Source organism: Mobula hypostoma, chromosome 10 (genome assembly GCF_963921235.1).
Source record: "Mobula hypostoma chromosome 10, sMobHyp1.1, whole genome shotgun sequence".
Classification (NCBI taxonomy): Eukaryota; Metazoa; Chordata; class Chondrichthyes; order Myliobatiformes; family Myliobatidae; genus Mobula; species Mobula hypostoma.
The window spans coordinates 20,548,799-20,620,887 of record NC_086106.1 but is presented as its reverse complement, the minus strand read 5'-3'; the positions used below and the strand labels follow the sequence as shown (position 1 = coordinate 20,620,887).

At 45.3% G+C, this 72,089-nt stretch overlaps 1 protein-coding gene and 1 gene segment (V, D, J or C); both read left to right on the top strand.

The window, feature by feature from the left end:
* Window positions 1-23,931: 23,931 nt before the first annotated feature.
* On the top strand, window positions 23,932-24,483 carry LOC134352430 (immunoglobulin heavy variable 3-33-like). The segment is given in 2 exon segments: window positions 23,932-24,013; window positions 24,125-24,483. Coding segments are annotated over 2 exon segments (435 nt in total).
* An 18,559-nt stretch (window positions 24,484-43,042) lies between these two features.
* LOC134352429 (immunoglobulin gamma-1 heavy chain-like) lies at window positions 43,043-50,978 on the top strand. The gene is made up of 3 exons (XM_063059733.1): window positions 43,043-43,124; window positions 43,236-43,590; window positions 50,645-50,978. Exons 1-3 carry the CDS (start codon window positions 43,049-43,051, stop codon window positions 50,976-50,978), a joined length of 765 nt encoding a protein of 254 aa, XP_062915803.1. The 5' UTR covers window positions 43,043-43,048.
* The last annotated feature ends 21,111 nt before the right edge of the window (window positions 50,979-72,089 follow it).

The window sequence follows — 72,089 nt, the reverse complement described above, 5'->3', positions numbered from 1 at the left end:
TTGAACATCTATGTTTTGAGAAACAGAGTTACTGTTTCACATCAATGACCTTTCACGAAATTCTGTCAGCCTGATTCTTGGCAACTACGCTGTTCCATTTTTTAAAATTATTTTAATGAATTTATTCCGCTCAAACCAATTCGTTTTTCATTGACTTCTGCAACTCCAAAAGATCCCTGCGCCTTCCCCAAATCAGCAATTGCTTCCGCAGTGTGTCATTTCATACGAGGGTCATTTTCGTCATTTTCCCCCCTCGTCAGGGCTGTTGGCCTTGAGCTAAACACCCGCCCCCGGATCTAGAGGACCGGTGTATCGCTCTTAGTGCAACCTCTACTCTTTGATCTTCATGGTATGAGGGAACCAAACACGCGCCAGAGCACAAGGCCCTCAGGGTCATTGGGGCACTCAAGCTTCCAAATCTCTAGGAGGTGTCTGTTAAATGAAGCCTGCAGCATATATCCCGTTTTTGCTCCTGTCATTGAGTATTTGCAAGGAATATTGCAGCTATGTAAAATTTTGGCTCGACCATATTTCGTGTATTGCGAACAGTTCTCGTCCTCACATTTCAGGAAGGATGCCAGGTTGTGGATATGGCACTGAAGTGGGTCAACTGTATGTTTTCTGGATTGGCTTCTCTGATATATGAGGGGAGTTTAGACAAACTAGAATTGTATTTTCTTGAGCAATAAAACCTGCCGGCCGAGCTGGTGATATATATAATATCGTCAATACAATGTTGGAGCCGTGAAATCTTCGGCAACATTGACTAAAGATGAAAGGGAGGATATTAAGAGGAAAAAATAGATTTTTTTTTAATGCGAAGACAGAAAACACCAAGAACTTCAGCAGACGTTTTGGAGGGGATTACATTGCTAAGTGCTTCTTCAGTGTGTCATTTCATATGAGGAACACTTCGTCCTTTTTTCACTTGTCATGTGGCTGTTGGCACTGAGCTGAAACCCAGCCCACGGACCTACAGGGTCGGTCTATCGCTCTTAGTGCAGCCTCTGCGGATTGATCTCTGAGGCATAAGAGATCCGACGAAGCGCCACAGCACAAGGCCGTCAGGGTCATTAAGGCACCCAAGCCTCCAAACCCTGCACGGCATTGCGCCTCTGGAAGGAGTGTGCTAAGTGAAGCTACAATATATATCCCGTACTCGTTCGTGTCAATGAGTATAAATGTTAGCAAATAAAATTGCCGCCATGTAAATATTTTGCTCGGCCGCATTTAAGTATTGCGAGCAGTTCTCGTCGTCACATTTTAGGAAGGATGTGCGGTTTTGGACCATGGTACAGAAGTGGGTAACTTGTATGTTATCTGGATTGGCTTGCATGGTATATAAGTGAGTTTAGACAAACTAGGATTGCATTATATTGAACACTAAAGCTCGTTGACCACCTGGTGAAATACATAATATCAGAGCATGACAGGGAAGATAATCAGTACATTTATGCCAGGGTGAAACCGTGAAATCCTCGGACACATTGATTTAAGATGAAAGAGAGGATTCCAAAGAGGATACACGAGCAGTTTTTTAAATATGCGAAGACTGAAAGTACCTGGAAATTCAGTAGAACTTACGGAAGCGTATATGAATGCAACATCTAAGAGACAATTTCACAGACAATACATCATGCAGGCTGTAGGCGGACATGCTGCTTAAAAAGAGCATCATGATTGCCACAGACAGGGGAGAGCTCAACGGGCATTGCCTATACAGTTCTATATTCTATATACTGAGTGTTACAGTCTTACATTATTAATCTCAAGCGGGGCTGTCTGTGGAATTTAATGCTTGAGTCATTACCCACCACCGGAAACACATTTTCGTCATAACAAATTTGAAAAAAAAAACAGACGTTGGGATTTCAAAAATAAATCTGGAAATGCTCACGAGGTCAGATCATATCCATCGCAAGAGAGAAACGTGAGTTAAAGTTTTACTTGAAAGACCCTCCGTCAGAAGTTGCAACGAGATAAAGGAAACATTGTGAAACAAATGGTTGGGCGGAGAAGGGATAAACACGGTCCACCGTAGAAGTAGACCATATAAAGTGATCGTAGAATAACAGATGGAGTGTAAATGCACGAACAAATTAACTTAATTAATATTATCTACCGAAGTGCAAATACAGAGAAGGAAGATATGCCTGGTAGGCCAGGATGTCCACCATTATCACCACTTTATAAGTACTGGCAGAGGGGCAAGTAACATAATACCTTAGGTTGCAATATTTCAGCGTGTACAGGATGCCGTGGAAGAGAATCAGAATGTCTTACAGCACAGGAAATGGATTTTGCGGCCTCCCGCGATGCCTATATACCATCATTTCATGTGCAGGTTTGTCACCCATCACTTTTCTGCCGTTCCTATTCATTCACTTTCATAGCTGTCTTTAAAACAACGGATGCAATCAGCTGCCCCACCTTACCTGGAAATTTTTTTTTGGAAATAACCATAGTCCCGTGTATGGGATTCTTTACTTTCTGACCCTCTCACCTGAAACTTACGCCGTCTGGTTGTAACCTTGTGTGCCCTGAAAACGGACTCTGGCTGCCTCTGTACTGCTCACAATTTTATAAACATAACAACGTTAGATTAACCTTCCAGCGAAAATACATCCAGCTTATTCAAACTCTCCATGAAATTAAAGACCTCCATCACAGGCAACAGGTGAAATCTATTCTCCACTCTTCGAAACTCCAGATCCAGTCAGCCATGCAGCTAATGTCTTGGCTTCACATAGGATATTACAGTCATGGTCGATGGCCCAAATTCTAACTTCTAAATGACCCTCTGTAAACATGAACATATTCAACTATCAGCTTCCAGTGTCATCCTTTCGTGATCCGACGCGTGCTTGCCGGCATTGATCCTAATATGCCGACAATTGAATAATCGCATATACACCGTGAGCTTTTTGTTTATTACATTTCCGTGCCCAGTCCAGTGTCCCTCGAACGGTGTCCCAAAGGAGGAAATCTGCCCATTGAATAGTGTGCTCAGACCCTGTCATTCAGAGCGATATCTGTCCACTAACTGGTTTCTCACAGTCTTTGTCTCTAATAATTTATCTGTCCACTGACTAATCAGTTAGTCGCTGTATCGGGGGTGGAGGGGGGGGGGGCGGCACCAGTCCATTGACTAGAATCTCTCAGTTCCTCTCTCTCAGAGGAATCTCTGTCCACTGACCGGTGTCTCAAACTTCCTGTCTCACAGGGTGACGTTTGTCCACTGGCTGGGGTATCTCAGCCCCGTCAAACCGGATCTGGTCACTGCCGCTGACCTGTCGCCTGTGCAGAGACGAATGTATTTTGGAAAATTCTAAGTTCAGCTGGGGGCGGGGACAGGAATTTGTGTCTCTGGTTTCATTGTGTGGGAGCCTTTACAAACCGCGGCTCCTCCTCTCACTGGCAGTCTACGTCTCTATTTGAACAGCGCTCTCGGCGGACGCGATAAATCCGGTCTCAACTAAAGCCGCTGATCTCAAAAATGTCGAAGTCGGATTCAGTGCTCAGCAAGATATGGGGCATTCCTTATTACTGTCTCCTCCTGCTTTGCCTTCCAGGTGACTGTCTCACAATTTATTATCTACCCGAGGCAGACTGTTTCTCGGAGGCTTTGTGAATCTATGCTCGTGGAACATTTCTATCAATTTCTGCTCTTCTTTTGTTGGCAGGCGCGCAGTCCGATATCAGGCTGGAACAGCCCGAGTCAGAGATGGTAAAAGCCGGACAGTCCCACAGATTGACCTGTGCAGTCAGTGGGTTCAGCCTCAACAGCTATGGCATGCACTGGGTGAGACAGGTTGTAGGAAAAGGGCCGGAATGGGTGGCCGCTGTCTGGGCTAACGGTAACAAAAACTACGCTCCTGGAGTCGAAGGCAGATTCGAGGTTTCCAAGGACAGCAGCACCGTTTATCTGCAAATAAACAACCTGATACTGGAGGACACGGCCACCTATTACTGTGCGAGAGACACAGTGAGAGAGATCGGGAGCAGACCGAGACAAAAACCCAGTGAAATCGCCGACCGGTAGGGCGCAGAGGGAAAGGCCAGTAGTGATCGCCACAGCTGTATCCCGGTTGTTAAAGGCCACACCGGCTCGTCCACGCATTGGAAAGCGGGTTCTCAGTGGTGATTCCAGAGAACAGTAGCTGGATGGATGGGCCGACTGTCTCAGCGGATCACTACAGACGGCAGCTCGGAGACAAGCGCCGTGAGGGGGAATAGGTTCAAAGAGCCAACTTGGCAGATCTCGGTCATTCGTCTACACGTTACAATAAATAGTCGGGGTATGCAGAACATTAGTGACAAGAGAACCATTGCTGTTCCGGCGCGATGTGACTGACGAATGAACTGCTGAGAGATAGTGATAGGGTCGCAGGTTACCGTACGTCGGTGTATCATATCGTCTATTTCATGGTGTGCCTCAGTGTGAGAGGTGGCAGCTCTCAATATCTACTGCGACAAAACACTTTTAACTCGGCTCTTCGTTCGATTCTGCCGGTCTTTACCCTGATTATAGATATATATATCGGAGACGGAGTGCATAATCAAGAAATAAGTACAAGTTCAACTAGAAATGAGACTCAATGTGAACGGAACTACAGAGGAGGAGCTGTCAGTTGAAGTCCAGAGAAAGATCCCGGTGGGTTATCTCATATCCACTCCAGGACCGGGATGGCCGAGATTGAGACCTGCTGTATGGGACGCCCGTATCCAGAGGAAGGGTTTAATAGATACGTTGGCTGGCTCTGCGATCCATTGGATTTGGGGTGCATATGACGAAGTCGCATTGTGACCTGCAATGAAGCACCGGGATAGCCTCCACGGTGATGGGAATCTAAACAGAAACTGATCTGGACAAGTGAGCGTCTGCATCGCAGCCTGTCTCCACGAATTTCGCATTGCAGCCTCCCAGAGTCAAATGCCTGAAGGCTGACTGAGACTGCAAAGGCAAAAGTTTAGTTCTGGACAAGGAAAAGCCCAACTGGCTTCAACTTTGATTCCCGTGTCTGCACACAGGAAATCTCTGAAAATGACTCTTTTAATCAGAGGCTGGGAGGACCCAAGCTCAAATTTCGGTTCGAAATCCAGGAAGTGGTTGCTGCCGGTCTGGGATCGTGTTGACACTTTTATATCAGTGGATGAGACGGGCAAGTGAAGTTACTGTACTGGGTGAATGGGGAGAAGGAGAAGTGTGAATATCTCGCCTATTAGGAAGGACCTCGCTGACAGTAACTTGAATTGAACTGGATTAAATTGAATTGAGCTTATTACTAACATCCTTCATATACATGATGAGTAAAGATATTTACGTTACGTCTCCGTTCAAAATTGCAATGTGCAATTATAGTCTTTATAATAAATGTTATGTACAACATGATAATCAATATAACATAGAAATACAGTTGCTTCAGCATGAATTAAGCTTGTTGGTCTTGGATTTATGCTCTTTCTGCTTTCGTCCCCGGTCAGTGGCTTGTCCTTCCATACGTTCATGTTACAGTAATCACCTTCCTGGTCATACTTATACATACTGGCCCATGCTCAGCTCTATTATACTGCTTCCAATATCACCAGGTAAGAGGTGGGTGTCAGATCAATCATGTAATGTTCAGCGTGAGGTTTGTCCCAGGATGCATCTATGGTATAAGGGACATCTCAGGATTAATTGATGGTTTTAATCGTTTAGAGTTATTCCCTGATGGGTGAGGAGATGGTTTACGGAGAGACAGAACTTTGGAGTTGGGAAGGCAGTGGATAAGTGATGTAGAAATACAATGGCAGGGAATTGAAGGCACAATGCCTTCATCAATTGCACACATCATTGCATTTACGTATCTGAATTTGGAGTAGTATAGATGCTGTGGGTGGGACCAATTAGGGGAACATTTTGATGAACGTTAGTGATCTGGAACACACTGCCTGAATCATCGTGAGCTCAATTGTGAGTGTAGAGGCGGCACAGGAGGGAATTTGCCATTCGTAGCGATACGGAGAAGAGCAGAGAGCCAATGGGTTTATTGGATTTGCACAGCCAATAAACCCGGACATTACGCCCAGACATTATCTGATCAATGACGTCACTCTCTGTTTTGTCCATCTATGGAATCAGTACTTAGCTTGTTATTCTGGGGAATTCTTCCTCAAAGAGATTCCATAGAGCATCCCAGAGTACACAGAACATGAGTTAAGTGCAGATTACAACGCCCATGTCCTGTCTTGGCAACTACGGATGCACAGAAAGATCCATCTGCACGCTCTAATCCCTCCCAGGCCAGGTGCATTAGAGTGTAAACTTTGGGATCCGGAATGCCGTCGCACACATATTTTGATTTTCTATTGTTATTTCCAGAGCAACTTTTTGAACAGTCAGGGTCGTCACCCTGTGCAGAGCACCAGATCATTGAGGATCAGAGGGCAAACTTCCCCTAACTTGTCCCATCACACACTCACGGGACATAATTTGAACTGTGCTGTTCAAAGAAACTGTTTATTCTCAGTTCACTGACGGAGCAACCGATCTAATTCTTTGCCGTCTTACATCGTGACTGGGTTTGTTTAACAAGTAATTTCCACATAAACCAGTTTTACTGGTGATTCGGTAAAAGTTGTTGTGAGATAACGTCCTGAAATTTACAGAGCACCTTGCATTGTGCCCCGAGCAGATCACGGGCAAAGACCTAGATGCAAAATACGGCCCTGTTACAGTGAAGGGAATATGGAGAAATTCTGCACACAGCAGATTCCATTAACGTTAAGGTCATAACGATCAGACAGCATATTCTTGTGATGTTATCAATGGGAAAACATTGCCCTGGACAGTATCTATAGATTGATCCTGCAGGCAGGCAGACAGTTAGATTCAAAGCGATGGAGAATAGGGTAGCACATGAAATCAGCTGAGTGGTGCAGGGGGATGGAAGAACAGTTCACGGATACAACCAGAACAAACCCGACAATTTTAAACTTAGGTCATAATAATCCGCAACAGATTTTGATCTGCAGTCAGATTTCCAATTTGTATTTATTTTCAAATCTCGCCATTAGTAATAATTTCATTTCAGAATTAGTGATATCCTTCAGGAAAGAGATCTCTCATCCTTAGCCTCCGAGACTCTCTATGACCCCTGACCCATCAACGTGATTGCGTCCAAACGCTCTCTGAATAGCGACCCAGATGTGTAATTCATTCTGACTTCCCCGGCACAGCCCACAGCTCAAAAAATGAGTAACTAAAATTGCCCACTGTTAAAGTCTATCAAATTAATACAATGCAGGCAAAAATCAGACAGAATCTCATCCGATCTGGTGATGCACCCTCCATTATTTTTTTTTAAATACCCGGATGTTATTTTGTTGCAAGTTTCTTCGAAGCTCACACACGCACCTCCAGCTCCTCATTCAGCCCAGCCCCTTGTTCTCAATTTGATCGGTATTTTTGGAAAGTGCACGAGGAACACTGATCCAGACAAAAGTGTAGATACAGCCTGTCGTTCCCGGGATGTATGATGTCTTCGGCTGCAATTTTGATCGACTGGCGTTATTCTGCCTCCTGCAGTGCCAACTCTGGGCAGCTCAGGGAACATATGTGGTTTGAGAAACAGAGGTACTGGCTCACATCAATGCACTTTCACCAAAATATGGCACAACATTGTGAGCCGAAGAGCCTGTATTGTGCTGTGGGTTTTCCATGTTTCTATGTTTATGTTTCAATGTTATCTGAATTGACATATATGATATACGGGGGGGGGGGCGGGGGAGGTAGTTTAGACAAACAAGGATTGCATGATCTTGAGCAGGAAAGCTGACCTGGTGAAATGCATAATATCAGAGAGAATGACAGGGACGATATTCAGTGTCCTAGATGAAAGAGAGAATACCAAAGTTAATACATGAGAAATTAAAAATGTGAAGACTGAAAGTACCTGGAACAACAGCAAACGTTGTGGAAGCGGATCCAATTGATATCTAGAGCCCTCCGCTTCAGGCAACAAGTGAAATCAATTGTCCACTTCTGGCAACTCTAGCATCACTCACCCATGCAGTTAATATCTCTAACTTCCCTTATGACTGCACCCTCATGGTCGATGGCCCAATTTCTAACTTCTAAATTACTCTCTGTAAACAGAAGCACGTTCAAATATCATCTCCCGTGTCATCATTTCGTGACCCTACGCATGCTTTCCAACATTAGTCCTAGCATGGCGACAACTGGATAACCGCAAAAAGAAAGAAAGATGGCGCCGGTAACTGGCGACTTTGCACGTGCTGTCCTGAGCAAACCGCCCTCTCCACTGTCCTGTAACCGAGAAACACTTCTAGGCCTTCAACCTGCTACATCTAGCAAGATCAACAGCACCCTGGCGAAGCTACTGACCCAGCTGGAGACCACGGCGCCAGAACTGTTCTTAAACTCCGGACCGCACCTGGACCCGACCAGCGAGGCCCACCACGTTCCCGGAGACCCGCGGTCTGCTACCGTGCCGGAGCGCTTGAAGACTCGGCCCATTCCGACCAGCACCTCTCCGGAGCAGACGACCACACAGAAGTGACGGCGGAGACCTCAAGGTGCCGCAGACGCTTCCCCGGAGCGAGCACCGTAAAGCCTCGTTGGTGGCCATACACAGCTGCCGGAAGTGAGGCCTCCTACGCCGACCTCGGAAATCGAGCCGGAGTCTTGGCTGGAGCGGAGGCCTCCACAACCGTGAAACGGCTTACGGACCTGTTTCAGCCAGGAGACGGCCTTCCGGGATTAAGTGCCGGCTTCGGGGCCCGACCCAATCGACAGCCCGGGCCCCCGGCAGCTGGAAGTGGCAGCGAACCCTCCTCCGTCACTCGGCCCGATCCGGAGCGCCCGACGAAGCGACCCACCGATCGATCCTCGCGGGATGCGTCCACCAACCTCAAAGAGCTGACAACAGCACATTGCATCAATGGAAACCGGGAAAGATGCATTATTTATCGAGGAAGCTTTGGAAAAGAGCTGGACTTTGGTCAGATTGAAGCTGAGGGGCTTCAGGGTCCCTACTAGCTAATGTGCACGCCACAGGGAACAAGGTGGATGATTTTGAAGGGAGACTGACCTCCTGTAGGGAGATGCAGAACTGTTGTGTATTCTGTTTCACCGAGACCTGGCTCTCCCCTGCCAACCCCGTCTGTGCCATCCGCCCGGAAGGATTTTCGATCCATCAGATGCACCTCGTGGCGTCTTCGGGCAAGACGAGCGGAGGTGGTGTCTGCCTACTGATCAACACTGCGTGGCGCTCGGACACAGTGGCACTGAAAAGCTCCTGCAGCCTGGACCTGAAATACCTGTCGGTGAAGTGTCGCCCCTACTATCTTGCACAGGAATCCACCTTGGTCATACTGACAGCGGTCCACATTCCACCCCGCCCCCAACCCCAGGCGGACGTGGAGTATGCTCTGAACATACTGTATACCCACAGGAGGCGTTGGTCATTGTAGCCGGGGACTTTAATCAAGCCAACCTCAGAAAGGTGCTGCCAAAGTGAAACCAACATGTCTCCTGCCCCACTAGAGGCCCGAATATACCTGACCACAGCTACACAGCAGTCAAGGATGCGTACCATTCCGTCCCACGACCTCACTTCGGAAAATCGAACCATCAGGCCGTACTCCTCCGCCCGGCTTACAAACAGAAACTGAAGCGGGAGATCACGGTGTCAAAATTAGTGTCGCGTTGGACGGAGGAAACGGATGAGGTCTTCCGTGACTGCTTTGAATCAGTGGACTGGTTAGTATTCAAGAACTCGGCAGCTAACCTCGATATGCCTCAGCTATCACGGACTTTATTTAGAAATGCACGGAGGAATGTTTTTTCTCGCAAGACGATCAGGGTATTCCCTAACCGGAAACCTTGGATGAATTATGAGGTCAAGTCCCTTTTAAAGGCTATAGCTGCGGATTTTAGGTCCGGGGATACCAGTTTCTACATGGAATCTAGGCATGAACTACCGAAAGTTATTAACGGCGACAAGTGGCAGTATCGAGTCAAGTTGGAAGCCCAGGCTAACCAGAGGGATTCCGGTAGACTATGGCAGCGTCTAAATGAGATCACCGGGCGCAAAAAAAAAAAAAAAAAAGGCTGGGAATATCAATAACTATGGCGCTTCTCTACCTGACGAACTTAACATATTCTACGCAAGATTCGAACAAAAGAGGAGCGTCCCGCTCCCTCCGGATGAACCGGACCTGGTGGCATCGAGATTCATTGTCACTGAGGAGGACGTTAGAAGGGTCTTCCTGAAGATATATCCAAGGAAGGCGACGTGTCCAGATGGCGTCACGGGACGGGTTTTCCGGGACTGTCCGAACGAGCAAGCTGGAGTGTTTGTTGACATCTTCGACTGCTTCTTGCTTCAGTCTAAGATCCTCTCGTGTTTTAAAAAGGCAACGATAATCCCAGTGCCGAAGATAAGCAAGGTGACATGCCTGAACGACTATCGACCTGTGACTCTGACATCAATTGCTATGAAGTGCTTCGAGAGATTGGTTATGGCACACATCAACCACAGCCTACCGGTCAACATCGACGCTTTGCAATTCGCCTACCGGAGCAAAAGGTCAACGGCAGATGCCAACTCTCTGGCCCTACATTCCTCCTTAGAAGGCCTGGAGAATAAAGACGCATACGTAAGGCTTCTTTTCATTGACTACAGTTCAGCCTTTAATACCATCATTCCAAATAAACTGATTCCTAAGCTCTGAAACCTGGGCCTTAGCACTCAGATCTGCAGCTGGATCTTCAACTTCCTCACAGCTAGGACCTAGACTGCAAAAAACAGGGGACAAGTTCTCCTCTACAATCACTCTCAGTACCGGTGCACCACAAGTCTGTGTACTCAGCCCCCTGCTGTACTCAGAGTACACCCGTGATTGTGTAGCCAAGTTTCCATCAAACTCAATATATAAGTTTGCTGATGACACAATTGTAGGCTGTATCTTGGGTAATGATCAGTTTGAGTACAGAGAGGAAATTAAAAACCTGGTGGCATGGTACAAAGACAATAACCTATCCCTCAACGTCAGCAAGACGAAGGAATTGGTTGTGGACTTCAGAAGGAGTAGCGGACCGCACGACCCAATCTGTATTGCACAAATGGAACAGGTCAAAAGCTTTAAGTTCCTGGGGCTCAATATCACAAATGACCTGAGTAGGTCCAACCAAGCAGAATTCACTGCCAAGAAGGCCCACCAGCTCCTTTGCTTCCCGAGAAAACTAAAAAAAAAAAAAAAAAAATGGCTTCTCCCCGGAAACCCTGGCTAATTTTTAAAGATGCACCGCAGAAAGCATTCTTCTAGGGTGCATCACAACCTGGTATGGAAGTTGTCCTGTCCAAGACCGAAAGCGGCTGCAGAAGATCATGAACACGGCGCAGCACATCACACAAACCAACCTTCCTCTATTGGAATCACTTTGCACCGCACGCTGTCGGAACAGTGCTGCCAGGATTATCAAGGACACGACCCACCTAGCCAACACATTTTTCGTCCCTCTTTCCTCCAGGAGAAGGCTCAGGAGCTTGAAGACTCTGACGGCCAGGTTTGGGAACAGCTTTTTTCAACTGTAATAAGACTGCTGAACGGATCCTTACCCGGATATCGGCCGTACCCTCCAAATATGCAGATCTGCCTCTCGGTTTTTTGCACTACCTTACTTTCGATTTTTCTATTTTCTATTTACGATTTATAATTTATTTTTTTAATATTTACTAATTTTTACCATTTTTAATATTTAACATTTGTAATCTAGGGAGCGGGTACCGCAGAATCAAATAGCGCTGTGATGATTGTAGGCTCTACTATCAATTGTTTGGCGACAATAAAGTATAAAGTATATAACCCATGCTATCCGCACCCCCACTAACTTTTACAACTTTACCCACTTTGATCACAAAACCATAACCGTTGTTTCCATTTGTTTTGACCCTGTTTGACTTTGCTGCGCTATTTAACATATTGATTCCGGTCAAATAAGAAACGAAAATAATCACCCTTGAACATGCACGCCTCTTTTATGGACACATAATTTTCACCAATTGGCTGATAATTGGTGGTATGCTATGAAAGACGCTAATTTCCGAAGTGCTGCATGAGAAGACCTTGCATCCCCAGGGAAACATAAGTCACCATGTTCTGCGATCTTCCTCCATTTTCCACACAATCCCCGCAAATTATCATAATTTCCAACACTCACATTGTTAATTTACAGCGATTAATTAAAACTCTACTTAAAACATATCTTTGGCATATTGGTGGAAATCGTATAACCCGGCGGGACCGCAGTAGCACACAAAGAGAGCTGCAAACTATATACATAGACTGTACCCAGGCAAAGCCGGTTTTTGGAACTCTAAGTTAATAATACTGCAAGCTACATGGCTCTTCCGCCCAAACAGTTTTATTCTCTGGAAAAGCAATCACAGGATCGGTGAATGTTCACTGCACTGATTGAAGCAAGTAGTCGCGGATAGTGTTTGCTGTTTTTATATAAAAATGATACATTTTATCCCACTATTGATGTGAGTCAGTAAAGCTGGAGCCCTATTGGTCAGAACTGTTTTATGCGGAGAAGACCAAGTCTTATAAAATAAAATACGTTTCTTAAGAGTGACAAATATGTGCGGTCCGGGCGGTGTGGTGGAACACCATCTACATATACAATAATAAAGCCGACAAAATCCCGGGTGGTAACCTGACCCAGAAGATTAAGGCACATGACCCATAGGGACTTGATCGATAAGATGTTAAATTACCTTGGCTCAGGAAGGCAGAGAGTAGAGATGTAGGAGAAATATGGCTATTGACAATCTGCAAAGGACGGCGTAAGGGTCTCAGCAGTTTTTGCTATATGTAAATCTTTGGAGAAAAATGTAAGGTGGCTGATTAGGTTTTCCGAGAACAGACGTACTGCCGACATGTGAACAGCGAAGACGTCTGTCAAATTGACAGAGCAGGACATCGACAGTTATTGGGCCGAGAAATTGGAGATTAAATTTTAATCCGTGCAAGTGTGAGATATTGCACTTCGGCCGAAAAATGCAAGTGGAAAGTCTACAATAAATGGCAGAAACGCTTTTACCGTTCAGGTGAAGAGTGTCAGTTTTTGGCCATCTTCTCTATTATGCCCCAGCTATCGTTCACACATTTCTGCTCCCACGGCAGCTCGTAAGTGGAATGATGACAGCTTAGGCAGGCAGCGTTCGTACATTTCGAAAAACAATTTTGGTCTTATGTTCAGGATTTCCTTCATCGTGACTGTAGCTTCCTGTCAGTGTTCATTCTTGTCAGTCATGTAAATCCTAGGTGGAGATTCAGGGATACGGTCGCATAGAGATATATATTTTTTTGCTATTTCCAGAACAATTGTTTGTGCAGTCAGGGATCGTAACCCGTTACAGAACACCGGATCCTGGAGGATCTAGGGACCACTCTTAATCTGGGCTCTAACCTCTGAGCTGCTTGTCATTGGTAAGCCTGCCAAGAACCAAAGCACAATGTTGCGGGGCCAGCCAACATAGTTCTCTGAGTCACTGAAACAGACAAACCTCCAAACCCTACGACAAGATTGTGGTCCTTTTGACGTTCACCATTGTAATTCCTGCCATGATGGGGCTGTTGTGTCGGGTGGACATAAATGGCTTTTAATGTCTGTCCCAACATTGATCCCTCAAAGAGGATCACCAGAATGCCGAATCTCTTTATAGGACATTAATATTTCAGAGAGGTTGTTATATGTAATTTGGAAGCTACCTTCCTTCAGTCACAACGCTAATCCACTTCAGAAAGTACTTCATTATCTGTGGATACAGAACTGATTTGTGCAGAATTGGAACCTGCTTAATGACTGAAAAATACCTGGGTAGGGGTAAGCTTTTGTTTGATTAGTAATTCTATCAGCGCGCGTTATATTTGAGTGAGGGTGTAAGGTTTCGGACACGCAATGCCGCCATCGCCAGAGTGGGCAGAGAAAACAACATAATGATCTGTACATTGGATCCCCTCCCCCGTGAGCTTCCATTCATAACGACAGATTCAGCAGTACTTGCCTGCTAACCTGCTGAGGAGTGTACTGTTACAAACCATAACTACTTCTCCGGCCAATGGTTTCTGCACCTGAGCTCATTTTAACGATAGTTCTGCTCCTCACACCGCCTGAAACAGGTCAAAGAGCTTTCTAATAATGGTGAGGGGAGATGTGCCCAGAAATTGGCGCTGAAATTCATGTTGTCAGGTTTCTGATAAAAATCATTTGCTATAAGAAAATATTACATCCTTTTTCCACGCAGGGATCTCTGCTTCATATTGATTTTCGTGCTGTGGGCACAGATAGAAAGCTGTGGAACAACTCTTTTCGTTGTTTGTTACATTCCGCTGCACTGTCCGGTGTCTCTCTGACCGTGTCCCTAATGAGAACTTCTGCCCAGTGAAAAGTGTGCTCAGTCCATGTCACTCAGGGAGATATCGGTCCACCAACTGATGTCTCTTAGTCTCTGACTCTCGGGGGATATTTGTCCACTGACTAGACTGTCAGTCGCCGTATCTAAGGGGAACCAGTCCGTTGACGAGTATCGCCGTTCCTGTCTCACAAGGGAATCGCTGTCCGCTAACTGGTGTCTCACACGTCCTGACACACAGCGTGATATTTGTCCAATGGCTGGTGTTTCTGAAACCCTGTATTTCAGGCCTAACCCTGTCCGCTGACTGTTGTCTCTCATTCTGTCTCGCCGGGGTTCTCTGCCTTTCATAGAAGCATAGCAACATTGAAAACCTACAGCATAATACAGGCCCCTCGACCCAGAAAGCTGTGTCGAACATGTCCTTACCCCAGAAATAACTAGGCTAACCCATAGCCCTCTCGTTTTCTAAGCTCGGTGTACCTATCCCTATTGTTCCCGCCACCACCGCGGCTGTCGGCAGCCCAATCCAGGCACTCAATACTCTGCGTAAATAACGTATCCCTGACATCTCCTCTATACTTACTTCCAAGTAACCTACTTTCAATTTAAGCAATGTAACAGATCTTCTATCCGGATGTGCTCACTTCCGCTGACCTGTTTGGAAAATTGAAATCTCTGCTGTGGGCGAGGACAGGAAACTCTGCCTCTGGTTTTCGCATTTGGGAGCCTTTCCAAGCAGCGGCTCCTTCTCTCACTCGCAGACCACGTCTCTATTTGAACAGCGCTCTCAGTGGCTCGCGATAAATCCGGACTCATCTGAACGCCGATCTGAAATATGTCCAAGTCGCATTCAGTGCCCAGCAGGACAGGAGCCATTCCTTATTTATGACCTCTCCTGCTTTGCCTAGCAGGTGTTTGTCCCGCAATTTATCACCTACCCTTGGACGGCTGGTCCTCCAAGTCATTGTGTGTCTATGCCCGGAGTTCGTTTCATCAATTTCTGCTTCTTTTTTTAGTGACAGGCGTCAGTCCGATATCCTGCTGACACAGCCCGTGTCAGCGGTGGCAAAGCCTGGACAGACCCACAGATTGGCCTGTGCAGTAAGTGGGTTCGCCTCAGCAGCTGTGACATGGTCGGTCATAGTGAAACTGGTCTCCGGGAAAGGGCTAGAATGTGTGGCCGTTGTGTGGGATAAAGGTAACAAGAAGTACGCGCCTGGAGTCGAAGATAGATTCCAGGTTTCCAAGGATAGCAGCACCGTTTATCTGCAAATGGACAACCTGAGACTGGAAGACACAGCCACCTATTACTGTGCGAGAAACACAGGCAGGAGACCGGCACTAGACCGGGAATAATACCGAGTGACAGCTCCTACCCTTTGAGCGCTGAAGGACATGGCAGCAGTGATCGCCACAGCCGTATCTCGGTCGTTCTGGGCTACATCCTCTCGTCCACGCAATCGAAGACGGGTTGTCTGAGTAGATTCCCCAGAAGAGGTGCTGCATGGAGGGGTGCAGAGGCTCAGCGGATCACTTTGGACGGCAGCTCGAGGCCAAGCGCGGTGAGTGGGAATGGGCTCACCGATCCACCTTGTCAGGTGTCGTGCTTCGTCTAGACGTGACAGTAAATGCTCTGGCTCGAAGGAACATTAATGATCAGAGACACTTTGGTGTTCTAGGGCGGTCTGACTGAGGAGTGACTGTGCTGAGAGGAAGTGAGAGGGGCGGGGGTTATGGTACTTCGGCTTATCATCTTCGGCTATATCCTGGCGTGCCTCAGTGTGAGAGGTGGCTGTCCTCCATATCTATTACAACAAACACTTCTTATCACGTTCTTCGTTCGCTTCTGCCGGCTTTACTCTGGCATACATGGACATAAGTCAGATCACGAGTGCATAATCTGGGAACTGGTAAATTTTCCACGAGAAATGAGTCTCAATGCGAACGGAACTGCAGAGTCAGTTGAAGCCCAGGAAAAGGTCCAGTTGGTTATATTATCTCCACTTCAGGACTGGGATGGCTGAGATTGAGACCCGCTGTGTGGGACGCCCAGACACTGAGTGTGGGTTTAATTAATCTGCTGGGGGGCTCGGCCATCCTCTATGACGAAGTCGTATTAAGACCTGTAGTGAAGCAGCGTCTTATGCACCAGGATGATAGGGAGCTGGAGAAAAACTGCTCCCGACAAGTGGGAGTCTGAACCGCAGTCTGTCTCCACGAATTCCGCAATGCTGCCTCCCAGAACAAATCCCTGAAGGCTAACTCAGACTGTTAAGGCAAATGTTCTAGGCAGGTATAAGCCCAAATATCTTCAACTCTAATTCTGCGGAATGGAGGGAAAGGGTGTCTGAAGAGAGGAATACTTGGAAAATGCCTCTTTTCTTCAAAAGCCAGGAAGAACCAGGCTCGAAATTCCAGATAGAATTCCAGGAAGTAGCTGCTTCCTGTCTGGGATCATGTTGAAACCTTTCTGAGATTAGAGGATGCGGCGGACAAGTGAAGTTACTGCATTCGGTGAATGGGGAGACGGAGCAGTGTGAATATCTTGCCTACTAGGAGGGACAATGCTGACGGTATCTTGAGTTGAACGGATATGAAATTAATTGATTTTACTGCTTACATCTTTCATATACATGAGGAGTAAATGTTTATGTTACGTCTCCTTTGAGATGTAAACACAAAATATACTGCAGATGCTGGGGACAAAGCAACACTCACAACACGCTGGAGGAGCTCAGCAGGTCGAGCAGCATCCGTGGAATTGATCAGTCAACGTTTCGGGCCGGAACCCTTCGTCAGGACTGAAGAGCGAAGGGGCAGAGGCCCTATAAAGAATGTGGGAGTAGGGTGGGAAGGAGAAGGCTGGCAGATTCCAGGTGGAAAAGCAGTAATGGGAAATATAAAGGGGTGGGGAGGGGAAGCAGGGAGGGGATAGGCAGGAAAGGTGAAGAAGGAATAGGGGAAAGCACAATGGGTAGTAGAAAGAGGCGGAACCACGAGGAGGTAGAAGGCAGTTGGGGGAGCGGGCAGAATGAAACTGAGATAGGGGAAGGGAGTGGGAGAGAATTACCGTAATTTGGAGAATTAAATGTTCATACCAATGGGCTGGAGCCTACCTAGACGGTTTATCAGGTGTCGCTCCTCCAACCTGAGTTTAGCCTCATCATGTCACTGGAGGAGGCCATGTATGGACATATCCGAATGGGAGGTACCTGAGAATTCATCCTAATAATTGCCTAATACGTCTTTCCCGCCACTAAGGTCAGAGCGTAGACATATCCGAATGGGAATGGAAGCAGAGTTCAAGTGGGGGGCTACCGGTCATCCTGTCTGTTGCGGCGGACGGAGCGGAGATGCTGCGATCAAATGTGCAATGCGCAATTATAGTAATTGATAATGAATATTGTATCCAACAGGATAGTCAATAAAATGTCGAAATACATTCGCGTCAGCATGAATTAAGCAGTTTGGTGTCCTGGTGTAAGAAGTTGTCCCGCAGCCTGTGTGTCCTGGTTTTCATGCACTGTCTCCATTTGTCTCCAGTCAATATCTTGGCCTTCCTTACATTCATGTTAGAGCCTACTTCTTCTTTTACATCCTTGTCAATGCTGGACATACTCAACTGTGTTATACTGCCTCCCATATCCCCAAGGTACAGGTGGGTGTCAGCTCCATCATGTAATGTTCAGCTTAAGGTCTGTCCCAGGATGCTACTATGGTACAGGCGATATCTGAGGATTTAGGATGTTAGTTTTACTTCCCGGTGGGTGTGCAGATGGTGTACGGGGAGGATAAATTTTGTAGTTGGAAAGGCAGTGGATAAGTCGTATCGAAATATTAAGGAAGGGAAATGAAGCCACAAGGCCTTCCTATATTCCAGGCATCCTTGCATTGGCGGATGGGGAAGGGTATACGGTAGTTAGTGTGGGGAGGATGGTTTTAAAGGCATTAATGTGTAATAAGAGTCCATTAAAGGGAATGTTTATTCATGAACGGCTCTGGTCTGGAAAACACTGCCTGTATGACCATGATATGTATAAGTGAGTATAGACATTTTACTGGAGGAAGTCTGATTTTCCTAATGAGACAGAGCAGAGCAGAGAGATCAATTGTTTTATTGGGTATCAACAGCTAAAACTTAGCACAAATACTATCGGATGAATGGCCTTTCTCTCTGCTCCGTCATGGAATGGAATCAGTATTTATCCTGTGCATCTAGGTAATTTTTCCTCATAGGGATTTCATCGACCACCCTGGAGTAAACAGACTAGTTACAAAGATTCCTCTTCATTATCCATCCCAGCCAGGGCAGGGCCATTACAGCGGAAACAAAGAGTGAAACTCCCTTAGCCTGTCCCATCTTACACTCACGGGACATGAATTGAACTTTGCTGTTCAAAAGAACTGTTGGCTCTCAGTTCACAGACAGAGCCACCTCTATAATTCCAAGCCGTCCTACTTCCTGAGTGGGTTAGTTTAACAAGTGCATTCCACATAAATTAGTGTAACTCTTAGTTTCGACCAGTGCCGTTAGTCTAGGAAACTACAGCCTCCGGCCTGGACAACCAGAGAAATCTTGTTTATGTGGATGCTGCGTGATGTGTTCCCCTGTTACAAATCAATGCCTTGAAATAACGAACATTACGCAGTTCGCAAGTAAACTATTGAGCTTTATAATTCTGAATTCAACTCAAGGTTTAGTAAAGAAAACAAAAAGAAAATGGCCTCTTTTTAATGAAGCAGTCTGTTGCGCACGATGGAGCTCACGGTTTTCCCATCCCTTCGTTCTCCATCGATTTCTCCAGGGCGTCGTCGACTCCCAACCACACTCCAGGTCCACTCGGTCCTGCAGTCTACGACTTCGCCTGTCTGGCATCTTCTCTCTCCATCTTCTCCCGAACAAAAGCTCGCGAATCCCTCGCTCTCGGGCACACAAGAACGAACAACATTTCCCTCATAGCACATACGGACATTACAATGCCCCGTTCATCTCTACTCATAACCCAAGCACACTGCTGCTGCAGAAAAAGAAAAAAAAAATATTACATCAGCAGTGAACCCTTTCCCATGGCGTGAAACCAGTCTTACTAGTGATTCGGTAAGAGTAGTTGTGAGGTACAGTCTTGGCATTTACAGAATACCTTACATTGTGCCCAAGAATTTTAAGAGCAATGACGTATATGCAAAATACAGCCCTATTCCAGAGCAGAGAATGTGCAACCATTCTGCACACAACAGAATCAGAAAACTTTAAGGTGATAACAAACAGACAGCCTATTCTTGTGAAGTTTCCGAAGGAGGAAGATTTTCCAGGACAGGATCTATAGAGCGATCCAATAGGGAAGCAGAAGGGTGAATGTAGGACGATGGAGAATAGGGCAGCAAATGAAATCAGATGAGTAGCGCAGAGGATGGAAGAACAGTCAACGAATACCACCACAACAAATCTGTCAAATTTAAACTCAGATCAAAATGATCTGCAGCAGATTTGGCTCGACGGTCAAAATTCCGACACCTCAGCAATTTGTATTTTTTTTTTATTCACGCCATAAGTAAGGATTTCCTTTCAGAATTATCAATTTCCTTGAGGAAACGGATCGCTCATCCTTACGCTGCGGTCCTCTTTATGACTCCTGGCTTGTCAGTTTGTTTGCATCAACAGGCTCTCTGAATGGCGACCCAGATTTGTAATTCATTCTGACTTCATCAGCAAAGATGTGAGCCAGATGATGAATAACTAAAATTGCCCGCCTGATGTTCAGTTTAACTGCTCTATCAAATTAATACAATGCAGACAACAATCAGACTGAAACTCACCCGATCTGTTGATTCAACCTCGATTATTTTGTACAAATGCCCAAACGTAATTACGTTGCAAGTTTCTTCTGAGCTGACACATGCATCTCCAACTCCCCGCTTCAGCCCAGCTCCCTGTTGTCAGTTTGATCGGAGATTTCGTAAAGCACCCAAGGAACACAGATACAGACAAAACGTACTCACCACCTGCTGGTCCTGGGATGTATGAGATCTTCAGCTACTAATCTGCCCGGCAAGATTTATCCTGCCTCCTGCAATGCCAACACCGAGCAACTCAGGGAACATAGGTGGTCGGAGAAACAGAGTTGCTATTTCACATCAATGATCTTTCACCAAATTCTGTAAGACTGATACGTGGCTACTACGCTGTTTTTTTATTATTATTATTATTATTATTATTCTACTGAATATATTCCGAATAAACCAATTTGTTTTTCATTGACTTCTGCAACTCCAAAATATGTCAGGGCCTTCCCAAAATCAGCAATTGTTTCCGCAGTGTGTCACTTCATATGGGATTCACTTTCGTCTATTTTTTCGCCTGTCAGGGCAGTTGGCCTGGAGCTACACCCCCGCCCCGGATCTAGCGGACCGGTGTATCTCTCTTAGCGCAGCCTCTACAATTTGATCTGTATGGTATGAGTGAACCTACCACGCGCCAGATCACTAGGCCCTCGGGGTCACTGAGGCACGCAAGCCTCCAAACCTCTAGGAGGAGTGTGTTAAATGAAGCCTGCAACATACATCCCTTTTTTTCTCGTGTCATTGAGTATAAATATTTGCAAGTAATTTTGCAGCTATATAGAATTTTGCCTCGACCACATTTTGAGTATTGCGAACAGTTCTAGTCAGAACACTTTCAGAAGGATGCGAGGTTTTGGCTGTGGCACAGATGTGGGTCAACTGCATGTTTTCTGGATTGGCTTGTATGATATATGAGGGGATTTAGTACTAAATAGGATTGCATTATTTTGAGCATTAAAGCCTGTTAGCCGAGCTGGTCAAATACATAATATTTTTAATGTCAAGGTGGAACCATGAAATCGTCGTCCACGTTGAGAGGATATCAAAGACGATAAACCAGAAATTTTAAAAAATGCGAAGACTGAAAGCACCTGGACCTCAGCAGAGGTTTCGGAGGCGGATTACATTGCTAAGTGATTCTTCAGTGTGTCACCTCATATGAGGAACACTTTATTCTTGTTTCACTTGTCATGGCTGTTGGCCCTGATCTGAAACCCAGCCCACGGACCTAGATGGCCGCTCTATCGTAGTTAGCAAAGCCTCTCCGGACTATCTGTTTGGCATAAGTGATCCTACGAAGCGCCAAAGCACAAGGCCTTCAAGGTATTTGAGACACACAAGTCTCTAAACCCTACAAGGCTTGGCGCCTCTGGAAGGAGTGTGCTAAACGAGGGTATAATATATATCCCGTTATCGTTCGTGTCAGTGAGCATTAATGTTAGCAAATAAAATTGTCACTATGTAAATTTTTTGCTCGGCCGCATTTTCAGTAATGCAAGCAGTCGTCATCGTCACATTTCAGGAAGAATTTGATGTTTTGGATATGGCACATAAAATGGTCACTTGTATGTTATCTGGATTGGCTTGGATGGTATACATGTAAGTTTAGACAAACAAGGATTGCATTATATTGAACATTAAAGTCCGTCGAGCACCTGCTGAAGTACATTTCATCAGAGCATGACAGGAAACATAACCAGTGTCTTTATGCAAAGGTGGCACCATGAAACCTTCGGATACATTGATTTAAAATGAAAAAGAGGATACCAAAGATGATACACGAGATATTTAAAAAAAAATCCATCATGCAGGAAATAGGTGGATATGCTGCTTAAAAAGAGCACCATGATTGCCACAGACGGGGGGCGGGGGGCGGGGGGGGAGCTAAACAGGCATTACATATATAGTTCTATATTCCATGAACTGTGCTGTACCCTAAGTGTTGCAATCTTAGGTTATTAATCTCAAGAGGGTCTGTTTGTGGAATTTAATGCTTGAGTCATTCCCCACCCCGGAAACACATTTTTGTCATAACAAATTTGAAAAAAAAAAACGGACATTGGGATTTCAAAACTAAATCTGGAAATGCTCAAGAGGTCATAACATCCCCACTGCAAGAGAGAAACGTGAGTTAATGTTTCAGTTCAAAGAGCGTCCGTCAGAATTTGGAACCAGAAAGAAGAAGCATTGTGGAGCAAATGGTTGGACGGGGAACGGATAAACACGGTCCACCGTAGAAATAGGCCGTATAACGTGATCGCCGAATAATAGTTGGAGAGTAGATACACGAACAAATTAACTTAAATAAAATAATCTAGTGAAGTCCAAATACAGAGAAGGAAGACATGCCCGGTAGGCTACGATAACCACCATTAACACCAACTCAGAAGTACTGAGGGAGGTGCAAGTAAAATAATACCAGAGGTTGAAATATTCCAGCGTGTACATGCTGCAGTGGAAGAGAATCGGAATATCTTGCAGCACAGGAAATTGATTTTTCTGCCTCCCGAGATGCCAATATACCATCAATTCAGTTGTAGGTTTGTCACCCATCACTTTTCTGCATTTCCTATTCATTCACCTTCGCAGCTGTCTTTAAAACAACGTAGTGTATCAGCTGCACCATTTTACCTTGAAAGTCTTTGGAAATAAGCGTAGCCCCGTGTATTGGATAACATCGCGAAGATATTCTTTGCTTTCTGGATCTCTCATCATAAACTTATGCCCTTGTTTGTAACCTCTTGTGCACTGGGAAACGGTTTCTGGCTGCATCCGCACTGCTCACAATTTTATAAACTTCACCGAAGTTAGACTTAGCCTTCCAGCGAAGATAAATCCAATTTATTCAACCGCTCCATGTAGTTAAAGTCCTCCATCCCAGGCAACATGTGAAATCTATTCTTCATTCCTAGAACCTACAAAAACGTTCAGCCATGCAGTTAATACCTTGGCTTCACATATGACCGTACACTCACGGTCAATGGCCCAAATTCTAACTTCTAAATCATCCTCTGTAAACATGAGCTGCCGATGCCGCCCTTTCGTGACCCTACGCTGCTTGCCAACATTGGTCTTAATATGACGACAACTGGATAATCGCATATACACCATGAGCTTTTTGTTTATTACATCACCGTTCACAGTCCATTGTCTCTCGATCGGTGTCCCAAAGGAGGATATCTGTCCACTGACTAGTCTGTTAGACGCAGTATCCAGCGAGGCACCAGTCCATTAAATAGAATCTCTCAATTCCTGTCTCTCATGGGAATCTCGGTCCACTGACTGGTGTCTGATACTTCCTGTCTGACAGAGTGACGTTTGTCCAGTGGCTAGTGTCTCTCAACTCTGTGTATCGGGGGGAATTCTGTCCTCTGCCTTTTTCATTCCACAAACTGTTTATCGCCGAACATAATGAGTGTGCCAGATCATTAATCCGGATCTGGCCACTGCCGCTGACCTATCGCCTGTGCAGAGACAAATATATTTTGGACAATTGCAATTTCTGCTGGAGGCGGGGACAGGAATCTGTGTCTCTGGTTTCATTGTGTGGGAGCCTTTACAAACCGCGGCTCCTCCTCTCACTGGCAGTCTACGTCTCTATTTGAACAGCGTAAACGACAGCTCGCGATAAATCTGGTCTCAACTAAAGCCGCTGATCTCAAAAATGTCGAAATCGGATTCAGTGCTCAGCAAGATAAGGGGCATTCCTTATTTCTGTCTCCTCCTGCATTGCCTTCCAGGTGCCTGTCTCACAATTGATTATCTACCTAAGGCAGACTGTTTTTCGCAGGCTTTCTGAATCTCTGCTTGTGGAACATTTGTCTCAGTTTCTGCTCTTCTTCTGTTGACAGGCGTGCAGTCCGATATGCTGCTGGAACAGCCCGAGTCAGCGATGGTGAAGCCCGGACAGTCCCACAGACTGACCTGTGCGGTCAGTGGGTTCAGCCTCAGCAGCTCTAACATGCACTGGGTGAGACAGGTCTCCGGGAAAGGGCTGGAATGGGTGGCTGTTGTATATTATGACGGTAACAAATACTACGCGCCTGGAGTCCAAGGCCAATTCGAGGTGTCCAAGGACAGCAGCACCGTTTATCTGCAAATAAACAACCTGATACTGGACGACACGGCGACCTATTACTGTGCGAGACACACAGTGAGAGAGATCGGGCGTAGACCGCGACAAAAACCCAGTGAAATCACGGACTGGTAGGGCGCAGAGGGAAAGGTCAGTAGTGATCGCCAGAGCTGTACCACGGTCGTTAAGAGCCACACCGGCTCGTCCACGCAATGGAAAACGGGTTCTCCGCGGTGATTCCAGAGAAGACATGCTGGATGCATGGGCCCAGGGTCTCAGCGGATCATTTCAGACGGCAGCTGGGAGCCAAGCGCCCTGACTGGGAATGGGTTCTCTGATTCACTTTGTCAGGTGTCGGTCTTTCGTCAAAATGTTACAATAAATGGTCGGGGTATGCAGGACATTAATGACAAGGGAAGCATTGCTGTTCTGGCGCGGTTTGACTGACGAATGAACTGCTGAGAGATAGTGATAGGGTCGGAGGTTACCGTACGTCTGTGTATCATATCGGCTATTTTATGGCATGCCTCAGTGTGAGAGCTGGCGGATCTCAATATCTACTGCAACAAAGCACTTTTCACTAGGCTCTTCGTTCGATTCTGTCGGTCATTACCCTGATCATAGATACATATCGGATCCGGAGTGCATAATCTAGAAATGGGTACAAGTTCAACTAGAAATGAGTCTCAATGTGAACGGACCTACAGAGGAGGAGCTGTCAGTTGAAGTCCAGAGAAAGGTCCCGGTTGGGTATATCGTATCCACTCCAGGACCGGGATGGCCGAGATTGAGACCTATGTGTGGGACGCCCGTACCCAGATAGAGGTTTATTAGATCCTTTGGTCGGCTCTGCGATCCATTGGATTTGGGCTTGATGTGACGAAGTCGGATTGTGACCTGATATCCTCCACTGTGATAGGGAGCTAAACAGAAGCTGACCTGTACAAATGAACGTCTGCATCGCAGTCTCTCTACACGAATTCCGCATTGCTGCCTCCCAGAGTCAAATTCCGCAATGTTGACAGAGACTGCAATGGCAAATGTTTATTTCCGGGCAAGTAAATGCCCAGCTTGCTTCAACTTTGAAAATGCCTCTTTTAATCAGAGGCCAGAAAGAGCCAAGCATAGAATTTCGGATAGAAATCCAGGAAGTGTTTGCTGCCTGCTTGGAATCATGTTGATATTTTGCTGAGTTTATTGGATGTGACGTGCAAGTGAAGTTACTGCATTTGATGAATAGGGAGACGGAGAAGTGTGAATATCTTGCCTATTGGGAAGGACCTCGCTGAGGGTAACTTGAATTCAACTGGATTAAACTGAATTGAGCTTATTACTTACATCCTTCATATACATGATGGGTAAAAACATTTACGTTACGTCTCCATTCAAATGTGCAATGTGCAATTATAGTCATTTATAGTAAATGTTATGTACAACATGATAGACAATATAACATAAAAATAGAGTTGCGTCAGCATGAATTAAGCAGTCTGATGGCTTGGTGAAAGATGCTGTCACTGAGCTTGTTGGTCCTGGCTTCATGCTCTGTCTGCATTCGACCCCAGTCAATGCCTTGTCCTTCCTTACGTTCATGTTACAGTCATCATGTTCCTGCACCTACTTCTACATGCTGGTCCATGCTCAGCTCCATTATACTACATAACACCAGGTAAGATGTGGGTGTTAGACCAATCATGCAATTTTCAGCGTGATGAGTGCCCATCATGCAGCTGAGGTATAGGCGACATCTCAGGATTAACTGATGTCATTAAGTTTATAGATTTATTCCCTGATGGGTGAGGAGATGGTGTACGGAGAGGCAGAACTTTGGAGTTGAGTAGGCTGTGGGTAAGTGGTGTTGAAATACCATGGCAGGGAATTGAAAGCACAGTGCCTCCATAAATTGCAGGCATTCTTACATTGGCAGATGTGGATTAGCAGTAGTATAGATGGTGTGCGGAGGGACCATTTAGGGGAACATTTTTGATAAACGTTTCTGATCTGGAACACACTGCCTGAATGATCGTGATGTCCAATAGTGAGTGTAGAGGTGGCACAGGAGGAGATTCGCCATTCGTAGGAATACAGAGAAGAGCAGAGAGACAAAGGGTTTATTGCGTTTGCTCAGCCAATAAACCCGGACAATAAGCCCAGACATTATCTGATCAATGACGTCACTCTCAACTCTGTCATTCAATGGAATCAGCATCTAGTTTGTTAATCTGGGGAATTCTTCCTCAAAGAGATTCCAACGAGCATCCCAGTGTACGCAGAGCATGAGTTAAATGCAGATTACAGCTCCCATGTCCTGTCCTGGCAGCTACGGATTACACAGAAAGATCCATCTGCACCGTCTGATCGGTCCCAGGGCAGGTACATTAGAGTGTAAACTTCAGGTTCAGGCATACCGTCACACACACATTTTCATTTTTTTATTGTTATTTACAGAGCAACTTTTTGAACAGTCACGGTTCGTAACCCTGTGCAGAGCACTAGATGCTTAAGGATTAGAGGGCAAACTTCCCCTAAAGTGTCCCATCACACACTCACAGGACATAATTTGAATTTTGCTGTTCAAAGGAACTGTTTAGTCGCAGTTCACTGACGGAGCAACGTCTTCAATTTCTTGCCGTCTTCGATCGTGACTGGGTTGGTTTAACAAGTACATGACACATAAATCAGTTTTACTGGTGATTCGGTAAAGGAGGCTGTGAGATATAGTCCTGAAATTTACAGAACAACTTTCATTGTGTCCCGAGCAGTACACGAGCAAAGACGTAGTTGCAAAATACGGCCCTGTTACATTGAAGGGATAATGGAGCCATTCTGCACACAACAGATTCCATAAACATTAAGGTCACAACGATCAGACAGCATATTCTTGTGATGTTATCGAAGCGGAAATATCGTCCAGGGCACTATATATAGAGTAATCCAATGGGCAGGCAGAAGGTTAGATTCAACTCCATGGAGAATAGAGCAGCACATGAAATCAGGTGAGTAGCTCGGGGGGGGGGGGGGGTGGAAGAAAAGTTCATGGATACAACCAAAACAAACCTGTCAAATTAAAACTCAGGCCATAATAATCTGCAACAGATTTGTATATCCAGTTAGATTCCCAATTGGAATTTATTTTCAAATCTCGCCGTTAGTAATAATTTCCTTTCAGAATTAGTGATAGACTTCAGGAAAGAAATCTCTCATCCTTTGCCGCTGAGCCTCTTATGACTCCTGACCCATCAACGTGATTGCTACCAAACTCTCTCTAAATGGCGACCCATATGTGTAATTCATTCTAACTTTCCCGGCACAGCCCACAGCTCAAAAGATGAGTAACTAAAATTGCCCATCTGTTAAGTTCTATCAAATTAATGCAATGCAGACAACAATCAGACAGAATCTCATCCGCTTTGGTGATTCACCCTCGGTTATTTTGTACAAATACCCGAATGTTATTCCGTTGCAAGTTTCTTCGAAGCTGACACACGCACCTCCTGCTCCTCCCTTCAGCCCAGCCCCCTGCTCTCGGTGTTTTTGTAATGTAAACGAGGAACACTGATCCAGACAAAAGAGCAGTTATTCCTATTGTTCCCGGGATGTATGATGTCTTCGGCTGCAATTCTGCCCGACTGGCGTTAATCTGCCTCCTGCAATGCCAACTCTGAGCAGCTCAGGGAACATATCTGGTTTGAAAAACAGAGTTATTGGCTCACATCAATGCCCTTTCACCAAAGCCTGTAAGCCTGATTTGTTGCAACTGGGCTGTTTCCGGTAATATTTTACCGAATTTATCTTGATGAAACCAACTTGTTTTTCATTGACTTCCAAAACACCAAAACATCACAGGGAAATTCCCAACTCAGCAAATGCTTCTCCAGGGTGTCCCTTTATATGGGGGTCATTTTCTTTTTTTTTACACATGTCAGGGCTGTTGGCCTTGAGCTGAACCCCCACCACCGTACCTAGAAGAGTGATGGATCGCTCTTGGCGCAGCATTTACTGTATTGCGAGCAGATCTCGACATTTTGGGAAGGAAGTGAGGTTTTGGAAATGGCAAAGAAGTGGGTCATTTGTATGTTATACTTAATCATTACTTTGTTTCAGTATTCACTACGGAAAAAAGCTCCTGACCGAAAAGACTTATAGCGGATTAAAATGCTTGCACATACAGATATTAAGAAAGAGGATATGCTGGAGCTTTTGGAAAACATCAAGTTAGGGACTGGAGGAGATGTACCCCAGGCTACTGTGGGAGGCGAGGGAGTGGATTGCTGAGCTTCTGGCAATAATCTTTTCATCACCAATTTGGACTGAAGAGGTTCCAGAGGATTGAGGATTGCAGATATTGTTCCCTTATTCAAGAACGGAAGTAGAGATAGCCCAGGAAATTATAGAACAGTGAGTCTTACTTCAGTGGTTGAAAGGCTGATGGAGAATATCCTGACAGGCAGAATTTATGAACATTTGGAGAGGCATAAGCTGATTAAGAATAGTCAGTATGGCTTCATCAAAGGCACTTCGTACTTTACGAGCCTGATTTTTTTTTTCCGGATGTGACTAAACACATTGATGAGGGTAGACAGTAGATGCAGTGTATATGTATTTCAGCAAGACATTTGATAAGGTACACTACGCAAGACTTTATCAAAATGCAAGGATGCATCGGATCCCCGGGGACAATTCTTAGTGGATCCAGAATTTACTTTACCACAGTAGGCAAACAGTGTTTGTAGACGGGTCATATTCCGCCTGCAGGTCGGTGACAAGTGGTGTGCCTTAGGTTTCTTTTCAGGGACACCTTCTCCTCTTGATTTTCAATGTCGCCAGGACTGGGGAGAATGCTTTATGGGAATAGGTTGAGTGAACTCGGTCTTTTCTCCTTGGAGCGGCGTAGGATGGGAGGTGACCTGATTCCAGTGTATAGGATGATGAGAGGCATTTATCGTATGCATAGTCAGAGACTTTTTCCCAGGGCTGGAATGGCTAATAGGTAGGGCACAGTTTTAAGATGCTTGGAAGTAGGTACAGAGGAGATGCCAGGGGAACGTTTCTTACTCAGAGATTGGTGAGTTCATGAATTGGGCTGCCGGGAACGGTTGGGGAGGCAGATACGATAGGGTCTTTCAAGAAACTCCTGGATAGGTACATGGAGCTTAGAAAATTAGAGTGCTATGGGTAACCCTAGGTAATTTCTAAAGTGTGTACATGTATGGCACAACGTTGTGGGCCGAAGGGCCTGTATTGAGCTGTAAGGTTTCCATTTTTCTATGTCTATGTTTCTATGTTATCTGAAATGGCTTATATGATATGTCGGGGGAGTTTAGATAATCGGGGATTGCATGATCTTCAGAACGAAAGCTGACCTGGTGAAATACATAATATCAGAGATAATGATAGGGACGATAATCAGTGTCATAGATGAAAGAGAGAATACCAAAGTTAATACATGAGAAATGTTAAAATGCGGAGAGTGAAAGTACCTGGAACTACAGCAGGCGTTGTGGAAGCTGATCCAATTGCCATCTAAAGCCCTCCACTTCAGGCAGCAGGTGAAATCTATTGTCCACTCCTGGCAACTTCAGAATCACTCACCAATGCAGTTAATGTTTCGAGCTTCCCATATGACTGCACCCTCATGGTCGATGGCCCAATTCTAACTTCTGAATGACCCTCTGTAAACATAAGCACGTTCAAATATCAGCTGCCCGTGTCATCATTTCGTGAACCTACGAATGCTTGCCAACATTGGTTCTAGCATGGCGACATCTGGATACTATCCGCACCTCCACGAACTTTTGTAATTTTACCCACTTTGATCACAAAACCATAACCGTTATTTCCATGTATTTTGACCCTATTTGACTTTGCTGAGCTGTTGAGCATATTGAATCGGGCCTGTAATTAAGGAACAAAAATAATCACCATTTAACATGCGCGCCTCTTTTATAGACACTTAACTTTCACTTATAGGCTGATAATTGGTGGTATTTTAAGAAAGATGCTAATTTACGAAACGTTAAATAAGAAAGCCTTGGATCCCTAGGGAAACAAAATTCACCATGTTCTGCGATCTCCCTCCATTTTTCACAAATCCCTGGAAATTATCATAACTTCCAACACCCACATTGTTAATTAAACGACTGCCTAAAAAAAAAAATCTTTGGCGTTTTGGTGGAAACCGTACAACCCGGCGTAACCGCAGGAGGACAGAAAGAGAACTGAAAACTGTGCACATAGATTATACCCGACGTCATGAACGAAAGCTGGTTTTTGTAGCTCTAAGTTAACAATCCTACGATATGCATGGCTCTGCCGCCCAAACCGTTTTATTCTCTGGAAAAACAATCACAGGATCGGCGAAAGTTCACTGCACTTACTGAAGCAAGTTGGCTCCGATTGAGTTTGTTGGCATTATATAAAAAATGATTCATCTTATCCCACTATTGATGTGAGTCATTACGAATGGTACCCTATTGTTCAGAACTGCTTTGTGCGGAAGAGACCGTGTCTTATGAAAGATAATACGTTTCTGAAGAGTGACAAACATGTGCTGTCTGGGCGGAGTAGTGTATACCATCTACATGTACAACAATGAAGCGGACAAAATCCCAGGTGGTAACCAGACCCAGAAGATTAAGGCACATGACCCATAGAGACTTGATCGGTTGGATGATAAATTGCCTTGCCTATGGAAGGCAGAGAGCAGAGAAGCAGGAGAAGTATGGCTATTGCCAATCTGCCAAGAACGGCGCAAGGGTCTCAGCCGTTTCTGCTATATGTAAATATTTGGAGAAATATATAAGGTGGCTAATTAGGTTTTCTGACAACCGACGTACTGCCGACCTGTGAACAACGAAGACGTCTGTCAAATTGACGCAGCAGGTCATCGACCAATATTGGGCCAAGAAATTGTAATTAAATTTTAATCCGTGCAGGCGTGATATATTGAACTTCTGCCGAAAATTGCAAGTCGGAAGTCTACGATAAATGGCTGAAACACGTTTACCATTGAGGTGAAGTGTGTCAGTTTTTGGCCATCTCCTCTGTTATGCCCAGGCTGCGGTTCGTACATTTCTGCTCCCACGGCAGCTCGTAGGTGGAATGATGACAGCTTAGCCAGACATAGTTCGTTCTTTTCGAAAACAATTTTGGACTTGATCATGACCATGTTCAGGATTTCCTTCATCATGACTGCAGCTTCCTCTCAGTTTTCTTTCCTGTCAGTCATGTAAATCTTGGGTGGATATTCAGTAATACCGACGCACAGAGATATAAATTGGTATTACTATTAACAGAACAATTTTATCTGTAGTCAGGTTTCGTAACCCTGTGCAGAACATCCGATCCTGGGGGATCACTGGACCACTCTCCTTATGGGCTCTAACATCTGAGCTGCTTGTCATCGGTAACCCTGCCAAGCACCAAGCACAATGTTCTGGGGCCAGCCAACATAGATCTCCGAGACACAGAAGCAGGTAAGCCTCCAACACCTACGACAAGGATGTGGTCGTTTTGACGTTCACAATTTTGATTACTGCCATGATAGGGCTGTTGTGTCGGGTGGACGTAAATGGTGGAATGTTCTCCACTGTCTGTCCGAACATTCATCCATCAAAAAGCATCACAGAATGCCGAATCTCTTTAAACGCCATTGATATTTCAGAGATGTTGATATATGTAATTTGGAACCCACCTTCCTTCAGTCACAACACTGACTCTACTTCAGAAAGTACTTCAATATCTCTGAATACTGTACTGATTTGTGCAGAAATGGGAACTGATTAATTGTTGAAAATTATCTGGTTTGGAGTGAGCTTTGGTTTGATTAGTAATTCTATCATTGTGGTTTATATTTGAGTGAGGGTGCAAGATTTCGGACGCGCAGTGCTGCTATCACCAGAGTGGGCAAACAAAACAACCCACACTAATGATGTGTACCTTGGATCCCCTCCCCCGTGAGTTTCCCTTCATAAAGACCGATTCAGCAGTACTTGCCTACTAACTTACTGAGGAGTGCACTGTTATAAGCCGCAACTACTTCTCCTGCTAATGGTTTCTGCACCTGAGCTCCCGGCATCGATGGTTCTGTTCCTCCCACCGCCTGAAACCATAACCATATAACCATATAACAATCACAGCACGGAAACAGGCCATCTTGGCTTTTCTAATCCGTGCCGAGCTCTTACCCTATCCTAGACCCACCGACCTGCACTCAGCCCATAACCCCCCTTCATTTCCTGTCCATATATCTATCCAATTTATCTTTAAATGACAACATAAAACCTGTCTCAACCACTTCTGCTGGAAGCTCATTCCACAGAGCTACCATTCTCTGAGTAAAGAAGTTCCCCCTCATGTTAGAACTAAACTTTTTCCCTCTAACTCTTAACCCATGTCCTCTTGTTTGAATCATCACCACTCTCATGGAAAAATTCTAACCACGTCAACTCTATCAATTCCCCTCATAATTTTAAACACCTCTATCAAGTATCCCCTCAACCGTCTACGGTCCAAAGAATAAAGACCTAACTTGTTCAATCTTTCTCTGCAACTTAGGAGATACCCAGGCAACATTTTAGTAAACTTCCTCTACACTCTCTCAAATTTATTGCCATCTTTCCTATGATTCTGTGACCAGAACTGTACGCAATACTCCAGATTTGGCCTTGCCAATGCCTTATACAAATTCAACATTATATCCCAACTCCTATACTCAATGCACTGATTAATAAAGGCAAGCAACCAAAAACTTTCTTCACCACCCTATTCACATGAGATTACATCTTCAGGAAACTATGTACCATTATTCCCAGATCCCTCTGTTCTACAGCATTCTTTAATGTCCTACCATTTACCATGTATGTCCTATTTTGATTAGTTCTACCAAAATGTAGCACTTTAATGTTCTGCATTAAACTCCTCTGTCATCTTTCAGCCCAATATTCGAACTGACCTAAATCTCTCTGCAAGTTTCGAAGACCTACCTCATCATCCACAACACCACCTATCTTAGTATCATCTGCATGGTTACTAATCCAATTTACAAACAATTTCAAACAGGTCACAGAGTTTTTTTTTAATAATGGTGAGGGGAGATATGCACAGGATTTGGCGCTGAGATTCATGTTGTCACGTCTCTGATAAAAGTAATTTGCTATCAGAAAATATTGCATCCTTTTCCACGCAGGGATCTGTGCTTCATATTGATTTTCGCGCTGTGGGTGCGGATAGAAAACTGTAGAGCAACTCTTTTTTTTGTATGTTACATTCCTGTGCACTGTCCGGTGTCTCTCGAACCATCTCCCCAAGAAGAACAGCTGCCCATTGAAAAGTGTGTTCAGTGCCTGTCACTCAGAGAGATATCAGTCCACTAACTGATGTCTCATAGTCTCTGACTCTCGGGGGATATCTGTCCACTGACTAGATTGTCAGTCGCTGTATCTAGGGCGAACCAGTCCATTAACGAGTATCTCCATTCCTGCCTCGGATGGGAATCGCTGTCCGCTAGCTGGTGTCTCACACGTCCTGTGTCACAGCGTGATATTTGTCCACTGGCTGGTGTTTCTGAGACCCTGTATTTCAGGGTTAACCCTGTCCACTGACTGGTGTCCTTTATCGTTCTTGCCGGGATTCTCTGCCCTTCATGAAACATAGAAACATAGAAAACCTACAGCATAATACAGGCCCCTCGGCCCACAACGCTGTGCCGAACATGTCCTTACCCTAGAAATACTTAGGCTTACCCATAGCCCTCTAGTTTTCTAAGCTCGATTTACCTATCCAGGACTCTCTTGAAAGACCCTATTGTTTCCGCCTCCACCGCCGCTGCCTGCAGCCGAATCCACGCACTCACCAGTCTGCGTATAAAACGTACCGCTGTCATCTTCTCGGTACTTACTTCCAAGTAAACTACTTTCAGTTTAAACAAGTTGTTTATCGCCAAAAATGACCAGTGTAACAGATTGTCTATCCCGATCTGCTCACTTCCGCTGACCTGTTCCCTCTGCAGAGACAAATATCTTTTTAGAAAATTGAAATCCCTGCTGGGGGCGAGGACAGGAAAATCTGCCTCTGGTTTTCCTAGGTGGGAGCCTGTTCAAGCTGCTGCTACTTGTCTCACTCGCAGACCATGTCTTTATTTGAACAGCGTTCTCAGAAGCTCGCGATAAATCCGGACTCAGCTGAACCCAGATCTGAAAAATGTCCAAGTCGCATTCAGTGCTCAGCAGCATAGGAGGCATTCCTTATCTCTGTCCTCTCCTGCTTTGCCTAGCAGCTGTATGCCCTGCAATTTATCACCTACCCATGGCCGTCTGGTTCTCCAGGGCTTTGTCAGTCTATGCTCGTAGGTCGCATTATCAATATCTCCTCCGTTTTTTTTTTTATTGACAGGAGTGCAGTCCGATGTTATGCTGACACAGCCCGCGTCAGAGGTGGCAAAGCCCGGACAGACCCTCAAATTGACCTGTGCAGTCAGTGGGTCCAGCCTCAGTAGCTGTGACACGGTCTGTCATAGTGAAACTCGTCTCCGGGAAAGGGCTGGAATGGGTGGCCGTTGTGTGGGATAAAGGTAACAAGAAGTATGCGCCTGAAGTCGAAAGCAGATTCCAAGTTTACAAGGACAGCAGCACCGTTTAACTGCAAATGAAAAACCTGAGTCTGGAAGAGACGGCCACCCAGTACTGTGCGACAGACACAGTGAGAGAGACCGGGACTGGACCGGGACAAAAACCCAGCGAGAGCGCCTGCCCTTCGGGGATGAAGGACAGGGCAGCAGTGATCGCCACAGCCGTACCCAGGTCGTTCTGGGTTATATCCGCTCGTCCACGCAATGGAAGGCGGGTTCTCAGAGTGGATTCACAAGAAAGCATAGTGGATGGATGGGCCGAAGGACTCAGATCACTTCGGACGGCAGCTCGAAGCCGGGCACACGTGAGTGGGAACGGGCTGACCGATCCACATTGTCAGGTGTCGATTCTTCGTCTACACGTGACAGTAAGTGGTCGGGCTATGAGAAATATTAATGATGAGAGACACTTTGGTGTTCTAGGGCGGTTTGACTGACGAGTGACGGTGCTGAGAGGCAGTGAGAGGGCCAGAGGTTATCGTACATGAGTTTATCACAATGGCTATATCTTGGCGTGCCTCAGTGTGAGAAGTGTTTGTCCTCCATATCTGTAATAACAAAAGCCTCCTAATCACGCTCTTCGTTCGCTTCTGCCGGCCTTTACCGTGGCATACATAGATATAAATCAGATCACGAGTGCATAATCCGGGAATGGGTACCTGTTCCACTGGAAATGAGTCTCAAGGCGAACGGAACTACAGAGGAGGACCTGTCAGTTGAAGCCCAGAGAAACGTCTGGTTGGTTATATCATCTCCTCATCAGAACTGGGGTGGCTGAGATTCAGACCTGCAGTGTGGGACGCCGTACACTGAGGGTGGGTTTAATAGATCTGCTGGCGGGCTCGGCGATCCTGTAGATTTGGGGCTGGATATGACCAAGTCTTATTATGACCTGCAGTGAAGCAACGTGATATGCACCAGGGTGATGGGGAGCTGGAAAAAAACTGGTTCCGACAAATGTGAGTCTGCACCGCAGTCTATCGCCACGAATTTCTCATTACTGCCTCCCAGAATCAAATCCCTGAAGGCTGATTCAGACTGTTAAGGCAAATGTTCTGGGTAAGTATAAGCCCAAAGGGCTTCAGGTCCAATTCTGCGGAAAAGAGGAAACCGGTGTCAGCAGATAGGAATACTGTGAAAGTGCCTCTTTTATTCGCAGGCCAGGAAGAACCAGGCTCGGAATTTCAGGTAAAATTCCAGGAAGTAGCTGCTTCCGGTCGGGGATAATGTTGACACTTTTCTGAGATTAGTTGATGCGGCCGACCAGTGAATTGCTGTATTGGGTGAATGGGGAGACGGAGCAGAGTGAACATCTTGCCGACTAGGAGGGAGCACGCTAACGGTGTCTTGAATTGAACTGAATTGAAATGAATTGACTTTACTACTTACATCTTTCATATACATGAGGAGTAAATGTTTATGTTACGTCTCGGTTGAAATGTGCAATGTGCAATTATAGTAATTTATAGTTAATATCATATACAACAGGATAGTCAATATAACATAGAAATACTTTTGCGTCAGCATGAATTAAGCAGTTTGGTGACTGAGTGGAAGAAGTTATATCGTAGCCGCTTTGTCCTGGCTTTTATGCACTTTTTCCATTTGTCCCCAGTCATGGGTTTGGCCTTCCTTACATTCATGTTGCAGCCAACATCTTCTTGTACATCCTTGTCAATGCTGGTCCATATTCAGCTCTATTATACTGCCTCCTATATCCCCAGGGTATAGGTGGATGTCAGTTCCATCACGTAATTTTCAGCGTGAGGTCTGTCCCAGGATGCTTCTATGGTACAGGAGAGATCTGAGGATTAATTGATGGATTTAAGATTTTAATTTTACTCCCTGGTGGGTGTGCAGACGGTGTACAGGGGGGATAAATTTTGGAGTTGGGAAGGCAGTGGGAAAGTGGTATAGAAATATTAAGGCAGCGAAATGAAGGCACAAGGCCTTCATAAATTCCAGGCATCCTTGCACTGGCGGATGGCGGTTGTGAATAGTGTGGACAATGTGGGGAGGGTGGCTGACTAGTGATTAATGTGTAATAGGAGTCGATCTAAGTGAACGTTTATTGGTGAACGTTTGTGATGTGAAACACGCGGCCTGAATGACCGTGATGTCTAATAGTGAGTGTAGAGAGAGAACTGGCGGAGATCTGATTTTCGTAATGAGACGGATCAGAGCAGAGAGATCTATTGTTTTATTGGGTTTCTTTAGCTAAAAGATAGCACACACACTATTGGATGAATGGTCTCACTCTCTGATCTGTCATTGAATGGAATCAGTATTTACCTGTGTATCGAGGTAAATCTTCTTCATAGGGATTCCATCGAGCACCCCAGAGTAAACAGTGTAGTTACAAATATTCCTCTGCATTACTCATTCCAGCCAGGGCAGGGGCATTAGAGCGTAAACAAAGAGTGAAACTTCCCCTAACCCGTCCCATCATACACTTACGGGATATGAATTCAACTTTGCTGTTCAAAAGAACTGGTTGCTCTCAGTTCACAGACAAAGCCGCCTCTATAATTCCAAACAACAGGAATTCTGCAGATGCTGGAAATTCAAGCAACATACATCAAAGTTGCTGATGTACGCAGCAGGCCAGGCAGCATCTATAGGAAGGGGCGCAGTCGACGTTTCAGGCCGAGACCCTTCGTCAGGACTAACTGAAGGAAGAGTGAGTAAGGGATTTCAAATCTGGAGGGGGAGGGGGAGATGAAAAATGATAGGAGAAGACAGGAGGGGGAGGGATAGAGCCTAGAGCTGGACAGGTGATAGGCAAAAGGGGATACGAGAGTATCATGGGACAGGAGGTCCGGGAAGAAAGACAAGGGGGGTGGGGTGACCCAGAGGATGGGCAAGAGGTATATTCAGAGGGACAGAGGGAGAAAAAGGAGAGTGAGAGAAAGAATGTGTGCATAAAAATGAGTAACAGATGGGGTACGAGGGGGAGGTGGGGCCTTAGCGGAAGTTAGAGAAGTCGATGTTCATGCCATCAGGTTGGAGGCTACCCTGCGTGGGTTCGTTTAACAAGTGCGTTCCACATAAGCGAGTGTAACACTCAGGTTCGACCAGTGGCATTAGTCTAGGGAATTACAGCCTCCGTCCTGGACAGCTTGAGAAATCTTGTTTACGTGTATGCTGCATGATTTGTTCACCTGTCACAAATCAGTACCTCGAAATAACAAACATTACACAATATGCAATTAAACGATTGAGCTTTAATTCGATTCTAGGGTTAATAAAGAAAACAAAAAGAAAAAAGGGCCCAGTTTAATAAAGCAGTCTGGTGCGCACAATGGAGCTCACTGTTTTCCCGCCTGTTCGTTCTCCATCGATTTCACCGGGTCGTCGTCGACTCCCAACCACACTACAGGTCCACTCCAGGTGCATTCTACGACTTCGCCTTTCAGGCATCTTCTCCCGAATAAAAGCCCGCAAAGTCACTCGCTGTCGGGCACACAAGAACGAACACCATTCGCCTCATTGGACGCCGCACATTACAAAGCCGCGTTGATCTCTAGTCATAACCCAAACACAATGCTGCTACAGAAAAACCATTACATCAGAAATGAAACATTTGCCAAGGCGTGAAACCAGATATAGTAGCAAGTCGGCAAGAGTAGTTGTGCGGTACCGACTTGACATTTACAGAGTACCTTACATTGTGCCCGGGCACTTCAAGGACAATGACGTAGTTGCAAAATACGGCCCTGTTGCTGAACAGAGCATGTGGAGCCATTCTGCACACAACAGAGTCAATAACATTTAAGGTAATAACAAACATACAGGATATTATTGTGATGTTTTCGAAGGAGGAAAGCAGAAGGTTGGATTTCGGACTATGGAGAATAGGGAAGCAAATGAAATCAGATGTGTAGCGCAGGGGATGGACGAGCAGTCCACGAATACCAACACAAAAGAAAAAAAATCTGTCAAATTTAAACTCAGATCAAAATGTTCTGCAATAGATTTGGATCGGCGGTCAGATTTCTAACATCTTAGCAATTTGCATTGTTTAAGTCTCTCCATTAGTAAGGAATTACTGATATCCTTGAGGAAAGAGCTCTCTCAGCGTTACCCTACGAGCCTCTTTATAACTCCTGGCCCATCAATGTGTTTGCATCCAAGGGCTTTCTGAATGGCGACCCAGGTGTATGGTTCATTCTAAGCTTACCAGCAAAGCCCAGAGTCCAGCTGATGACCAACTAAAATTGTCCGCCTGTTGTTCAAGTTACCCGCTATATCAAGTTGATACAATAGAGACAATAATCAGATCGAAGTTCACCTGATCTGTTGATTCGCCCTCGATTATCTTGTACAAATACCCAAACGTTATTTCGTTTCTTTTTTTTTCCGAGCTGACACATGCATCTCCAGCACCCCGCTTCAGCCCAGCTCTCGGCTGTTCGTTTGATCGGTGTTTCTGTAAAGTACACATGGAACACAGATACAGACAAAATGCATTCACCGCCTGTTGGTCCTGGGATGAAAGAGATCTTCGGCTGCAAATCTGCCCGAATGATCTCCTACAATGCCAACACCGGACAGCTCAGGGAACATCTATGTTTTGAGAAACAGAGATGCAGTTTCACATCAATAACCTTTCACGAAATTCTGTCAGACTGATTCTTGGCAGCCACGCCGTTCCATTTTTAAAAAAATATTTTAATGAATTTATTCCGCTCAAACCAAATCGTTTTTCATTGACTTCTGCAACACCAAAATTTCCCTGCGCCTTCCCCAAATCAGCAATTGCTTCCGCAGTGTGTCATTTCATACGAGGGTCATTTTCGTCATTTTTTCCCCTTGTCAGGGCTGTTGGCCTTGAGCTAAACACCCGCCCCCGGATCTAGAGGACCGGTGTATCGCTCTTAGTGCAACCTCTACTCTTTAGTCTGTATGGTATGAGGGAACCAAACACACGCCAGAGCACAAGACCCTCAGGGTCATTGGGGCACTCAAGCCTCCAAATCTCTCGGAGGTGTGTGTTAAATGAACCCTGCAGCATATATCCCGTTTTTGCTCCTGTCATTCAGTATTTGCAAGTAATATTGCAGCTATATAAAGTTTTGGCTCGACCATACTTTGTGTATTGCAAACAGTTCTCGTCGTCACATTTTCGGAAGGATGCGAGGTTTTGGATATGGCACAGAAGTGGGTCAACTGTTTGTTTTCTGGATTGGCTTCTCTGATATATGAGGGGAGTTTAGACAAACTACAATTTGCATTTTCTTGAGCAATAAAGCCTGCCGGCCGAGCTGGTAATATATATAACATCGTCAATACAACGGTGGAGCAATGAAATCTTCGGTCACATTGATTTAAGATGAAAGAGAGGATATTAAGAGGAAAAAACTGAAATTTTAAAAGAAATGCGAAGACTGAAAACACCAAGAACTTCAGCAGACGTTTTGGAGGGGGATTACATTGCTAAGTGTTTCTTCAGTGTGTCACTTCATATGAGGAGCACTTCGTCTTTTTTCTCTTGTCATGGCTGTTGGCACTGAGCTGAAAACCAGCCCACGGACCTACAGGACCGGTCTATCGCTCTCAGTGCAGCCTCTGCGGATTGATCTCTGAGGCATAAGAGATCCTACGAAGCGCCAAAGCACTAGGCCGTCAGGGTCATTAAGGCACCCAAGCCTCCAAACCCTGCACGGCATTGCGCCTCTGGAAGGAGTGTGCTAAGTGAAGCTACAGTACATATCCCGTAATCGTTCGTGTCAATGAGTATAAATGTTAGCAAATAAAATTGCCGCCATGTACATTTTTTGCTCGGCCGCATTTAAGTATTGCGAGCAGTAGTCGACGTCACATTTTAGGAAGGTGTGAGGTTTTGGACATGGCACAGAAGTGGGTCACTTGTGTGTTAACTGGATTGGCTTGTATGGTATGTAGGTGAGTTTAGACAAACTAGGATTGTATTATATTGAACATTAAAGCCCGTTGAGCACCTGGTGAAATACATAATATCAGAGCATGACAGGGAAGATAATCAGTACATTTATGCCAGGGTGGGAACCGTGAAATCTTCGGACACATTGATTTAAGATGAAAGGGATGATTCCAAAGAGGATACACGAGACGTTTTTTAAAAATACGAAGACTGCAAGTACCTGGAAATTCAGTAGAACTTACGGAAGCGGATATGAATGCAACATCTAAGAGACAATTTCACAGGCAATGCATCATGCAGGCTGTAGGCGGACATGCTGCTTAAAAAGAGCATCATGATTGCCACAGGCAGGGGCGAGCTAAACGGGCATTGCCTATACAGTTCTATATTCTATGTACTGAGTGTTACAGTCTTATATTAATAATCTCAAGAGGGGCTGTCTGTGGAATTTAATGCTTGAGTCATTACCCGCCACCGGAAACACATTTTTGTCATAACAAATTTGAAAAAAAAACAGACGTTGGAATTTCAAAAATAAATCTGGAAATGCTCACGAGGTCAGATCGTATCCACCGCAAGAGAGAAACGTGAGTTAATATTTTAATTCAAAGTCCCTCCATCAGAAGTTGGACCGAGAAAGAGGAAACATTGTGAAGCAAATGGTTGGGCGGAGAAGGGATAAACACCGTCCACCGTAGAAGTAGACCGTACAAAGTGATCATACAATAACAGATGGAGAGGAAATGCACGAACAAATTAACTTAAATAATATTATCTACCAAAGTGAAAAATACAGAGAAGAAAGATATGTCAGGGTAGGCCAGGATGTCCACAATTATTTCCACTTTAAAAGTACTGACAGAGGGGCAAGTAACATAATACCTCAGGTTGCAATATTTTAGCGTGTACAGGATGCGGTGGAAGAGAATCAGAATATGTTATAGGACAGGAAATGGATTTTGCGGCCTCCCGAGATGCCTATATACCATCATTTCATGTGCAGGTTTGTCACCCATCACATTTCTGCCGTTCCTATTCATTCAGTTTCATAGCTGTCTTTAAAACAACGTATGCAATCAGCTGCCCCACCTTACCTGGAAATTCTTTCGAAATAACCACATCACCGTGTATGGGATAATATCGCAAAGATATTCTTTACTTTCTAACCCTCTCACCTGAAACTTGTGCCGTCTGGTTGTAACCTTGTGTGCCCTGGGAAACGGACTCTGGCTGCCTCTGTACTGCTCACAATTTTATAAACTTCACCAATGTTAGAGTTAGCCTTCCGGCGAAAATACATCCAGCTTATTCAAACTCTCCATGAAATTAAAGACCTCCATCTCAGGCAACAGGTGAAATCTATTCTCCACTCTTGGAAACTCCAGATCCACTCAGCCATGCAGCTAATATCTTGGCTTCACATATGATATTACAGTCATGTTCGATGGCCCAAATTCTAACTTCTAAATGACCCTTTGTCAACATGAGCATATTCAACTATCAGCTTCCGGTGTCATCCTTTCGTGACCCGACGCGTACTTGCCAGCATTGATCCCAATATGACGACAACAGGATAATCGCATATACACCATGAGCTTTTTGTTTCTTACATTTCCGTACACAGTCCAGTGTCTCTGGAACGGTGTCCCAAAGGAGAACTTCTGCCCATTGTCCAGTGTTATCAGTCCTTGTCAATCAGAGCGATATCTGTCCACTAACTGGTGTCTCTCAGTCTTTGTCTCTCATAATTTATCTGTCCACCGACTCGTCAGTTAGTCGCTGTGTCGGGGGTGGGGGATGGGGGGGCGGCACCAGTCCATTGACTGGAATCTCTCAGTTCCTGTCTCTCAGAGGAATCGCTGTCCACTTTCTGGTGTCTCACACTTCCTGTCTCACAGGGTGACGTTTGTTCACTGGCTGGTGTCTCTGAGCCCTGTCAATCCGGATCTGGTCACTGCCCCTGACCTGTGTCCTGTGCAGAGACAAGTATATTTTGGAAAATTGTAAGTTCTGCTGGGGGCGGGGACAAGAATCTGTGTCTCTGGTTTCATTGTGTGGGAGCCTTTACAAACCGCGGCTCCTCCTCTTACTAGCAGTCTACGTCTCTATTTTAACAACGCTCTCGGCTGACGCGATAAATCCCGTCTCAACTGAAGCCGCTGATCTCAAAAATGTCGAAGTCGGATTCAGTGCTCAGCAAGATATGGGGCATTCCTTATTATTGTCTCCTCCTGCTTTGCCTTCCAGGTGCCTGTTCCACAATTTATTATCTAACCGAGGCAGACTGTTTCTCGGAGGCTTTGTGAATCTATGCTCGTGGAATATTTTTATCAATTTCTGCTCTTCTTTTGTTGACAGGCGTGCAGTCCGATATCAGGCTGGAACAGCCCGAGTCAGAGATGGTAAAAGCCGGACAGTCCCACAAATTGACCTGTGCAGTCAGTGGGTTCAGCCTCAGCAGCTATCACATGTACTGGGTGAAACAGGTCTCAGGGAAAGGGCCGGAATGGGTGGCCGCTGTATGGGCTAACGGTGACAAAAATTACGCTCCTGGAGTCGAAGGCAGATTCGAGGTTTCCAAGGACAGCAGCACAGTTTATCTGCAAATGAACAACCTGATACTGGACGACACGGCCACCTATTACTGTGCGAGAGACACAGTGAGAGAGATCGGGAGTAGACCGAAACAAAAACCCAGTGAATTCGCCGACCGGTAGGGCGCAGAGGGAAAGGCCAGTAGTGATCGCCACGGCTGTATCCCGGTCGTTAAGGGCCACATCCGCTCGTCCACGCAATGGAAAGAGGGTTCTCAGTGATGATTCCAGAGAACAGATGCTGGATGGATGGGCCGACTGTCTCAGCGGATCACTACAGACGGCAGCTCGGAGCCAAGCGGCGTGAGGGGGAGTAGGTTCAAAGAGCCAACTTGGCAGATCTCGGTCATTCGTCTACATGTTACAATAAATGGTCGGGGTCTGCAGAACATTAGTGACAAGAGAACCATTGCTGTTCTTGCGCGATTTGACTGACGAGTGAACTGCTGGGAGATAGTGATACGGTCGCAGGTTACCGTACGTCGGTGTCATATCGGCTATTTCATGGTGTCCCTCAGTGTGAGAGGTGGCAGCTCTCAATATCTACTGCAAGAAAACACTTTTAACTCGGCTCATCGTTCGAATCTGCCGGTCTTTACCCTGATCATAGATATATATCTGATCCGGAGTGCTTAATCTAGAAATGGATATAAGTTCAACTGGAAATGAGTCTCAATGCGAACGGAACTACAGAGGAGGAGCTGTCCGTTGAAGTCCAGAGAAAGGTCCCGGTGGGATATTCTGCCTCCTGCAGTGGCAACTCTGAGCAGCTCAGGGAACATATGTAGTTTGGGAAACAGAGTTACTGGCTCACATCAATGCACTTTCACCAAAATACGGCACAACATTGTGGGCCGAAGGGCCTGTATTGTGCTGTGGGTTTTCCAGGTTTCTATGTTTATGTTTCAATGTTATCTGAATTGACATATATGATATGCGGGCTGGGGCGGGGGGGGGGGGAGCGGAGGGAGTTTAGACAAACAATGATTGAATGATCTTGAGCAGGAAAGCTGACCTGGTGAAATACATAATGTCAGAGAGAATGACAGGGACGATATTCAGTGTCTTAGATGAAAGAGAGAATACCAAATTTAATACATGAGAAATTAAAAAAACGAAGACTGAAAGTACCTGGAACAACAGCAAACGTTGTGGAAGTGGCTCCAATTGCTATCTGAAGCCCTCCACTTCAGGCAACAAGTGAAATCTATTGTCCACTCCTGGCAACTCCCATCACTCACCCATGCAGTTAATATTTCTAACTTCTCTTATGACTGCACCCTCATGGTCGACGGCCCAACTCTAACTTCTAAATGACCCTTTGTAAACAGAAGCACGTTCAAATATCAGCTGCCCGTGTCATCATTTCGTGACCCTACGCATGCTTGCCAACATTAGTCCTAGCATGGCGACAACTGGATAACCGAAAAAGAAAGAAAGATGGCGCCGGTAACTGGCGACTTTGCACGTGCCCTCTCCACTATCCTATAACCGAGAAACACTTCTATACCTTCAATCTGCTACATCTAGCAAGATCAACAACACCTTGGCGAAGCTACTGACCCAGCTGAAGACCACGGCGCCAGAACTGTTCTTACACTCCGGACCGCACCTGGACTCGACCAGCGAGGCTCACCGGGTTCCTGGAGATCCGCGGTCTGCTACCGTGCTGGAGCGCTTGGAGACACGTCCCATTCCGACCAGCAACTCTCCGGAGCAGACGACGACATAGAAGTGACGGCGGAGACCTTAATGTGCCCCAGACTCTTCCCCGGAGTGACCACCATAAAGCCTCGTTGGTGGCCATCCACAGATGGCGGAAGTGAGGCCTCCTCCGCCGACCTCGGAAATCGAGCCCGAGGCTTGGCTGGAGCGGAGGCCTCCACAACCGTGACTCGGCTTACGGACCTGTTTCAGCCAGGAGCCCTGCCATCCGGGATTAATTGTCGGCTTCGGGGCCCGGCCCAATCGACAGCCCGGGCCCCCGGCAGCTGGAAGTGGCAGCGGACCCTCCTCCGTCACTCGGCCCAATCCGGAGCACCCGACGAAGCCACCCGCCGATTGATCCTCGCGGAATGCGTCCACCAACCTGAAAGAGCTGACAGCAACACACTGCATCAATGGAAACCTGGAAAGATGCACTATTTATCGAGGAAGCGTAGGAAAAGAGCTAGGCTGTGGTCAGATTGAAGCTGAGGGGCTTCAGGCCCCTATGCCCACCGTACTACTATCTAATGTGCACGCCATAGAGAACAAGGTGGATGATTTTGAAGGGACACTCACCTTCTGTAGGGAGATGCAGAATTGCTGTGTATTCTGTTTCACCGAGACCTGGCTCTCCCCTGCCAACCCCGTCTGTGCCATCCGCCCGGAGGGATTTTCGATCCATCAGATGCACCTCACGGCGTCTTCGGGCAAGACCAGAGGAGCTGGTGTCTGCTAATGATCAACACTGCGTGGTGCTCGTACATAGTGGCACTGCAAGTTCCTGCAGCCTGGGCCTGGAACACCTGTCGGTGAAGTGTCGTCCCTGCTATCTTACACGGGAATTCACCTTGGTCATACTGACAGCGGTCCACATTCCCCCCCAGGCGGACGTGGAGTGTCCTCTGAACATACTGTATGCCCACATCAGTGAACTTGACACCAGGTATCCGGAGGCTTTGGTCATTATAGCCGGGGAATTTAAACAGGCCAACCTCAGAAAGACGCTGCCAAAGTTATACCAACATGTCTCCTGCCCCACTCGAGGCCCGAATATACCTGACCACAGCTACACAGCAGTCAAGAATGTCTACCATTCCGTCCCACAACCTCACTTCGGAAAATAGGACCACCAGGCCGTACTCCTCCTCCCGGCTTACAAACAGAAACTGAAGCGGGAGATCACGGTGTCAAATATCGCTGTGATGATTGTAGGTTCTACTATCAATTGTTTGGCGACAATAAAGTATAAAGTATATAACCCATGCTATTCGCACCCCCACTAACTTTTAGAATTTTACCTACTTTGTTCACAAAACCATAACCGTTGATTCCATTTATTTTGACCCTGTTTGACTTTGCTGCGCTATTTGACATATTGATTCCGGCCAATTAAGAAACGAAAATAATCACCCTTGAACATGCTCCCTCCTTTTTATGGACACGCAATTTTCACTTATAGGCTGATAATTGGTGGTATGCTATGAAAGATGCAAATTTCCGTAGTTTTGCGTGAGAAGACATTGGATCCCCAGGGAAACGTAAGTCAGCATGTTCTGCTATCTTCCTCCGTTTTCCACACAATCCCTGCAAATTATCATAATTTCCAACACTCACATTGTTAATTTACAGCGATTAATTAAAAGTCTACCTGAAAAAAAAATATTTGACATATTGGTGGAAATCGTATAACCCGGCGGGACCGCAGGAAGACACAAAGAGAGCTGCAAACCATATACATAGACTGTACCCAGGCAAAACCGATTTTGGAGCTCTAAGTTAACAATACTACAAGCTGCATGGTTCTGCCGCCCAAACAGTTTTATTCTCTGGAAATGTAATCACAGGATCGGCGAAAGTTCACTGCACTGATTGAAGCAAGTAGTCGCCGATAGTGTTTGTTGTTATTATATAAAAATGATACATTTTATCCCACTATTGATGTGAATCAGTAAGGCTGGTGCCCTGTTGGTCAGAACTGTTTTATGCGAAGGAGACCATGTCTTATAAAATAAAATACGTTTCTGAAGACTGACAAATATGTGCGGTCCGGGCGGTGTGGTGGAACACCATCTACGTATACAATAATAACGCCGAAAAAATCCCTGGTGGTAACCTGACCCAGAAGATTAAGGCACATGATCCTTAGAGACTTGATCGATTGGATGTTAAATTGCCTTGGCTATGGAAGGCAGAGAGTAGAGATGTAGGAGAAATATGGCTATTGACAATCTGCCAAGGACGGTGCAAGAGTCTCAGCAGTTTCTGCTATATGTAAATCTTTGGAGAAAAATATGAGCTGGCTGATTAGGTTTTCCGAGAACAGACGTACTGCCTGTGAACAACGAAGAAGTCTGTCAAATTGACAGAGCATGACATCGACAGTTATTGGGCCGAGAAATTGGAGATTAAAATTTAATCCGTGCAAGCGTGAGACATTGCACTTCGCCCGAAAAATGCAAGTGGAAAGTAACGATAAATGGCAGAAACACTTGCAGTTCGGATGAAGAGTGTCAGTTTTGGCTATCATCTCTATTAGAACATAGAACATAGAACATAGAATAGTACAGCACTGTACAGGCTATTCGGCCCACAATGTTGTGCCGACCCTCAAACCCTGCCTCACATATAAGCCCCCACCTTAGATTCCTCCGTATACTTGTCTAGTAGTCTCTTAAACTTCACTAGTTCAGGTGAAGAGTGTCAGTTTTTGGCCATCTTCTCTATTATGCCCCAGCTATTGTTCGAACATTTCTGCTCCAACGGCGGCTCGTAAGTGGAATGATGACAGCTTAGCCAGGCATCGTTCGTACATTTCGAAAAACAATTTTGGTATTATGTTCAGGATTTCCTTCATCGTGACTGTACCCTACGACAAGATTGTGGTCCTTTTGACGTTCACCATTGTGATTACTGCCATGATGGGGCTGTTGTGTCGGGTGGACATAAATGGCTTTTAATGTTCTCCACTTTCTGTCCCAACATTGATCCCTCAAACAGAATCACAAGAATGCCGAATCTCTTTATAGGCCATTGATATTTCACAGAGGTTGTTATATGTAATTTGGAACCCACCTTCCTTCAGTCTCAACACTAATCCACTTCAGAAAGTACTTCATTATCTGTGGATACTCAACTGATTTGTGCGCAAAGGAACCTGCTGAATGACTGAAAAATACCTGGGTAGGGGTAAGCTTTTGTTTGATTAGTAATTCTATCAGCGCGCGTTATATTTGAGTGAGGGTGCAAAGTTTGGGACACGCAATGCCGCCATCGCCAGGGTGGAAAAGAAAACAACCTACCGTAATGATCTATACATTTGATCCCCTCCCCCGTGAGTTTCCATTCATAACGACGGATTCAGCAGTACTTGCCTGCTAACCTGCTGAGGAGTGTACTGTTATAAGCCATAACTACTTCTCCGGCCAATGGTTTCTGCACCTGAGCTCATTTTAACGATGGTTCTGTTCCTCCCACCGCCTGAAACAGGACAAAGAGCTTTCTAATAATGGTGAGGGGAGACATGCCCAGAAAGCGGCGCTGAAATTCATGTTGTCAGGTCTCTGATAAAGATTGTTTGCTATCAGAAAATATTACATCCTTTTCCACGCAGGGATCTCTGCTTCATATTGATTTTCGTGCTGTGGGGGCAGATAGAAAACTGTAGAGCAACTCTTTTTAAGCAACACACATAAAAGTTGCTGGTGAACGCCGCAGGCCAGGCAGCATCTCCAGGAAGAGGTGCAGTCGACGTTTCAGGCCGAGACCCTTCGTTTTTATTGCTTGTTACATTCCCCTGCACTGTCCAGTGTCTCTCTAACCGTGTCCCTAATGAGAACTTCTGCCCGTTGACTAGTGTGCTCAGTCCATGTAACTCAGAGAGATATCTGTCCACTAACTGATGTCTCTCAGTCTCTGACTGTCGGGGGATATCTGTCCACTAACTGATGTCTCTCAGTCTCTGACTGTCGGGGGATATCTGTCCACTAACTGATGTCTCTCAGTCTCTGACTCTCGGGGGATATCTGTCTACTAACTGGTGTCTCTCAGTCTCTGACTGTCGGGGGATATCTGTCCACTAACTGATGTCTCGCAGTCTCTGACTGTCGGGGGATATCTGTCCACTAACTGATGTCTCTCAGTCTCTGACTCTCAGGGGATATTTGTCCACTAACTGATGTCTCTCAGTCTCTGACTCTCGGGGGATATCTGTCCACTAACTGATGTCTCTCAGTCTCTGACTCTCGGGGGATATCTGTCTACTAACTGGTGTCTCTCAGTCTCTGACTCTCGGGGGATATCTGTCTACTAACTGGTGTCTCTCAGTCTCTGACTCTCGGGAGATATCTGTCCACTAACTGATGTCTCTCAGTCTCTGACTCTCGGGGGATATCTGTCCACTAACTGATGTCTTTCGGTCTCTAACTCTCGGGGTATATCTGTCCAGAAACTGATGTCTCTCAGTCTCTAACTCTCGGGGAATATCTGTCCACTAACTGATGTCTCTCAGTCTCTGACTCGCGGGGGATATCTGTTCACTGACTAGACTGTCAGTCGCCGTATCTATGGGGAACCAGTCGATTGACGAGTATCTCCGTTCCTGTCTCGCAAGGGAATCGCTGTCCGCTAACTAGTGTCTCACACGTGCTGACTCACAGGGAGATATTTGTCCACTGGCTGGTGTTTCTGGTGCCCTGTATTTTAGGGCTAACCCTGTCCACTGACTGTTGTCTCTCATTCTTTCTAGCCGGGGTTCTCTGCCTTTCATAGAAACATAGAAATATTGAAAACCTACAGCATTATACAGGCCCCTCGGCCCACAACGCTGTGCCGAACATGTCCTTACCCTAGAAATACCTAGGCTTACCCATAGCCCTCTAGTTTTCTAAGCTCGATGTATCTATCCAGAACAGTTTTGAAAGACCCTATTGTTTCCGCCTCCTCCGGCGCTGCTGGCAGCCCAATCCACGCACTGACCACTCTGCATAAAAAACGTACCCTGGACATCTCCTCTGTACTTACTTCTATGTAACCTACTTTCAGTTTAAACAAGCGGCTTATCACCGAAAATGATGAGTGTAACAGATCTTCTATCCCGATCTTCTCACTTCCGCTGACCTGTTTGGAAAATTCAAATCTCTGCTGGGGGCGAGGACAGGAAACTCTGCCTCTGGTTTTCGTAGTTGGGAGCCTGTTCAAGCAGCAGCTCCTTCTCTCAATCGCAGACCACGTCTCTATTTGAACAGCGCTCTCTGCGCTCAGCTGAACGCCGATCTGAAAAATGTCCAAGTCGCATTCAGTGCCCAGCAGGACAGGAGCCATTCCTTATCTCTGTCCTCTCCTGCGTTGCCTAGCAGGTGTCTGTCCCGCAATTTATTACCTACCCTTGGATGGCTGGTTCTCAAAGGCTTTGTGCGTCTATGCTCGGAGTTCGTTTTATCAATTTCTGTTCTTTTTTTTTATTGACAGGCGTCAGTCCGATATCGTGCTGACACGGTCTGTGTCAGCGGTGGCAAAGACTGGACAGACCCACAGATTGACCTGTGCAGTCAGTGGGTTCGCCTCAGCAGCTATGACATGGCCTGTCATAGTGAAACTGGTCTCCGGGAAAGGGCTAGAATGGGTGGCCGTTGTGTGGGATAAAGGTATCAAGAAGCACGCGCCTGGAGTCCAAGACAGGTTCCAGGTTTACAAGGACAGCAGCACCGTTTATCTGCAAATGAACAACCTGAGACTGGAAGACACGGCCACCTATTACTGTGCGAGAGACACAGTCAAGACACCGACACGAGACCGGGAATAATACTGAGCGACAGCACCTACTCTTTGAGCGCTGAAGGACATGGCAGCAGTGATCGACACAGCCGTATCTCGGTCGTTGTGGGCTACATCCACTCGTCCATGCAATCGAAGGCGGGTTTTCAGAGTGGATTCCCCAGAAGGGATGCTGGATAGATGGGCGCAGAGGTTCAGCGGATCACTTTGGACGGCAGCTCAAGGCCAAGCGCAGTGAGTAGGAATGGTGTCACCGATCCACCTTGTCAGGTTACGGTGCTTCGTCTACACGTGACAGTAAATGATCGGGCTCTGGGGAACATTAATTATCAGAGACACTTTGGTGTTCTAGGGCGGTTTGACTGAGGAGTGACTGTACTGAGAGGGAGTGAGGGGGCGGGGGTTATTCTACATCGGTTTATCACATCGTCTATATCCTGGCGTGCCACAGTGTGAGAGGTGGCTGTCCTCCATATCTATTACAACAAAACTCTTCTAATCACACTCTTCGCTCGCTTCTGCCGGCTTTACTCTGGCATACCTGGATATAAATCAGATCACGAGTGCATAATCTGAGAATTGGTACATTTTCCACTGGAAATGAGTCTCAATGCGAACGAAACTACAGAGGAGGAGCTGTCAGCTGAAGCCCAGTCGGTTGATTATATCATCTCCACTTCAGGACTAGGATTGCTGAGATTGAGACCCGCTGTGTGGGACGCCCGGACACTGAGTGTAGGTTTAAAAAATCTGCTGGGGGGCTCGGCGATCCTCTAGATTTCGGGCTGGATATGACGAAGTCGTATTATGACCTGCAGTGAAGCACCGTATTATGCACCAGGATGATAGGGAGCTGGACAAAAACTGCTCCCGATAAATGGGGGTCTGAAACTCAGTCTGTCTCCACGAATTCCGCAATGCTGCTTCCCAGATCAAATCCCTAAAGGCTGACTCAGACTGTTAAGGCAAATGTTCTTGGCAAGTATAAGCCCAAACATCTTCAAATCTAATTCTGCGGAATGGAGGGCAACTGTGTCCGCAGAGATGAATACTTGGAAAATGCCTCTTTTATTCACAAGAGTAGTTGTGAGGTACAGTCTTGACATTTAAAGAATACCTTACATTGTGCCCGAGCATTTCAACGGCAATGACCTAGTTGTAAAATACGGCCCTGTTGCTGAGCAGAGCATGTGGAACCATTCTGCACACAGCAAAATCAAAAAAACTTTAATGTCATTACGAGCAGACAGCCTATTCTTCTGATGTTTCCGAAGGAGGTAGATTGTCCAGGACACGATCTATAGAGCGATCCAATGGGAAAGCAGAAGGGTGGATTTCAGACGATGGAGAATAGGGTAGCAGATGAGATCAGATCAGTAGTGCAGAGGGATGGATGAACAGTCCACGAATACCACCACAACAAATCTGTCAGATTTAAAGTCAGATTTAAAATGATCTGCAACAGATTTGGATCAGCAGTCAGATTTCCAACATCTTAGCAATTTCTATTTTTTAAGTCTCACCATTAGTAAGAATTTCCTTTCAGAATTATTGATATCATCGAGGAAAAAGATCTCTCATCCTTACCCGACAAGCCTCTTTATGACTCCTGGCTTATCAATTTGTTTGCATCAAAAGGCTCTTTGAATGGTGACCTAGATGTATAATTCATTCTGACTTTATTAGTAAAGCCCAGAGTCCAGATGATGAATAACTAAATTTGCCCGCCTGTTGTTCAAGTTACCTACTCTATCAAATCAATACAACACCGACAAAAATCGGACCGAAACTTACCCGATCTGTTGATTCACCCTCGATTATTTTGTACAAATACCCAAACGTTATTTGTTTGCAAGTTTCTTCTGACCTGACACATGCATCTCCAACTCCCCCCTTCAACCCAGCTCCCTGCTGTCAGTTTGACCGGTGTTTTTGTAAAGTAAACAAGGAGCACAGATTCAGACAACAGGTACTCACCACCTGTTGGTCCTGGGATGTGTGAGGTCTTCCGCTACTAATCTGCCCGACAGGCGTAACTCTGCCTCCGCTGCCAACACTGAGCAACTCAGGGAACAAATGTGGTCGGAGAAACAGAATTACTATTTGACATCAATGACTTTTCATCAAATTCTGTCAGATTGATTCGTGGCAACTACGCTCTTCCTCCTGTTTTATTATTTTACAGAATTTATTTCGATTCAACCAATTTGTTTTTCATTGACTTCTGCAACCCCAAAATATCCCAGGGCCTTCGCCAAATCAGCAATTGCTTCCGCATTGTGTCACTTCATATGGGATTCACTTTCGTCTATTTTTTCGCTTGTCAGGGCTGTTGACTTGGAGCTACACCCCCGCCCCCGGACCAAGAGGAACGGTGTATCGCTCTTAGCGCAGTCTCTATAATTTGATCTGTATGGTATGAGTGACCCTACCACGCACCAGAGCACAAGGCCCTCAGGGTCACTGAGGCACGCAAGCCTCCAAACGTCTAGGAGGAGTGTGTTAAATGAAGCCTGCAACATACATCCTGTTTTAGCTCGTGTCATTGAATATAAATATTTGCAAGTAATTTTGCAGCTATATAGAATTTTGGTTCGACCGCATTTTGAGTATTGCAAACAGTTCTCATCGGAACATTTTCAGAAGGATGCGAGGTTCTGGGTGTGGCACAGAGTTGGGTCAACTGTATGTTTTCTGTATTAGCTTGTATGATATATGAGGGGATTTTAGACTAAATGGGATTGCATTATCTTGAGCACTAAAGCCTGTCAGCCGAGCTGGTGAAAATACATAATATTTTTAATGCCAAGGTGGATCCATGAAATCGTCGGCCATATTGATTTAAGATGAAAAAGAGGATACTAAAGAAATTTTTAAAAAAATGCAAAGACTGAAAGCACATGGAACTTCAGCAGAAGTTTCGGAGGCGGATTACATTGCTAAGTGATTCTTCAGTGTGTTACTTCATATAGATGTACACTTCATCCTTTTTTTCACTTGTCGTGGCTGTCGGCTTTGAGCTGAAACCCAGCCCGTGGACCTAGAGGACCGGTCTATCGCTCTTAGCGCAACCTCTACGGACTGATCGGCTTGGCATAAGTGATCCTACAAGGCGCCAGAGCACAAGGCCTTCAGGATCATTGAGACACACAAGCCTCCAAACCCTACATGGCTTGGCGACTCTGCAAAGAGTGTGCTAAATGAAGAAACAACATATATCCCGTTATCATTCGTGTCAATAAGCATAAATATCAGCAAATAAAACTGTCGCTATTTAAATTTTTGCTCGGCCGCATTTTTAATAATGCGAGCAGTCGTTGTCGTCAAATTTTAGAAAGGATGTGATGTTTTGGATATGGCGCAGAAGTTGGTCTCTTGTATGCTGTCCTGATTGGTTTGTATGGTATATATGTAAGTTTAGACAACCAAGCATTGCAGTATATCGAACATTAAAGCACGTCGAGAAACTGGTGAAGAACATAATATCAGAGCATGACAGGGAAGATAATAACTGTCTTTATGCCAAGGTGGAACAGTGAAATCGTCGGACACATTGATTTAAAATGAAAGAGAGGATACCAAAGCTGATACACGAGAAGTTTAATAATAAAAAAAATCGATCATGCAGGGAATAGGTGGATATGCTGCTTAAAAAGAGCATCATGAATGCCACAGACAGGGGGTAGCTAAACAGGCATTGCATATACAGTTCTATATTCCATGAACTGAGCGGCTCCCTATGTGTTGCAATCTTAGGTTATAAATCTCAAGAGGGTCTGTCTGTGGAATTTAATGTTTGAGTCATTACCCACCCCGGAAAAACATTTTTTGTCGTGACAAATTTGAAAAAAAAAAGAAAAATCAGACGTTGGGATTTCACAAATAAATCTGGAAATGCTCAATTAGTCACATCAAATCAACTGCAAGAGAGAAACGTGAGTTAATGTTTCAGTTCAAAGAGCGTCCGTAAGAATTTGGAACCAGAAAGAAGAAGCATTGTGGAGCAAATGGTTGGGCGGGGAACGGATAAACACGGTCCACCGTAGAAATAGGCCGTATAACATGATCGTCGAATAATAGTTGCAGAGTAAATACACGAACAAATTAACTTAAATAACATAATTTACCGAAGTCCAAATACAGAGATGGAAGCTTTTCCCGGTAGGCCAGAATTGCCACCATTATCACCACCTTAAAAGTACTGAGATAGGGGCAAGTAACATAATACCAGAGGTTGAAATATTTCAGCGTGTACATGCTGCAGTGGAAGAGAATCAGAATATCTTGCAGCACAGCAAATGCATTTTTCGGCCTCCCGAGATGCTTATATACCATCATTCCAGTTGTAGGTATGCAACCATCACATTTCTGCCGTTCCTATCCATTCACCTTCACAGCTGTCTTTAAAACAACGTGTTGTATCAGCTGCCCCACCTTACCTGTAAAGTCTTTGGAAATAACCATAGCCCCGTGTATTGGATAACATCGCTAAGATATTAACCATATAACCATATACCAGTTACAGCACGGAAAAAGGCCATCTCAGCCCTTCTAGTCCGTGCCGAACTCCTACTCTCGCCTAGTCCCACCGACCCTCCATTCCTTTCATGTCCATATAACTATACAATTTCACTTTAAATGACAACATCGAGCCTGCCTCAACCACTTCTGCTGGAAGCTCGTTCCACACAGCTACGACTCTCTGAGTAAAGAAGTTCCCCCACATGTTACCCTTAAACTTTTGTCCTTTAACTCTCATGTCCTCTTGTTTGAATCTCCCCCACGCTCAGTGGAAAAAGCCTATCCACGTCAACTCTATCTCCCTCACAATTCTAAATACCTCTATTAAGTCCCCCCTCCCCAACCTTCTACGCTCCAAAGAATGAAGACCCAACTTGTTCAACCTTTCTCTGTACTAACTGACTCTTACTGACTCTTTTACTTTATGCTGCTAGTTGCGAACATGCCACATGCCCTCTTTATCACACCCTCTACTTTTTTGCCACTTTCAGGGACCTGTGCACTTGGTCCTGAAGATCTGTGTATTTATCACAGCTGCTAAATGTCTTGCCATTAACTGTATAATTTCCCTTTACGTTTGACCTCCTCACACTTGCCTGAATTAAATTCCATCTGCCACTTCTCCATCCTTAACTGATGTATATCCCACTGTATCCCTTGACGATCTTCCGCGCTGTCTGTAACTTCGCCAATTTTTATGATGCCAGCAAACTTACTAACTAACCAAGGATATGTTCTGGTACCTCTGCTCTATGCTGTTTTATATATGCTCTGTTGACAGCACCAGCGTCTCTGCCTTCAGCAATCACCTTTATACCTCCTCAGAAAAACCCAGTTGTAAAAATGTGACCTACCCCACACAAACCCATGCTGTCTGTGTCTATTAGTCCATGTTCTTCCAAATACACATAAATCTTATCCCAAGGAATCCTGTCCAGTAGCTTCCCTACCAATGATGTGAAGTTCACTGGCCTATAATTTCCCAGTTTATCCCTATTTCCTTTCATAAGCAATGACATATCATTTGCTATTCATCAGTTCTCTAGAACTGTACCTGTGGCGAGCGAGGACACAGAGATTTTCGTCAAAGCCTTAGCATTCACATCTCTTGCTTCTCTTAATAACCTAGGGTAGATCCCAAGAGGTCCCAGGCACTTTAATATTCTGCAAGAGACCCAACATGATCTCCTTCTTGCCCAAAAAATACCCTACGATTTTAGAACAGTCACTGTCGTCTAAGAAATTGCCTGTATTCTTCCCATTCCTTAAGCCACGTACTGTCTGTTTCCAGATCTTAATCAAGTTTAATCGAGTCCTAGAGCAATACAGCACAGATAAATACCCTGCGGTTCAACCAGTCCATGCTGACCATGGTACTCAACCAGCTGGTCACAATTTCCTGCGGGATAAAGATCAGTTACAGATATGAATAGAGAAATGGCAGATGTCTTTAATCCGGCCAAATGTGAGGTGTTGCATTTTGGGAGAAGAAATGTAAATTTGACCACTACTGTTCCTTCTATTGGCAAGTCAATTCAGAATCTACACAGCCAATTCACAGTGTCCCATGCATCTTAATCTTCTGGATGAGTCTACCATGAGGCACCTTGTCAAATGCCTTATTAAAACCTGTGTGGACAACATTCGCTGCTTTACCTACTTCGATCACCTTCATCACTTCCTCAAAAACCACAGTCAAGTTAGGAAGACATGAGTAGCCCAACAGAAAGCCATGCTGACTCTCACTATTTAGGCCACAAATTATTTTGTTGTTGTTCAGTCGTTAAGTCGAGTCCAACTCTTCGTGATCTCATGGACCATAGGGTCCATAGGGTTTTCATGCAAAGTACGGAAGTAGGTTGCCAGATCTTTCTTCCGCGCAGATACCGCTGCTGCCCAGGTTGGGACCCGGCTGGGTTTGAACTCAGGACCATCTGCCTTGATCTCCAGTGCTGATGCCACAACATCACCAGCCGGCCTAAATTTCCTAAATACTTATAATTCCTATCTCAAGGAATCCTTTCCAGTGGTGGTGGTGGTGGTGACATCCGTTAGTCTCCGGAGACCATGGAGCTGCGCCTGGAAAGTCTTGCTTCAGTCTGTGTTGGTAGAGCAGCGTCTGTTGTGGCTATAGAGGCCCACACGGGAGTGACAGTCTCGGCTGCAGCGACTGCACTTGAAGGCGCTGTCCTCCAGTGTTGCTTGGTGTTGTTTTTCCGACGAGTGCGCTTTTCTCAGCAGCAGGCCTCAGTTTCTCTTCTCCTCTTTTTAGACCTCTGCGTAGTTCCAACCTCCAGCGAGAGCAATCGTTTGTGATGTCCTCCCACCTCTTGATGTTCATGTTCAGTGACTTCATGGCTCTCTTGCAGACACCTTTGAAACGCAGATGGGGCCGCACTCGTGCTCTCTTGCCGGAAGCCAGTTCCCCGTACAGCAGGTCTTTCGGGATCCTCCCATCTGACGTGCAGTGTACGTCGCCTAGCCAGCGGAGACGGTGTTATTAGAACAGGGTGAAGAGGCTGGGTATCTGGGCGCGGGCCAGGTCGCCGTTACTATCAACAACTGCAAGCTGGAGGTAGTTCATAAGTTTACATACCTTGGATCCACCATCACGGACAGCCTCTCCCTGGACCTTGAGATCAACAGACGATCGGATGAGCAGCCTGAACATTCGCCAGGCTGACAAAGAGAGTGTGGGAGAACAGATAGCTGACGACGCACACCAAGGTTGCAGTCTACGTCACCCACAGATTTTGATTTTTATTGTTATTTTCAGAGTAATTTTTTGAACGGTCAGGGTTCGTCACCCTGTGCAGAGCACGAGATCCTTGAGGATCAGAGGGCAAACTTCCCCTTAAGTGTCCCATCACACACTAACGGGACATAATTTTAACTTTGCTGTTAGAAGGAACTGTTTACTCTCAGTTCGATCGTGACTGGGTTTGTTTAACAAATACTTTCCACGTAAGCCAGGTTTACTGTTGATTCGGTCGAAGAGGCTGTGACATACAGTCCTGACATTTACAGAGCACCTTTCATTTTGTCCCGTGCAGTTCACGGGCAATGACGTAGTTGCAAAACACGGCCCTGTTACAGTGAAAGGATTATGGAGCCATTCTGCGCACAACCGAATCCATAAACATTAAGGTCATAACGATCAGACAGCGTATTCTTATAATGTTAACAAAGGGAAAATATTGATCCAATGTGCAGGCAGAAGGTTAGATTCAAAGCGATGACAAATAGGGCAGCACATGAAATCAGGTGAGCAGCGCAGGGCAACGGAAGAACAGTCCACGGATACAAACACAACAAACCTTTCAAAGTAAAACTCAGGCCATAATAATCCGCAACAGATTTGGATCTGCAGTCAGATTTCCAATAAGTATTTTTTTTCAAATATTGCCATTAGTAATAATTTATTTTCATAATTAGTGATGTCCTTCAGGAAAGTGATCTCTCATCCTTAGCCTCCGAGCCTCTTAATGACCACTGACCCATCAACGTGATTGCCTCCAAACGCTCTCCAAATGGCGACCGAGATGAGTAATTCATTCTGTCTTTCCCAGGACCGCACACAGCTCAGAAGATGAATAACTAAAATTGTCCATATGTTAAGTTATATCAAATTAATACAATGCAGAAAACAATCAGACAGAATCTCATCCAATCTGGTGATTCACCCTCGATTATTTTGTATAAATACCCGAATGCTCTTTCTTGCAAGTTTCACCATTAGCTTCCCATTTCAGCCCAGCCCCCTGCTCTCAATTTGATCGGTGTTTTTGTAAAGTACTCGAGCAACACGGATCCAGACACAAGTATAGTTACAGCCTGTTGGTCCCAGGATGTATGATGTCTTCGGCTGCAATTCTGCCCGACTGGCGTTATTCTGCCTCCTGCACTGCCAACTCTGAGTAGCTCGGGTAACATATGTGGTTTGAGAAACAGAGTTACTGGCTCACATCAATGCCCTCTCACCAAAATCTGTAAGTCTGATTTATTGCAACTAGATTGTTTCCAGTTTTATTTTACCGAATTTATTTTGATGAAACCCACTTGGTTTTCATTGACTTCTACACCACCAAAACATCATGTCTATCAGAAGGGATAGACAAGAAAGAAAAGGAGGTCGGGTGGCATTGCTGGTTACAGAGGAGATTAACGCAAGAGAAAGGAAGGACATTAGCCGAGAGGATGTGGAATCGATATGGGTAGAGCTGCATAACACTAAGGAGCGGAAACCGCTGGTGGGAGTTGTGTTCAGGCCACCTAACAGTAGTAGTGAGGTTGGGGATGGTATTAAACAGGAAATTAGAAATGTGTGCAATAAAGGAACAGCAGTTATAATGGCTGACTTCAATCTACATATAGATTGGCTGAACCAAATTAGTAAGGGTGCTGAGGAAGAGGATTTCTTGGAATGTATGCGGGATAGTTTTTTTGAACCAAGATGTCGAGGAACCAAATAGAGAGCAGGCTATTCTAGAGTGGGTATTGAGCAATGGGGAAGGGTTAATTAGCAATCTTGTCGTGAGAGGCCCCTTGGGTAAGAGTGACCATAATATGATGGAATTCTTCATTAAGATGGAGAGTGACATAGTTAATTCAGAAACAAAGGTTCTGAACTTAAAGAAGGGTAACTTTGAAGGTATGAGAAATAAATAGGTAAATTAGTTAAGATAGACTGGCAAATGACACTTAAAGGGTTGACGGTGGATATGCAATGGCAAGCATTTAAAGACCGCATGGATGAACTACAACAATTGTTCATCCCAGTTTGGCAAAAGAATAAATCAAGGAAGGTAGTGCACACGTGGCTGACAAGGGAAATTAGGGATAGTATCAATTCCAAAGAAGAAGCATACAAATTAGCCAGAAAAAGTGGCTCACCTGAGGACTGGGAGAAATTCAGAGTTCAGTAGAGGAGGACAAAGGGCTTAAATAGGAAGGGGGGAAAAGATCATGAGAGAAAACTGGCAGGGAACATAAAAACTGACTTGAAAAGCTTTTATAGATATGTGAAAAGAAAAAGATTGGTTAAGACAAATGCAGGTCCCCTCCAGACAGAAACAGGTGAATTGATTTTGCGGAGCAAGGACATGGCAGACGAATTGAATAACTACTTTGGTTCTGTCTTCACTAAGGAGGACATAAATAATCTTCCGGAAATAGTAGGGGACAGAGGGTCCAGTGAGATGGATGAACTGAGGGAAATACATGTTAGTAGGGAAGTGGTGTTAGGTAAATTGAGGGGATTAAAGGCAGATAAATCTCCAGGGCCAGATGGTCAGCATCCCAGAGTGCTTAAGGAAGTAGCGCAAGAAATAGTGGATGCATTAGTGATAATTTTTCAAAACTCTTTAGATTCTGGTCTAGTTCATGAGGATTGGAGTGTGGCTAATGTAACCCCATTTTTTAAAAAAAGGAGGGAGAGAGAAACCAGGAATTATAGACCGGTTAACTTAACATCGGTGGTGGGGAAAATGCTAGAGTCAGTTATCAAAGATGTGATAACAGCACATTTGGAAAGCGATGAAATCATCGGACAAAGTCAGCATGGATGTGTGAAAGGAAAATCATGTCTGACGAATCTCATAGAATTTTTTGAGGATGTAACTAGTAGAGTGGATAGGGGAAAACCAGTGTATGCGGTATTTTTGGATTTTCAAAAGGCTTCTGACAATGTCCCACAAAGGAGATTAACGTTCAAACTTAAAGCACACGGTAATGGGGGTAAGGTATTGATGTGGATAGAGAATTGGTTGGCAGAGAGGAAGCAAAGAGTGGGAATAAACGGGACCTTTTCAGAATGGCAGGCAGTGACTAGTGGGGTACCGCAAGGCTCAGTGCTGGGAGCCCAGTTGTTTACAATATATATTAATGACTTGGATGAGGGAATTAAATGCAGCATCTCCAAGTTTGCGAATGACACGTAACTGGGCGGCAGTGTTAGCTGTGAGGAGGATGCTAAGCAGATGCAGGGTGACTTGGATAGGTCAAGTGAGTGGGCAAATGCAATTTAATCTGGATAAATGTGAGGGTATCCATTTTGGTGGCAAAAACAGGAAAACAGATTTTTATCTGAATGGTGGCGGATTACGACACGATCTATAGAGTGATCCAATGGGAAAGCAGAAGGTTGGATTTTGGACGATGGAAAATAGGGCAGCAAATGAAATCAGATGAGTAGGGCAGGGGATGGACGAGCAGTCCACGAATACCATCACAACAAATCTGTCAAATTTAAACTCAGATTAAAATCATCTGCAACAGATTTGGATCGGCGGTTATATTTCTAACATCTTAGCAATTTATATTTTTTTAAGTCTCGCCATTAGTCAGGATATCCTTTCAGAATCACTGATATCCTTGAGGAAAGAGCTCTCTCAGCGTTACCCTACGAGCCTCTTTATGTCTCCTGGCCTATGAATGTGTTTGCTTCCAAAGGCTCTCTGAATGGCGACCCAGATGTATAATTCATTCCGACTTTACCAGCAAAGCTCAGAGTCCAGATGATGACAAACTAAAATTGCTCGCCTGTTTTTCAGGTTACTCGCCGTATCAAGTTGATACAATACAGGCAACAATCAGATCGAAGTTCACCTGATCTGTTGATTCACCGGCGATTATCTTGTGCAAATACCCAAACGTTATTTCGTTGCATGTTTTTTTTTTTCTGAGCTGACACATGCATCTCCAGCACCACCCTTCAGCCCAGCTCCCGGCTGTCAGATTGATCGGTGTTATTTTTTAATATACCCAAGGAACAGAGATACAGACAAAAAGCACGCACTACCTGTTGGTCCTGGGATGAATGAGATCTTCGGCTGCAAAGCTGCCTGAATGACCTCCTGCAATGCCAGCACTGGGCAGCTCAGGTAACATATCTGTTTTGAGAAACAGAGGTACTGTTTCACATCAATGAACTTTCACCAAATTCTGTCAGACTGATGCGTAGAAACTACACTTTTCTATTTTTTTAATGTTTTTACTGAATTTATTCCGCTTAAACCAATTTGTTTTTCATTCACTTCTGAAACCCCAAAATATCCCAGCGCCTTCCCCAAATCAGCAATTGTTTCCGCAGTGTGTCACTTCATATGAAGGTTATTTTCGTCTATTTTTTCACTAGTCGGGGCTGTTGGCATTGAGCTAAACCCCCCCTCCAAGTCTCTGTGAGGAGTGTGTTAAATGAAGCCTGCAGCATATATCCCGTTGTTGCTCCTGTCATTGAGTATTTGCAGGCAATATTGCAGCTATATAAAAATTTGGCTCGACCACATTTTGAGTATTGCGAACAGTTCTCGTCGTCACATTTTATGAAGGATGCGAGGTTTTGGATATGGCACAGAAGTGGGTCAGCTGTATGTTTTCTGGATTCGCTTGTATGATATATGAGGGGAACTTAGACAAACTAGAATTGCATTTTCTTGAGCAATAAAGCCTGTCGGCCGAGCTGGTGGTATATATAATATCTTTAATACCAAGTCGGAGCCCTGAAATTGTCGGCCACGTTGATTTAAGATGAAAGAGAGGATATTAAGATGAAAAAACAGAATTTTTTTTAAAAAATGCAAAGACTGAAAACACCATGAACTTCAGCAGCGGTTTTGCAGGTGGATTAGATTGCTAAGTGCTTCTTCAGTGTGTCACTTCATGTGAGGAACACTTCGTCCTTTTTTCACTTGTCATGGCTGTTGGCACTGAGCTGAACCCCAGCCCACGGTCCTAGAGGACCGGTCTATCGCTCTTAGCGCAGCCTCTACAGAGTGATCTGTGTGGTGTAAGTGATCCTACAGAATCATTGAAAAACACAAACCTGCAAACCCTACAAGGCTTTGCGCCTCTGGAAGCATTGTGCTAGATGAAGCTACAATATATATCCCGTTATCGTTCGTGTCAATGAGTATAAATGTGAGCAAATAAAATTGTCGCTATATAAGTTTTTTGATCGGCCGCATTTTTAGTATTGCGAGCAGTTCTCGTCGTCACATTTTAGGATGGATATGATGTTTTGGATATGGCACAGAAGTACATCACTTGGATGTCATCTGCATTGGCTTGTATGGTATATAAGTGAGTTTAGACAAACTAGGTTTGCATTATATTGAACAGTAATGCCCGTCGATGACCTGGTGAAATACGTAATATCAGAGCATGACAAGGAAGATAATCAGTGCATTTACGCCAAGGTGGAACCGTGAAATCTTCGGATACATTGATTTAAGATGAAAGAGAGTATGCACGAGAATTTTTTTTAAAAAAATGCGAAGGCTGAAAGTACCTGGAACGTCAGCAGAATATATGGAAGCGGATACGAATGCAACATCTAAGAGACAATGTCATAGACAATGCATCATGCAGGCAGTAGGCTGATATGCTGGTTAAAAAGAGCATCATGATTGCCACAGACAAGGGCACGCTAAACGGGCATTGTCTATGCAGTTTTATATTATATGTACTGAGTGTTACAGTCTTATGTTATTAATCTCAAGTGGGGCTGTCTGTTGAATTTAATGCTTGAATCATTACCCATCCACGGAAACGCATTTTGTCATAACAAATTTGAAAAAAAAGACAGACATTGGGATTTCAAAAATAAATCTGGAAATGCTCAGGAGGTCAGATCATATCCACCGCAAGAGAGAAATGTGAGTTAATGTTTCAGTTCAAAGAATTTCCATCAGAGGTTGGAACGACAAAGAGGAAGCATTGTGGAGAAAATGGTTGGGCGGGGAAGGGATAAGTACGGTCCACGGTAGAAATAGACCGTATAAGGTGATCGTCGAATAACAGTTGGACAGTAAATACACGAACAAATTGACTTAAATAAAAGTATCTACCGAAGTCGAAATACAGAGAAGGAAGACATGCCGGGTAGGCCAGGATGACCACCATTATCACCACCTTTAAAGTACTGATAGAGGGGCAAGTAAAATAATATTGAAACATTAAAGGTTGAAATATTTCAGCGTGTACAGAATGCCGTGGAAGAGAATCAGAATATCTCACAGCACATTAAAGGTATTTTTCGGCCTCCCGAGATGCATTTATAACATCATTTCATTTGTAGGTGTATCACCCATCAATCTTCTGCCCTTCCTATTCACCTTCACAGCAGTCTTTAAAACAACGTATGCAATCAGCTGTCCCACCTTACCTGGAAGGTCTTTGGAAATAACCACAGCCCCGTGTATGGGATAATATCGCTAAGATATTCGTTACTTTCTGACCCTCTCACCAGAAACTTGTGTCCTCTGGTTGTAACCTCGTGTGGCCTGGGAAACGGAATCTGGCTGCATCTGTACTGCTCACAAATTTATAAACTTCACCAACGTTAGGTCTAACATTCCAGCGAAAATACATCCAGCTTATTCAAACTCTCCATGTAATTAAAGCCCTCCATCTCAGGCAGCAGGTGGAATCTATTCTCCACTCTTGGAAACTCCAGAACTGATTAACCATGCAGCTAAGATCTTGGCTTCACATATGATTATACATTCATGTCGATGGCCAAAATTCTATCTTCTGAATGACCCTCTGTAAATATGAGCGTATTCAAATATCAGCTGCAGATGTCATCCTTTCGTGACCCTACGCGTCTTTGCCAGCATTAGTCTTAATATGACGACAAGTGGATAATCCCACATAAACCATGAGCATTTTGTTTATTACATTTCCGTACCCAGTCCAGTGTCTCTCGAACGGTGTCCCAAAGGAGGACATCTGCCCATTGACTAGTGTGCTCCGTCCCTGGCATTCAGAGCGATATCTGTCCACTGACTAGTTTCTCTCAGTCTTTGTCTCTCATAATTTACCAGTCCACTGACTAGTCAGTTAGTCGCTGTATCGGGGGTGGAGGGGAGGGGGGGGCTGCACCAGCCCATTGAGTAGAATCTCTCAGTTCCTGTCTCTCAGAAGAATCTCTGTCCACTGACCGGTATCTCAGACTTCCTGTCTCACAGGGTGACGTTTGTCCACTGGCTGGTGTCTCTCAGCCCTGTCAATCGAGATCTGGTCATTGCCGCCGACCTTTTTCCTATGCAGAAACGAATATATTTTGGAAAATTGCAAGTTCTGCTGAGGGCGGGGACAGGAATCTGTGTCTCTGGTTTCATTGTGTGGGAGCCTTTACAAACCGCGGCTCCTCCTCTCATTGGCAGTCTACGTCTCTATTTGAACAGCGCTCTCGGCGAATCGCGATAAATCCGGTCTCAACTAAAGCCGTTGATCTCAAAAATATCGAAGTCGGATTCAGTGCTCAGCAAGATATGGGGCATTCCTTATTTCTGTCTCCCCCTGCTTTGCCTTCCAGGTGTCTGTCCCACAGTTTATTATCTACCCGAGGCAGACAGTATCTCGGAGGCTTTGTGAATCTATGCTCGTGGACCATTTTTTTTTTCAATTTCTGCTCTTCTTTTTTTACAGGCGTGCAGTCCGATATTCTGCTGAAGCAGCCCGTGTCAGCGATGGTTAAGCTTGGAGAGTCCCACAGACTGACCTGTGCTGTCAGTGGGTTCAGTCTCAGCAGCAATGACATGTACTGGGTGAAACAGGTCTCAGGGAAAGGGCCGGAATCGGTCGCCGTTGTGTGGGCTGACGGTAACAAAAATTACGCGCCTGCAGTCGAAGGCAGATTTGTGGTTTCCAAGGACAGCAGCACAGTTTATCTGCAAATAAACAGCCTAATGCTGGACGACACGGCGACCTATTACTGTGCGAGACACACAGCGAGAGTGATCGGTAGCAGAACGGCACAAAAACCAGGCGAAATCCCCGACTGGTAGGGCGCAGAGCGAAAGGACAGTAGTGAACACCACAGCTGTATCCCGGTTGTTAAGGGCCACATCCGCTCGTCCACGCAATGGAAAGCTGGTTCTCAGCGGTGATTCCAGAATGGAGGTGCTGGATGGATAGGCCGAGGGTGTCGGCAGATCATTTGAGACGGCAGCTGGGCGCCAAGCGCCCTGAGTGGAAATGCGTTCACTGATCCACCTTGTCAGATGTCGACCTTCGTCTGTATTTTACAATAAATAGTCGGGGTATGCAGTACATTAATGACAAGAGAAACAATGGTGTTCTGGTGCGGTTCGACTAAAGAATGATCTACTGAGAGATAGTGATAGGGTCGGACGTTACCGTACGTCGGTGTATCATATCGGTTATTTCATGGTGTGCCTCAATGTGAGAGGTGGCGGCTCTCAGTATCTACTGCAACAAAAAACTTTTCACTGGGCTCTTCGTTCGCTTCTACCGATCACTACCCTTCGATCCATAGATATAAATCGGATCCGTAGTGCATAATATGGAAATGGTTAAGGGTGATGGAGTGAAGGGATAGGTAAATAGGGGTATAGACTGAGAACAATGATTAACTAATGATCAATCACCCTGTGGGCGCCTTAGCTTACTGTTTTGGACAGTCAAAGAGAAGCTTTACCCGGCAACCGGTGACGTACTAGTCATTGTTCTCTAAAGATAGGCAAAGGCTCAAATAAAGAACTATCTGATCATGCAGAAGCATCTCAAGGTATAGCTAAATATGGGAAGTACAGTGTAAGTGCAGACTGTTCGAGCGAAAGGGGGAAGATGTCCGAATGAGGATCTGATTGGCTAGCTTTGGCTAAAAATAATTACAACTAACTAAACAATGATTATTTTACATCTAATTGTGTCTTAGCAGGTGACTGAAATTATTCTAATATTATCTAAACTTATAATCGAAAGATTTCCTGCTACCTCATCAATGTTATACATTGTGGAGAATTGTGTATATCAGGGATATTGTCTGGACTGGCTCTTTTGGGAGATCAGTCTGTAACTTCCCCCGTAACGTGTTATGAGTAAAGAATAAAAGTTTGAAAAAGAATTACGTGTGTCGGTGTATTTGTGGTACGATTGTCTTTGCACCTGTCGATCCAGTACGACACAGTTCCAACTAGTAATGAGTCTCAGTTCGAACGGAACTACCGATGAGGAGCTGTTCGTTGAAGCCCAGAAAAAGCTCCCGGTTGGTTATATCATATCTACTTCAGGACTGGGATGGCCGAGATTGAGACCTGCTGTGTGGGACGCCCATACCCAGAGGGAAGGTTTAATAGATCCTTTGGCCGGCTCTGCGATCCGTTGAATTTCGGCTGGATATGATGAAGTCTGATTGTGACCTGCAGTTAAGCACTGTGATATCCACCCCGGTGATGGGGAGCTGAACGAAACTTGTCCCTACAAATTGACATCTGCATCGCTGTCTGTCTCCACGAATTCCGCATTGCTGCCTCCCAGAGTCAAATCCCTGAAGGCTGACAAAGACTGCTATGACAAATGTTTATTTCTGGGCAAGTAAAAGCCCAACTGGCTTCGACTGTGATTCTCTTGTTTACACACAGGAAAACTGTGAAAATACCTCTTTTATTCAGAGGCCAGGAAGAGCTAAGATCAGAATTTCTGATACAAATCCAGAAAGTGACTGCTGCCGGTTTGGGATCATGTTGACAGTTTTCTGAAATCAGTGCATGTGGCGGACAAGTGAAGTTACTGCATTGGGTGAATGGGGAGACGGAGCACTGTGAATATCTTTCCTAGCTGAGGCACCTGAATCTCGTTGTGGGCTGGCACATAAATACCTCTGCAATCCAAGGATTCCCTGCTGCATTGTTCCCTTCCCCTTCCTTCAGAATCGTCACCTGCAACCTCGCTCGAACCTCGCCTGCCACCTTCGTCTGCCACTTCGTCAGAATTCCCCGTCAAGTTAACCCGCCGGAGAGAGACTGGAGCCTTGTCGCATCCAGATAAGGAACAATCTGTCGTTGACTTTGGAACTGTCGTTTTGTGTCCCGGTGTTTAGTCTAGAATAATCGCGGCCCTATGTCCTATTCCCAAGGAGGGGTCCTGACTCTGTATAGAGCCCCGACCCTAAGTCCTGTGCCCAAGGAGGGGTCCTAGCTCGGTGTTTCATGTATTAGACCCGGCCCTATGTCCTGACCCCAAGTCGGGGCCCCGGCTCTGTGTTCTTTGTTCCTGTGTACCAAGTTCCAGGCGCCGTGTTCAACTCCTGTCCAAGTCAAGGTTTCGTATTCTCGTCCTGTACTGGATCGTCCCCATTCGAATCCCCGACAGCTACCTTGGCAGTTTACCTCGGCAGTTCCCTCCGCTAGTATCTTCGGTAGTCGTGCCGGCCCTACGTCCTAGAAAGGGTCCTGGCCCTGCATCCTAGACAGCTTCCAGGCCCAACGTCCAAGAAAGAGTCCCGACTCTGCGTTCTAGAAATGGTCCCGTCCTGCGTCCTAGAAAGAGTCCTGGCCCTGCGCTCCAAGGAGGAGTCCCGGCTCTGTACCCAAGAGCCTAACCATGCCGAATGTAAGAGCCATGTCCTGCAGTCCAGGAGTTCCCTCGTCTTGTCCAGGAGCCCTCGTCTAGTCCAAGCCTAGTCCAAGAACCTCGTCCTGTCCAAATGAAGGCTTTGCGTTCTCGTCATATCAATGTGCCTCGTTCTGTGCAGGAGCTCCACATCCAGTCCTGTAACCACGTCCAGTCCTATAGCCTAGCTATGTCCAGTCTCCTAGTCACGTCTTGTCTTCGCCTAGATCTGGGGTCCGAGCCAGAGTCAAGGCCCAGGTTCCGGGTCCCTGTCCAGTCTCTGGCTCTGAGTCCTAGCCCAGGTTCCTAGCTTCAAGTTCCTTTTCCTGGTACCGTTTTCCCTAGTCTTTGTCCTAGCCCAGGCTCGGAATCTATGTCTCGTCCAGGACCATTGTCCATGTCCACACTCGTTTCGTCCTGATTCCCCTTGCTTTCTTGATAAAACATGGCCTGTTCCTGGTACTCCAAGGTCTATGTCTTGCACTTTAGTCCGGACCCAACGCCCCTTTATGACAAGGCCAGGAAGATCCAAGAACGGACTTTCGGATAGAAATACAGGAAGTGGCTACTGCTGGTCTGGGATCATGTTGACACTTTTCTGAGATCAGTGGATGTGACAGAATAGTGAATTTACTGCATTGGGTGAGTGGGGAGACGGAGCAGTGTGAATATCGTGCCTACTAGGAGGAACCTCGCTGACAGTAACTTGAATTGAACTGGCTTAAATTGAATTGACCTTATTACTTACATCCTTCATATACATGATGAGTAAAATCATTTATGTTACGTCTCCCTTCAAATGTGCAATGTGCAAATACAGTCATTTATAATAAATGTTAGGTACAAAATGACTGTCAATATAACGTCGAAATACAGTTGCGTCAGAATGAATTAAGATTCCTGATAGCTTGGTAAAATATGTTGTCATGGAGCTTGTTGGACCTGGATTTATGCTCTGTCGGAATTTGCCCCCAGTAAGTAGCTTGTTCTTTCTTAAGTTCATGCTACAGTCATCACCTTCTTGAACCTTCTACATGCTGGCCCATGCTCAGCTCTACTATACTGCTTCCTATATCACTAGGTAAGGTCTGGGTGTCAGAATAACCATGTAATGTTCAGCGAGAGGTCTGACCCAGGATGCAGCTAAGCCATAGGCGTCATCTCAGGATAAATTGAGAGCTTTAAGTTTTTAGATTTATACACTGATGAGTGAAGAAATGGTTTACGGAGAGGCAGAACTTTGGAGGTGGGAAGGCAGTGGGTAAGTGGTGTAGAAATACTATGGCAGGGAATTGAAGGCACAATGTCTTCATAAATTGCAGGCATCCTTGCACTGGCGAATGGGGATTCAGAGTAGTATAGATGGTGTGGGGAGGGACCAATTAAGGGGCCGTTTTTGATTAACGTTAGTGGTCTGGTACGCACTGCCTGAATGATCGTGATGTCCAATAGTGAGTATAGAGGTGACACAGGAGGAGATTTGACATTCGTAGGGATACAGGGAAGAGCAGAGAGTCAATGGATTTATTGAGTTTGTTCAGTTGAAGGGAAGCTCAGACATTATCTGATCAATGACGTCACTCTCTGCACTGTCATTCAATGGAATCAGTATTCAGCTTGTTAATCTGGGGAATTCTTCCTCAGAAAGATTCCATCAAGCATCCCAGAGGACACGGAGCATGATTTAAGTGCAGATTACAGCTCCCACGTCCTGTCCTGGCAGCTTCAGATTACAAGGAAAGATCCTTCTGCACAGTCTGATTCTTCCCACGACGGGTGCATTAGAATGTAAACTTTAGGATCAGGAACGCTGTCGCACACAGGTATTGAATGTTATTGCTAATTCTAGAGCAATTATTTGAACAGTCAGGTTCGTCACCCCGTGCAGAGCACCAGATCCTTGACGATCAGCAGGCACACTTCCCCTAACCCGTCCCATCACATACTCACGGGACATAATTTCAACTTTGCTGTTGAAAGGAACTGTTTATTCTCAGTTCACAGACTGAGTACCTGCTCCAATTTCTTACCGTCTTCGATCGTGATTGGGTTTGTTTAACAAGTACTTTCCACATAAACCAGTTTTACTCGTGATTCGGTAAAAGAGGCTATGAGATACAGTCCTGACATTTTCAGAGCATCTTTCATTGTGCCCCGAACACTTCAAGGGCAATACGTAGTTGCAAGATTCGGCCTGTTACATTAAAGGGGGTATCGAGCCATTCTGCACACAACAGAATCCATAAGCATTAAGGTCATAACCATCTTACTGCGTATTCTTATGATGTTATCGAAAGGGAAATATTGTCTAGTGCATTATATATAGAGTAATCCAATGGGCAGACAGAAGGTCGGATTCAGAGCGATGAAGAATAGGGCAGCAAATGAAATCAGGTGAATAGCGCAGGGGGATGGAAGAACAGTCCACGGATACAACCACAACAAATCTGTTAAATTTAAACTCAGGCCATAATGAACTGCAATAGATTTAGATCTGCAGTCAGATTTCCAATTTGCATTTATTTTCAAATCTCGCCATTAGTAATAATTTCCTTTCAGAATTAGTGATATCCTTCAGGAAAGAGATCTCTCATCCTTAGCCTCCGAGCCTCTATATGACCCCTGACCCATCAACCTGATTGCCTGCAAACGCTCTCTGAATGTCGACCCATATGTGTAATTCATTCTGACTTTACCAGCACAGCCCACAGCCCAAAAAATGAATAAAATGAATAACTAAAAATCCCCATCTATTTTTCAAGCCACCCGACGTTCCATCAAATTAACTGGTTAATTAATTAATTGGTGGTTATCTCTCTGGGTGCCGAAGCACGGATGCGGTTGCAGGTTGGACATGAATTGGCGGTTGTTAGAACTGGTGCATACACAGCTTACAGCTTTGTGGCGTCGGTCCCGTGCTGCTGCAAGGCGCTGATTTCGGTCATTCTCAAAATCAGATGATGCTTTTTGGTCAGGACGCGCCACGCAGCCCTGTCGGTTGCGGACTCCTCAAGTTGTCGAGGCTGCAGGTCTGCCCATTTGATGTACGATTTCAGATTGTCTTTGAATCTTTTTTTAGAAGTGACCTTGATTGCGACTGCCATGCTCAAGCTCACCGTAGAGCAGCTGCCTGGGAATTCTTGTTTCACCCATGCGGATTAGAAGGCCAGTCCAGTATAGCCGTGCCTGGAGGATCATTGCCTCAATGCTTGCGCTGTTGGCTCTGTCAAGGACTTCCTGGTTGGTGATTCGTTCCTGC

Excerpts from the sequence above, each read along its gene's own strand:
- LOC134352429 (XM_063059733.1), top strand. The coding sequence starts at position 43,049 with ATGTCGAAGTCGGATTCAGTGCTCAGCAAGATATGGGGCATTCCTTAT. Across the intron at positions 43,125-43,235 it reads CCTCCTGCTTTGCCTTCCAG|GCGTGCAGTCCGATATCAGG; the intron begins GTGCCTGTTCCA and ends TTTTGTTGACAG. Across the intron at positions 43,591-50,644 it reads CCCAGTGAATTCGCCGACCG|GCGTCAGTCCGATATCGTGC; the intron begins GTAGGGCGCAGA and ends TTTTATTGACAG.